Raw genomic sequence first — 72,089 nt, forward strand, 5'->3', positions numbered from 1 at the left:
CAAGATTAAAGTAGAAGGAGAGTTGGTGAATGACTTCTTGTTCACAGATGGTAGTGTATTCAATGCAGTCTCTGAGGATGAGATGCAACAGAACATGGATTGATTCTCTGCTGCTTGTGCTAATTTTGTCCTGATAATCAACAAACACCAGGAAAACAAAGATTCTCCACCAGCCATACACAGAACCACTGGTAACAGCAATTAGAGAAAATGTGAAGGATGTAGATAAATTCACTTACCTGGCAGGAATGTCCACATAGATGATGAAGTTGATGCATGCATTGCCAGAACTAGCTCAGCATTTGGGAGACTCTGAAAGAAACTATGGGAGAGAAGTGGTATTAGGCTACATACCAAACTGAAAGTCCACATAGTCACTGATTTCATTGTTATATGCCTGTGAAACCTGGACGGTCTACCAGCACCATCCCAGAAAATTGAACTACTTCCATTTTAACTAACCTGGGAAGATTCCGAAGATCACCTGGCAAGATAAGGTACCAGACACTGAGGTACCTTCTTGAGCTGAACTGCCAAGCATTCAGACTCTAGGGGCTGACCACATTGTTTGAATGCCAAACATGTTTGCCTAAAAGACCATTTTACAGAGAACTCAAACATGACAAGTACTCACATTGAAATCAGAAAAAACAATGCAAGGATACTCTCAAGATCTCTCTGAAAAATTTTGGTTATCAACTGTGAGACCTGAGAGATGCTGGTACAAGGCAGCTCAGTATGGCATGCCTGCATCAAAGAGGGGTGCTGGGCTCCATGGGCAAAGCAGAATCCCAGTAGCACAAAGGAAATGTAACATACATGAATCTTGAGACATCTCCAACCAATATGTTGAAAAGGACTATTTGTGCCTGATCGGTGGTAGAGTTTTCCAAGCTCACATTGGACTTATCAGGCATAATTGAACGCACTGGACCTTAATCCCAACATGGTGATGTCATGGTTCCCCTTCAAGTACAAAGGACAAAGGACAACAACAATTTACTATATCATACTGTCTCCTTTGTTATTAGCCATTAATATATCACAGAGCCTAGTTTTCCAATCTAATAGCTAACTGATAAGGAATGGGAACCAGGGCAGGTAAGTTCTGTCAGTGGTTAGGGTAGAGGATTATTTTTGATGTACAGTGGCCACCCTCCAAAGAAGATAGTCTTGAAAAGATTTTTTATCAAGAGATTGGTAGCCAAGAGTCAGAATGAGAGAAGTAGGGGGAAAAATGATAGATGTATAGGAGGGAGTGTTAAAAAGAAAGAGAACTCCAAAGATAAATATCACCCATCTCACAATTTTGTTTCAAGTTGAACCTACTAATAATCATGAAAAAATAAATAGAAGAGTCTCTTTAGCAATTTTACCTTACCTCTTCTTTGACCTTCAAAATGGTGCCTCTTCATTGTTCTTTTAGCAGCTTTCACCCCAGAGCTTTGTGTCAAAATACAGTTAGGGATACTGTGACCGAGCAAGACCGAGAAGGTACATCTGAGTTCTTGGCTTCTAAGTCACAGTTCAGGCTCAATACAAATTTCCTCAACTTCCCTTCCTTTGGTGATATGGATAAGTCCAAGTGAGAAGTTCAGGGTACAGTATACAAAAGTGTTTCAGTCATAATGAATTATGGATTGACCATAATTAGATAGATAGATAGACAGACAGACAGACAGACAGACAGACAGACAGACAGACAGACAGACAGATAGATAGATAGATAGATAGATAGATAGATAGATAGATAGATAGATAGATAGATAGATAGATAAAGGTAAGTGGGTTGGTAGATGGATAGATGATAGATCATCATGAAAGTATTTATTAAGTGCTTACTAGGAGTCAGGCACTGTGTTAAGTAGCAGGGATACAATGTTTTAAAGAAACAATCCCTACTTTCAAGGGCTGGAGGAGAGACATTACCCATATTGGTAAGGCAGATTGGCTGAACAGCATGGAGAGTAAGTTTAGCTGGAGAAAAGTGAGCAGCGTGGCTGAAAACCCCTCGAGAAAGTGCACTCTGGGCCAGGCCCTCTATATCCCCAAGAGTAGGTCTCAGAGTGGCATCATCCTGAGGTAGCTGAGGCAGCTGATGGGAAGGCAGAAGAAAGGTCATCTCCAAGTTCTCACCTAAGTGACAGGGGGAAGTAGAAAGAGTAAGCAAAATAAAATTAAAGTGTTGTCATTGTTACAGAGGCAGTAGTTGCTGTAGGATTAGAATAGTGACATTATGAGATAAGGTCAAATAAAATTCCCCTTCCTTATGGCTCTTTCTTTTGACCCTGGCTCAAATATACAGTTCTCTCCTGCAAGAGACTCCCCCCACCCCAACCCCAAGAAAGGACTAAAAAAGTTAAAAGTCTGACACTCATGAACTATATTGTACAGTTCAAACTTAATTTAAACTAGTGTATAATTGAATTTGTGTTTATACTGTAAATTACAGTTACATTCTTGGCAAGCGATAGACCTAAGATTTGGCTGGTGGAAAGAAAAAAAATACCATTGCTTTGTTTGGTCCCCCGACTGTTCTCCTGAAGCCAAAAATCACAATCCCTTCTACAAAGGGAACACTCAGCAAGTCAGAGGGGGGGCTGCCTACTCCATTTATTTGCATTATATAAGTGACAGTAAATTGATCTCTGCAGTTCATCAGCCCTCCTAATCTCAACTGAATGCTTAAAATCTCTCAAATAAATATACTGTTCACCTCACACATCTCCACTGTGTGACATTCTAGGGCCTACTTAATGCAGCAAAGAAACAAACCAAAACCCACAAATACAACCAACATTTGTGTCATCACCATTCCAAAAAAGCACAAGAATTAAAACTTGCTGTGCCTACAATGAAATCTCCAAGAGAAATAAATTAATTCTTCTGGGGCTCATCTTCTTATATTAATTTTATCAGAGAATTTTCTTATTTCTTAAGCACCTATTTTGTGCAAAATACTATCTTAGGTACTGGAAATGTAAATGCAAAAAAAAATAAACAGTTCCTAACCTCAAACACACTTTCAAAGAGATACAGCTTTGTCTGTCTGTCTGTCTGTCTGTCTGTCTCTCTCTCTCTCTCTGTCTCTCTCTCTCTCTCTCTCTCTCTCTCTCTCTCTCTCTCTCTCTCTCTCTCTCTCTCTCATAGCAGATATGTAAGTTTTTTGGTAAAGGGTGCTCCTAATGAGGCACAAACTCTCTTCTGCTACCAATTCATAAAGGCACATTCTCTGCAATTCATGATCTTAGAGAGTTGCCTGGGGGCACTGAGAGCTTAAATAAATTGACCCAGACTCACATAACCAGTATGTGTCACAGACAATACTTTATCCCAAGTCTTTCTAACTCTGAGGCACACTCTCTTTCTATTATACATTACTACCTCATTGGATATATAATTGCAAAAAATACAAAACATTTTTTGCTGAAGCTTCATTACTAATTGATAATACCTATGCAAGTAAAAAGAAGGAAGGAAGGAAGGAAGGAAGGAAGGAAGGAAGGAAGGAAGGAAGGAAGGAAGGAAGGAAGGAAGGAAGGAAGGAAGGAGGCTACTAATCATTGATGATACAAATACAAAAACTTCACCTGCCCTTCCATTCTAATGGGAAAAACAGCATATATAACAGAAGGGTGGCCAGAGAAGAGAGCTAGAGTTGTGGTCTGGAAACATGAAGATGTTGAATAGTCACCAACAGGACAATCAGTTGATAGGTCCTTCCCAGAAGCCTTTCAGGACTGCTTTGATTAAAATTCTCAGAACATAAGGCGGGATACACATACTGCAGCATGAAGTGGACATAAGGCTGCATGGTCCCCTTCCAGACATGGCCCTTTGTGGTCTCTTTTGGAGGGTAGAGCAACAGCAGCAATATTCACTAAATAAATTTACTTTAACACCATTATAACCTGTCATTCTCAAGTCATCATCAAGTAAGAGTGATTTAGCACCACAGAATTCATGGCATTGAGCTCAGCACTACATGAAGAGGAACAGATGGATGACCTACCCATGGCAAACGTCAACAGGATGGTTCTATTTAAAAGCAGTGCCAATTACAACTTGAATGCCAAAAGAGTGGGTCACTGACTATATCAAGTGCTGCTCTAGTGTCCAAAGTCAAGAGAAAGAGCAAGAGGATATAAATTCCATACTCAAAAATATAATATTAGTTTTTTGGGGGCAGGGATTTTCTATCATTTTGCTTTTTATACCAAATCCTAGCACTGTGCATTGTGCAAAGTAGGTGCATAATAAACGTTTCTTGGACTGGAATGGAAAATGCACCAGTGTTGTCTATACTAGTCCACATTGGGTTAGGTCATTATATATGATTATACTGAACATTCAATAAATAAAAAGTGGCAAGTTTGAGTGGATTTAATTTTCTAAATAAGAACTGAGCAGTTTATATATGCCACGCATCTGGAAGAATTTTCAGCAGTAACCACCGATTGGCCCTTCCCTATGGGAGGTAAGGGAAACCAGGCAGAAGAACTGACCCCATACCCCCTTGTGGTCTGTGTGAAATAGGAGATTTGCAAGTTGCAGAAGAAAATCTATGGTGGGGTAGGAAGTATCTTCGCTTCACAGAGTTTATTTGAAATAGCTAATAAATAATTCACATTCATATAGTTTATGGCAATTGTTTTCCTTCCACTTTGAGGCTGGTAGTCTGAGAACTATGATTCCCATGTTACAGATGAGTATGGTAAGGATCAGAGAATTTTAGAGGCAGTTAGGTGACACAGTGGATAGGTCACTGGACTTGGAGTCAGGAAGACCTGAGTATAAATGGAGCCTAAGATTACGAATTAGAGAGAAATCTCTAGGCAAGTTATTTAGCCTGTCAGCCTTAATTTCCTCTTCTGTAGATAAAAATAGCACCTCCCTCCTTGGGTCTTTGTAAGGATCAAATGAGATAATTTTGTAAACCTTAAAGAGTTTAATTTTATATATATATATATATATATATATATATATACATATATATATATATGCATGCATTTTTGATAGCTATTATTATTAATAGTTATAATGGCTATTAAGGGTAGGCAGAAAGACAAACTCATGTTCCAACTCAGAGTCCACTGCTCTAGAGTTACTGTATATGCAACCAATTTGTGAGCAGAAGGAAAAGATGTTGGTCATGTGCCTGTCTTTCTAGTTATAGAGGAAACAACCTTGATATGACATATAACATATCTAACATTTATTAAGAATGTTCTAGTGCATTCTAAGCTCTTCTCTGAGTCACTTTTCTCTTACTCAAAGATGTTTCATTTTTTAAAAATCAACCAAGAGATTGTATTCATCTTTCCCATAATAACACTATCACTTAACACTACCATAGATTAGAAATAGAGAGACCATCCAAGGCTTCACTGCAGATAGAGGAAAATGTGTGACCTCACCATTCCTATCCCATAGACTGTTCCATGGAACTCTCTCTCAACTCCTTTACAATCAAGAGTTTACACTAGGTTTTAGTAATACATCCAAATAGGATCCATGATTTTTACTGTGATCTCACATTGTAATCCTTTTAATACTTCAACATTATGCTCAATTCCCAATATAGGACATGATATTTCTTAGAAATCCAGCATTGCCCAAAGCTTTGCTGTGTTCAGAGGGTTAGGCTTCAGACAAATAAGAGACATCACTCTGATTTTGTCAGAAATGCTGTCTGAAGGCACTACAGCTCTAAAGGAAGCCAATGACAATTTAGGAGCTGTTTTCAGAAACATATGTCTTTTCTTCCCCCAATCATGGACCTTTTAAAAACATGGCTCTAATAAAAAACAAATTCTGTTTTTTAAAGTGTCTGTTTGTTCTTTTTTTTCCTCGAAAGATGGTTTGGGGTTTTATTTTGTTTTGTTTTGTTTCTTTTTCCTGGATTAGGTCATCTTTGAAATTCTGCATAGGGAATCAACACAGAGAAAGGCTTGTTAGCAGGCTCTTGTACTGCTCAACATATAGATCTTCAGGAAGGAATAGGTTCCAGCATTTTTTCTCCTCTAATTAATGTTACATGTCCATAAGCATTATATTATGTAATTGTGCCTCATTTACCTCAATGAACTAATCAGAGAATTTCCACTGCAATGTTTATTTATAGCCTACCTGTCTGGAAGTTCATCACTACTACTCAGTGGTAGCAACCTGCAGAAATTCACTAAGCTCTTTATTTTTGATTGAGTGAATGATGAATATGGAAAAATCAAGTCAGAGGCCAAAATAAAGCCCTCTTCTTAGAGGTAAAAGAAAAATGAAGTGCTTGAAACTTAAGTCTAAGTTTATAGTCAGCTGGGAGGAAACTGGTAACTTTACACTATAACAGAGCGCCATTCTCACGTTAAGAATATAAAAAGAGTTATGAAGAACCAATCTACCTGTCCCAGGGTAGGCAATCCCCTTGTGAAATTATATGAGAAGGTAAAATGATAATAATGATAATACGTTTATATCATGCTTCAGAGCTTTAAGGCTTGCAAGGTACTTGAGAGGCACTATCTCATTTTGTTCCTCAAACCAACCTTGTTAGGTATGTGCTATTATAATCGACCTTTTCTATACGAGAGAAGTTAACTGACTTGCCTAGGGTCACACAGCTAGTCTGAGAAAGGATTTGAAACCATAAATGTGTTTAGTCATAGTGCCAAATTACATATTTTCTAACTATCAGAGTCATAGCCATGTTTTAGTGGAATAATTCTTGAAATTTTTCTCTGAAACACTTTACAATCTTTTTTAAAGTTAAAAATGAATAAAGAGAATGCTTATATTAATAAGTATCATGTTCAGATACAATGGGCTTGAGTACATTAAAGTTAGAAATGATGATTTAAAAAAAATTTTTTAGTTTATTTTTAGTTTTCAACATTCACTTCCATAAGTTTCTCATTTGTTTCCCCCTTCCTCCCTCCCCAAGATAGCATGAAATCTGATATAGGCTCTACATATACATTTCTATTAAACATATTTTCACATTAGTCATGTTGTATAGAAGAATTAGAGCAAATGGCGGGGAGGAGGAACCATGAGAAAGAAAAAAACAGAACAAAAAAAATAGTCTGCTTCGCTCTGCATTCAGACTTCATAGTTCTTTCTCTGGATGTGGAGGACATTTTCCATCATGATTCCTTTGGGATTGTTTTAGAACCTTGCATTGATGAGAAAATCTGAGTCTATCAAAGAAAGCCCTCACACACTGTGGCTGTAACTGTGTATCATGTTCTCCCGGTTCTGCTCACTTCACTCAGCATCAGTTCATATTAGTCTTTTCAGGTTTTTCTGACATCTACCTGTTCATCTTAGAAATGATGATTTTTAAAAGTAAACAAGAATTAATAATAAAAATCAATGTGATAAACTGGGAAGGAGTGAGTGAAATTTAGTTACGATATTTGATAAGTAAAAACTCATCTATTTAAAGGTAAATAATTGGAAAGGAGGCCTAACTGGTCATATATATAACACTGGTATAGTGTTAGTCAAAATAAATCTTTTTTAAAAAAGAAGACAAGTCTAGGACTGCCTTTTTTGGAACTCAGAACAACACGGTAATTCACCTTGAAAAGAGAGGACATGAAAAGAAGTTGCTACCATTGAGGTACAGTGAAAAGAATGCTGCTTTTTTAGTTGGAATACCTGGATTGGACTCCCTACTCTGGCAATTACTACCTTTGTCCTTGGGCAAATCACTTAACTTTTCCAAATTTTAATATCCTCATCTCTAAAATGAGAGAGTTGAACTTGGTGACCTCTGAGATCTCTTCCAGTTCTATGATCCTTTGAGTTCACTAAACGACTTCCTATAAATACATGTACACATCATATAGACCAAGCACTGGTCTTTTTGTCCCCAAAAAAGCAGGATCTAGTCATCTAATCAGAATCTCCTGATTCTGAAAGATCATGATGTTTCCTGGGAACGCCACCTTTTCTTCTCTTTAAAGACCATAGTGCAGAAATCCTAGAGACCACACCTTCTCATGTCTATGTGGACCATATTTTTGAGTCAAAAGTGGAAGAATTTTAGAACAGATGAAAACCATAAAATAATCCAGTCAGAACACTACTAAAATTTTCTCATCACTTTCTTAAGTCTAGATAGTCAACCACAACAAAAACAAAAATAAATAAGCAAAGCCCTGACTTCTAACATTTGCTGATATCTGATGTAAATATTCCCATTGAAAATTTAACAATGGACTATCACAAATCAATATGAGCTGGGGATCTATGCTAGAAGTGACAATCTTATCATTGTTATTATAATTATCCTGGGAACTTAATTTACTATATGGAGGATGAAAAGTCAAAGGTGTGGGGGGAAAAAACAACTCAGTACTTTTCAATATCAAAAAAGTGTTCTCCAAAATATCAATGACCAACCTAAATACCTCTATCTTTCTATCTCTATGAAAACCTTTAGGAAAATCATATACACACACGTATACATATATACACACAGATGACATCCTCGGAAAAGATAAAGAATTGTGTTTGTTGAAATTATTGCCATTGGGACAACTAGGTGGCTCACTGGATAGAGTACCAACCCTGGAATCAGAAGGACCTGAGTTCAAATCCAGCCTCAAACACTTGATACCTATTGTGTGAAGTCACTTAACTTCTGATTGCCTCACTTAAAAAAAAAAAGGAAAGAAATTATCATAATCAACAAATACTTGTGGGAAACAAAGCAAAAAGAATTAAATTATTAATTTACAGCTTACTACTCAATATTCCCTGTTTAATGCATTTTTTACACTACAGAGCTACCAAACTGATATTCCTAAAACACAGTCATCAAACACCTCTCCTTCTATCCTACCCCAGCCATGCACACACCTCTTCCCTATCTCACATTGGGTCCCCACTCAAGGCAAGGGGAGCAGAGGGCACAGACATTCCAAAATCTTCAATGGTACCTTCTCTCTTCTAACATGAAATTTAAAAAAATCCTCACTGTGATATATCCAAAGTCTCTTGTGATCTACATCTCAATTACCCTTTCTGGTATTATCTCCTATTACTCTCTTTTACACCCTTCACATTCTAGTCCAGTTGACCATCCATCTGTTGCCCAGAGACAACCTTCTGTCTTATATCTCCTTTCATATGCACCAGTTGTTCCCCAATATCTGGAAGGTACATTTTCCTCACCTCCCCAACATCCAATCTCCAGTTTCCTTCAAAACAAAAACACAAATTCCTTCTCTCCTCTCCCTCTTAGTAATTACCACTTTCTCCTTGAAATCACTTTGTGTTGGTCTATACTTTGTATTTACTTATTTGTATACATGTTGCATCATACCCTGTAAAACATGTATAAGATTCTTGACAGTAGGTCTGTTTCAATTTTGAATCCCTAGACCCTAGCACAGTGCCTTGACCATAAGAGGCAGTTTATAAGTATTTGCTAAATTGGTATGATATATACTTGGATCAAGGAGGAGATATGCAGAACGTATGTATCATTTTTTAAAAATCCAAGCACACATACGCAGATCATCTTCATTTATACAATCCCATTAAATAAAATGAAGCCATATTTTACATATTTTTTACCCTTAGTAGCAAACATGTGTGCTATATGAACAAATTGCAAAAACAGATCTTGTGCCTGTCAATAAAAAAAATCAAGGGACAATATGTTAGTATTTCCTATGGATCAGCAAACAAAAGCAGCCCCTATTAGACCCCAAAACCTCTAACATATAACAAGAATTTACAGGATTTCACATCATGACAGATATTTTGAAGCAGTGATAGATGGGTGGTTTTTCTTATAGGATTTATTTTGGGTATTTGGTGAACAGTTATACTCACATAGAGAAACTAACTTTGATTATAATTTGATGAACATTTCTTCTTTTAGCACAGTGTATGCTGTGTATCTTTTTATATGCCTCTATTTCCATTTGAAGTCAATGGAAATTCTGAGCTCCCCTCACAGAAGAATTTTTTGGCAGAAATTGTGAATGGACCCAGTTATTCTGACAGACCACAGTGTTCAATGGATCCACCACTTCTTTACTCTAAACTCCCTTGCACAGAAATACTGGAACCCTCATTTCCTTCTCTTTGGCTCTCTTTCTTTGGTGACCATATTTCTGAACCAAAAATCAGGCCATATGATCTGGCAAGGTATATTCCTTTTGCAGAGACTTATTTAAAAGCATATTTTCATTTCTTGACATTGGGACAGCCCCAGAAACATGTAGCTATATGGTCACTCTATCTACCACTACACCACCAGGTCTCAGATGAAACAATTAACTATAAGGAATAGCTAAGATCACCAAGCATCCTCCATTGCTTCAGATTATGTTACTAATCCTAATAACATAGGAAGGCAGTGTGCCTCTCTTCATAAGTATCAGATTATGTTAGTAAATTCATATAGCGTATCACTGATGAATGTTAAAGGCACAATTTTCCATTTTGGCTGTATTCTAACTACAAGGATTTTTACCTGGCAAAACCATTAGGGTAAAGATGACGAGAATACAGAAGATAATTCTACTGTATGTACAGTCATAGTCAGTCTAAAATAAAGTGGTTAGATCCTTAACCCCAAAGCGTTTCATTGTATCTAAAAATAGGAGGTCACAGGGGAAAATGGATCTTTTTAAACACTGCATTATGACTTATTTTTAACAATAAGAGTTTGAGTTGAAAATTACAAATGACTTTTACCATTTTTAGAAAAGAAGACTTGAGTTCACAACACTAGTTTGATATCTAACAGTGCACACTTGAGATTAGGGAGTATTGTGTCTGGGTCAGGGTAAAGAGTAGTACAGACATTTGGAGCCCTGAATACTTAGCACCAGCCCTTTCCTTACCATCCTGCATTACTCTGGGCAAAATTTCATAGCTAACAATAGAAGATATTATACCAGTCTTATGTTCTAAGAGAGAGTTAGTAGAGGATATAGAAAGTTGGTTTGCAAATGCAGTGCTAAATGAGTACTCATAGACTTTTAAAGCTGAAAGAGACCCTGGAGACAACCTCATCTATCCCCTTCATTATACAAATAAGAAAATTGAGACCTCTGGTTAGCGGCAGAACTCAGAAGAGAAGCAAAATCTCCTCACTGTCTACTGGGTTCTACTTTCTCTATAGCACACATTGCTTCACACATATTTCCTTATAAGATAATACCTCTGGTTAATTTAATTCTCGTCTAAAACAAGAATTCTCTCAAGACCATCCACACTAGCTTCTTGTCCTTCCAATATTTGTTATGGTCAAATTGAGTAAGTATTTCTTTGCTCCTCCCATGAGTTGGACCAAGGCTTAACTTATTACACACGCAAAAAATAAATCAACTCCTTGGTCCTTTACTACATTTTTCCAGCTTTGTCGTTTTGTCTAGGAGTGTTCTGCTCAGTGAGTCCAGACATGGTCGTGCATGTTAATGGACCAATTCAAAACTCTCTTCACAGATTTCTAAGCAATCTTTCCTGAGGAGCACCTGGTAAAAGATACTGACGTTCAAGGGAGGGTGTTTCCAAAATCGCTGACAGAGCCAGTTAAGTCCGAGTCCTTCCATGATGCTGCTTTTCCAATCAAAAAGAAGGTCCACTCTCCACAGGATGTGGCATATCGCCAGGCATTTCATGCTTTGGGGCAAAGTCCGCCAGCTTCAGCTTCTCCTGCGTAATTGACAAACCAAAACCCTGATGGAGCCGGGTTAACAATTTAGCTTTCTTCCACATGGAGCTGGTATTGAGACATCCCCCTTCTCATAAATATTCACTTTGATATAGGTATGGTGGGGGTGCTGTCAGCCTTCACAAGGAGAGCAGATGGCTAAGAAGGTGCCTGAGAAAGATCAGAACAAGGTACATGGCAAGTGTTCATCCATTTCTGAGCTGTGATCATTTTTCATAACTCTCACTCTTAGGTCTGCCAAAGTAGTTTGGCAAAACTATTGCCCATTGGAATTCTGGACAGGCCTCCTCACTGCCGAGGCTTCTCCAAAACACATTTGATGGATTGGATTAGGACATCAAACATTCACACATCACCAGATATCAGGGTAGACCCTGAAGCTCATTTGGAGATTTCAGGTTTGCAGACCATCATATATGGAGTACAGATATCAAGAGTTATGGTAAAAGAAAGGTTAATAAGAGTTCCACAGCAGTGATTCTGTTGCACATTTATAAAGAGAAAATTAAATCCTCCTTAGAAGGTCGATTTCTTTCCTCTATAGAAAGAAGACAGATGTGCTCCAATAGGCTAAACAGCCCGACACAGTTTTCTAAATTCTAAGTGGACTCAGATTTCATCCTTATTCTCCTGAATTTTCTTTTTCCTTTCTTTTTATTTTCACCCAGAAAAAGTGAAAACTGTGCCTTGCACTACTGACTTCCACTTTAGTTAAGGAGAAAAAAACCAACAACAACACTCAATTACTACACCAAGTGACATGACAGAAATAATTTCCCAGCATTCATGCTATCCAGGCTGCATTCGTGTGGAGGACATTCTTGAGAGGAATTGAACAGGACCAGGATATATGTTCTGGGCAGATATAGAGCTCTAATTGTACATGTAAGTGTGTGTGTGTGTGTGTGTGTGTGTGTGTGTGTGTGTGTGTGTGCGTGTGTGTGTGTGTGTGAGACAGAGAAAGAGAAAGCGCCCAAATAGCAATGTGATTCAGAGAATTTTTTTTATAGTGTTCAGGTTTTGCTCTGGTTCTACAATTTCATAAACCACTAAAATTTACCTTATTATTTTGACCTGGTTCACGGCAGTAACTTTAACCCTATTACTGTCCAGTAAATATCTATCTATATCATATATTATATGATATATATAACATATTACTTTGTGTATATGTGTGTATACACTCTGTCTTTGAGATTTAATAAAATAATCCATTCATCCTAGCTCTAAATTGTGATTTAGCTGAATTTCTTAGCATTTAATACATATTTAGCCTAGTCTTAACAATAGCTTTTATGTCCCTTAATATTCAAATCAAGACTTGACCTACAAAATCTGCACTGGGTCCCATCACACTGAGTAATGCATCCTCCATCCATATCTGTCCCTGGGTGGGCTTACTGGGCACTCAATTATGAGAACACCTATATTCTACCTGTTCCTAATACATTCAGACACAGAGCAACACAGGTATAGTTCCTTCTCTTTAGGGTATCAAAAGCAAGACTGTTCCACATGTATTCAGGAAAGAAAAATTCAGGACAGGCATATACTTCTTTGCTTCATGTATGATGGTGTGATGTTGTTGTGTAAATGTGCTTAAAGGGCAAAAATTCCTAAGCACCAATTCATTCAATGAATTTGAAAAGAAATAGAATTACCAACTATTTATTATTCTCAGCAGAGCATTTTGACATAGAAATGCCATTAAATAGAAATTTGTGGTTTGGGAAACTCTAAGGGTTCTTCTTTTAGCCATATTTGCACATTGTCTAATGACTCCCATGCTAGGGAAATGAGGTGGCCTTAGAATGACATTCTCTTATAAATTTCCCTCTCTTCTTTGCAGAGAGTGTGGGGGGGTGGGGATGGGAGAGGATTATGGGTATGGAATTCTACATATAATATCAGAGTTGTCTGATTTGCTAGTTAGTCTCACTGAATTGTTTTTCTCCCTCTTCTCTAATCTTTGCAAGTCAAGAGATGGTTCTCTGAGGGAGAACAAGGAAAGGTAAATATTCAGATCACAGAATTAGAGTTGGAAAGCCTCCTACAGGTCATTTATTCCAAATCCTCATTTTGCAGATGAGGAAAGTGAGGCTTAAAGAAATTTGTTTAAGTGACTTGCCTATCTTTACATATAATAAATGTCATTGATATTTTTAAAAAAATAATAATTTTAAAAGAATGATATTCTCCTACATTCACTTTCCTTCCTTCTACACACATGTACCAAAAAATTGACAAGCGATCTGGGCATGATTCACATTTAAAAACAGATTAGGGATCATTAGGGTGCCCTTGGTCCATCCTATCCTACATGGCACATCTTGAAGACACAAAGATGTTTGAAAAGAATCTTTCATGTTTCTCTCCTTCCACACCTGCAGAATTTTAAAAAAAGAAAAAAACAACTCTATTACAAACTGGGTAACCAGCTGGACCTGGAAAGGCCATACCATTTTATTCTTCACAAGGATTTCAAACAATAAAATGTTTTTTTTTTTTTACTTGTAAGCTTCGAATCCCCACCCTGCCCCCGCTGACTGTCTGCAGCTGCTCGTCTTCCTATTTCCAAACCCAGTGCTGGTTCAAATGAACCTTTTGCAGATGTTGATGCTTTTTTATCACTGCCGAGCAAGCGTGGCTTCCATCTGGGGGAGTTACTCAATGTCTTTTAAGTTTCCACATATTCTAAAGAAACAGAAAATGATCTGTTTCTCAAATCTACCTCTTTGGTGGGTTTGTTCCTCCTGGAAATTCCAAAAAGATCGCCTGGGCCTGTAAATTCCTCCTCTGGGAAAGCTGTCTTCTGAGATCATCCTCCCCCTCCCAAAAAAGATTTGGGAACACTTTAGCTGCTTTAAAATATATTTGTGGACTCATTCCTAATTGAAATTCCCATATAACTTAGTTATTAAGAATTATCCAACTAGTCCTCAGAAGAATGAAATATATATATGTGTTTCAGATGTGGCTACATATATATATATATGTGTGTGTGTGTGTAAATGTCTATGTGTATATACATACATACATACATGTATACATATACATATATATATACTTATACATATATATATACATATATATGTATATGCTTCTGTATTTTTGGTCTTGGTTTTGGTACAGATATATGATTTCATTTGGTGTAGATAATCCCTCCACCAATGCACAATAGCAGCTCTTCTATAACTTAGAGTCTTTGAGAGTTACCTAGAGTAATGATGCCAAATTCAAATGGAAATGGAACCAATAAACTGTACATAAGGATCCCTGTAGGCTGAAATATTGACTTAGAAAAGCACATACCAACATTATCTATGTCCTATTGTTTATTTATTTTGTTAAATATTTCCCAATTATATTTCATCTAGTTCAATCTATACTCAAAGTGTTTAATGTGACCAGAGTGATTTGATATCTCTAGTCTGGAGCATATTTGAGAGGTTAAAAAAATTGCCCATGGTCACACAACTGCTAGGTTTCAGAGGCAGGACTCACATGCCTCCTTGGTTCCAAAGACTCCCCCTTCATCTATTTGGACATAAATACACAAACAACACATGAACATTTAAATATATTTAAATATTCAGAAGGAGAATAAAGTGAGTGTTCCATTTTATCAGTGAGCAGAAATGATAAGACTGAGAGATTAGTCCCAGTTCAATTGCCAATAATATGACCTCAAAAGAGTTCCTTGTCTTCTTTAATCTCCAGTTACTTTATCTCTAAAATAAAGGAATCTTAGTATGAGTTTTTCCATTCTACAACTCAAACTCTGGAGCTGGAGCTTAGTGAGATACGACAGCAGGTATGAGATATGCCATAGCCAGCTGACAGCTGTAGCATTAACCAAGCTTTCAAAGAATAAATATTATTGTCTTTTGTGAACGACCCAAATGGTACACAAGACCATGTACAGTGATTGGGCGTTGGGGATTCTGAGACATCTGTAATGAAGATTAGTGTGGTGGATATGGGTTAACCTAAGAACTGTGAGACTTAAGTCCTCACCCTGTCCCACTTCCATGAAATGGAAGCATCTTGTAGTCAGAGAGGGCCACTTTTACCCCTGAATCCTTTAGACTTTTGCCCCAACCCATAGTATAGTCCAGGTATATAGCTGGCATTTAATAAATGTGTTAATTAATTCACTGATTGAGCCCACCTATTATGAACCTAACTGGTGATCTTGGACACTTAGCTTCTTCCTCTCCTAGCTTTCAGAACCTTAAAATCAATTTAATTGTACTGTGTGAAGTAGGAAAGAATAAGGAGATAATATCTGTTAAAAGAAAAATAAAGGTGATCCTGATTAGTTGCTTTTTTCCTTTGTTTTGTGGCTTGAAAGGATGTCATCAAAAAGTGTTTGACTAAAAAGATGGAAGGGCACACAGTGAGAGTGAATTCTATCTTTTAGAAAGCCCAAGTGTTCCACCAAAATACTGTTGAGAGATCAAGAAAGGTCTCCAGCATGTTGTCTGACCTCCCATGGCAAACCTATAGGAGAACATGGAAAAGAGTACAGGCAGTTGGATGGATGGATTTTATTCTGTATTGTTGGAAAAAACTTCCATGTTGTTGGTATCAACAGATCTATTTGAGTATTCAGTATCAGAGAGTACATATTATAATGTATTATTATTTTAGCACACAAAATGCACAATATTTATAGAATTCAAAAAAACTGTCTTGTCTCAGCCTTATTTTACTATTGCTAACTGGTAGGAGGAAATGCTATATTCAGGGTCTTGAGTCATAGATTTTGCCAAGGAATCAGTCTTCAATGACAGAAAAGTGAAACCCAGGTAAGGTACTAAAGAAATAGAAATGTTGGATCACTTAATGATCCTAAGCCACAGTCCTTCCACAGAATATTCATCTGTAATCATTCAGAGAGAGTACCATGGTATGAGTGCCAAGAAAGGAGTAAGACAGTGACTTTAACTGATCGCTTAGGCCAGGGACCAAGAAACACAGGATTTGGTGGAACCACAATGGTCTCTGTGATTCAGGAAGCATTGTAGTAGCGATCTGACAATGCACAAATATTATAAGCAGACAGCTTTTCAAATCAGGTCTTTCTAACACAAAACTAAACTGATATTGAATATCAGCAGGTAATGACAGCAAAGATCCAGAATACCTTCATTTTCTTAGAGGCATGCTAGAATTATTTTCCTCACTTCATGGGATATTGGGCGTTATTAATTCTAGTCTCTTCAATGATCAGGAACTTTAAGCTGCATGTTACATCTATCATTGTGAGAAAATTCTGCTAGGCTGTTCAGTTTATAGCAGTGAACTGGGATATCTTTACTTTGCTCCTAAAAGGAAAGCAACTGAGAAATATGAAGTAAAGTTGCATTTGGAACCTGAAATCCAAGAACAGGATGCCCTTTTTCTATGTCTATTTCCTGGATTAAGTATGTCATGGAGGCTAGAGATAGAGTACCTTCTTAAAAGTGCTAAGTGTAGTTACTTCATGGCCACCAGCATCCCACTGGACATCTGTCAGTTCTAAATTCACCCATCACCCTAGCTTCTATTTCAAATAGACAGATGCTGGGAATCACAGGGAAAATAATGGAATCTGTAAAATATGGGTTTTAACTTTAGTTTTATGACTAAATTTAAGAGCATGATGTTAAAAGGATGGTCAATAAATACTTAGGAAATGAAGTGATGATCACAGAAAACCATCTAGGCTTCATCAAGAACATGTCATACTAGACCATCGTTATTTTCTTTCTTCCACAGATTAATAGAGTGGTAGATCATGGGAATGAATGACAGATATAGTTTATCTAGATTTTAAACAAGCTTATTAGTTTTTCATACTGTTCTTTTGGAAAAGACAAAGAGATGGAGACTATGAAATAGGTGGTTTTGGAAATGGTGGAATATTCAGACCCAGAGAATAATTACTAATAGTTTGATGTCAGTTTGGAAGGTGGTATCTAGCAGAGTGCCCCAGGTATTTCTTAGTGGCCCTGTTCTGTTAAATTTTTTCATCAGTGATTTAGATAAAGGTTTCGATGACACCCTTACCAAATTTTCGGATGGTACAAAGTTTGAAGGGTAGATAATATATTAAAGGACAAAGAATCAAAAAGATTTTAAGAGACTATAACATTATGCTAACCTTAATAAAAAAATTAAAGATGAATAAATATAAAACATCATAACTGGGCTCAAAATATCAATAAAAAACAAAGTGGGGGAGATGTTACCAGACAATAGATCACCTGGAAAAAAAAGTATAAGGGTTTGAATGGACTAAAACTTCAATAGGATAGAATAATAATGATAAAGTTGCCCTCCAAAAGCTAATTCAAGTTTAGACTTCATTAAAGGAAGTAAAGTTTCCATGACTTGGGAGATGATAGCCCTAGTTCCCACTCTGTCTAGAGTACTGTATTCAGCTCTGGACACCATATAAAGTCTCTCTTTTTCCTGTAAGATCTACCTCAAGGACTTCCTAAAACCTGCCTCGGACCCCTGGTCCTCCCAACATGTAGCTTCTTCCCTTCCAAACTACTTTGTATTTTTTGTTAATTATTCACTATTTTATGCTATGTATGGTTATGGTGGTGGTTTTCCTTGGCCCCAATTAGAATGCAAACTCTTTCAAGTAGGTGTTGTTTCTTTCTTTATAGAGATCGATATTCATTAATGCAAATAATGAATTACATGGTGTTTGCATGTTTTTGAATTCACCCTGTTCTAAGTTATAATTATGTTAAATATGGTGATGGGCTTAAGTCCAGTGGAAATATGCAGTGTGAATCCAAATAATGCAGCCCTTTTAGGGGGAATTAATTCTTTCCACTAATTGGGACCTAGCTGTACTTGTATGCCTCCTAAAACAGAGCCTGCCACACAGTAGAAGCTTAAAATATGCTTGCTGATTTACTGATTAGCAAGAGACTGTCCAAAAGGCAAACCAGACAATGAAGAGTCTTAAGACTATGCCATGTAAGATTCTATTAAAGGAAATAAGTATGGTCAGCCAGTTGAGGAAAAGCTATGACATTTTCAAATTTTGAACTGGATAGTCTAAGACCTATTTATTCAATCTTGAATTGTATGAGTTTGTGAAGATATTCCAATTGCATTGCAATTTGGATTAAAATACCGAATTTTAGTCTATGTTTAAAGAACTTTTTGAGATTTATAATTTAATTACTCAGAATAATGATTTTCATTGATTTATAATTTCTAATGAGTCATAAAGCATCTGTGACCTTGGATAGATTATATTACCATTCAGGGACTCAGTTTCTTTGCCTATAAAATGAACAGTTTCAACTAGATGTTCTCCCTTGGATGAAGTCAGGCTCTAACATTCTAAATTTACATGAATCTACTAAGTCATTTTCCTAGACAAATTCTAGCAATTTTCCAGTCCTATAACGTACTCCACTCTTCCCTTCAACACTCTTATAATTAATTTATATATGTAAACATGTACTTACAATGATAATAACACACTTTGTCTTCTGTGATTCAGTGACACTGGCCCATTTGTTGTTCATTTGCTTAGTCATATGTAACTCTTCATGACCACAAGGACCATACTATCCATGGGGTTTCTTGGCAAAGATACTAGAGTGGTTTGTCGTTTTCTTCTCCAGTAGATTAAGGCAAACAGAGATTAAGTAACCTGTACAGGGTTACACAGCTAGTAAGCATATGAGACCTGATTGGAATTCAGGTCTTCATGACTCCAGACCCAGCACTCTATCCACTGAGCCACTTCGTTGCCTCCAGGGTAAACAGAGGTTAAGTGACTTGTCCAAGGTCATCCAGGTAGTGTCTGAGGTCACATTTGAATTCAGGTTTTTCTGAAAAACCTAGGCTCAGCACTCTCCTCCACTGAGCCATCTAGCTGTCTCCAAATTGCCAGCCCACTTGCTGTTTCTCAAAGAAGATATTCCATCTCTTAACTCCAGTTTACTGGTCATTCATCATGCATGGAATGGTCTCCCTCCTCATCCCTCTATTCTGGGTTGCTTCAAGCCCCAGTTAAACTCCCATCATCTACAGGAAGCCTTTCTTGATTTCCCCTTAAAATTCAAGTGCCTTCTCTCTGTTGATCATCATTTCTTCCTTCATAGATCTTGTTTGTGCATAGCTGTTTGCACATTGCCTCCCCCATTAGACTAAGAGCTCCTTCAAAGCAAACTCTCTTTTATATTTCTTTGAATCTCTAGCACTTAGTATAGTATATAACTTTTACTGACTGACTACTATCCTATTAGAATGCAAGCAACTTAAGGGTATTAAAGTCATTTGAAGTAGCTTGATACAGGTGACCAAACTACTAAATAGCCCTTTGTACCCTGTGAGCTGTTGTTGGCATAGTTAGCCAGAAATCTGTAAACTTTGGGGAATGAGCTGAATACTTATTTTAGTTTGTTGATGGTCTTTTTAAAGATCAGTTCAGTACAACTGCTGGTAATCAATGACAATAATTGCTGGATAGAGAATAGCTATGCAGCCAAAATTGTCACATTAGTTGAGTGCATGGATGCCTTTCTACACCACTGCTACATTTATTTTTCATGGGATAGTGTGGCCAGAGTTGTATAAAATTGCACTGTTTCAATGCTCACACTAACATTGTACCTAAATCTACATATTCCCTGCCCTCCAAAGACTGGCAAAATGGTGTTAGGACATGGGATTTAAAAGTCAGAAGAGTGAGGTTCACATTTCAATTTTACCATTTTATTCAATGCGTGGCTTTAACTAAGTCATTTCACCATTCACCCTCAATTTCCCTTTCTCAAAGTTCTGTTATAAGAATTAGATAATGTATTCATTTATTCATTCAACAACAATTTATTATTCTAAGTGGTGTTCTAAGGAAGATGTAAGCACCATTAATTTGTGCTCCCTACCCTCATGGAACTACAGAAAGCACTTAAAAAAACATAAAGTTTTTGCCAGGCAATCGGAATTTACTTTCAGGTTATTTAGTTGTTTTCAGATGTGTCCATTCAGTTATCTCTGGGCAAAGATACTGGAGTAGTTTGCCATTTCTTTCTCCAGTTCATTTAACAGATAAGGAAACTCAAGTAAACAGGGTTAAGTGACTTGCCCAGAGTCACACTGACAGTACTTGTCTGTGGTTGGATTTGAACTCAGGTTTTCTTTACCCTGGACCCAGCACTCTATCCACTGCACCATCGAGCTACTCCTTCTTTCAAAAGCATAACTGATATCTCAAAGCCTACAGTATACAACCCACACGTATTGGAGTAGATTTCTTCTCCAGATAGAACCAGGTGATCTTGTTACATTAAGAACAGACATGAGGTGTGATGTTGGCATGCATGAAGAAAGAATTTCCACTAATTACATGTCTGCACCAAACAAGCTATTATTATTTTCAGCCCTCTGAAATCATTCTTGGGTAAGTGATGCTCGGGACAGTGCATTTCCCCAAATGACATCATAGACTGAGCTTAATTAGGGCGGTAACACCATTCTCAAAAACTCTCTCTCTCTCCCCGACATTCAGCTCCAGAGCTGTCCAGTGACTTGGAGCTCACATGCCACCTCTCTGTTTTTCTTCTTGTCTTCTCAAAGAAAACTGTGTCATTGCAAAGTGTCTTGCTTCTTGGATTGATGGTTTTAATTCTGGATGCGAGGGCTGCCTCCAGTTCAGCTGATGCTTTGCCACAATGGTAGCGTTAACATCCTTGCAGAGTTCCCCTGAAAAAGTCATGTGGGCTGTCACTGAGCATGAGAGATTTACAAGCAGCTAACAGACAAATCTCTTTTGGATCAGATATTCAGGAATACTTTAAGAGACATGATCTATTTTGATTTTCTTTGGGTTTTTGATTTTTCTTTCTTCCTACCAATAAGCCTGACGAAATATAGAACAAATCTATTTTATATATTTCTACAGCTTTCTCAAACCACAAGCATCAAGTAAATCCTTGTAGATACGTCATGATTTAATCAGTCATCTGTGGTCTGCACCCTCTCTGACTATGGCTGTCCTATTTGCAGAGTATTCCCATTAAGGAACGCCTCTCGCATGGTTGCTTCTTCTACCTTCACGTAAGTAATATTTGCCATCACCTGGTCTTTCAGATTAGGAGTGTTATGTGAATATAGTGATGCTGGCAAGGAGGTTTGGAAGCAACTGTGTAGATCCTGTTAGTCATGTGTTTCTATGGTTATTTATAAATATTATGGCCAACCTTAGTCAATATATGATGCTTACAAATTATTATTTTTCTTAATTGCCAAAAGCTGTTTTCTTTTAAAGGTTATTTAGAAATACTCTCAAATTCCAATGAGTCCCAATGAATATGATTTGACAGACTTAGTACATAAATCCAGTGGACTTTTTTTTTTATTAGTACACAGGCTCAAGCCATTATTTCCCTCTGCTGTTCAGAAAGAGTAAAGAGCTATCCCAAGAAAAGAAAAGGGGAGCCCTTGTAGAACACTTATCTCTCTAGGCTCAGGACATGCTTGCAGATATATAAACAATTCTAGTTTCTGGTGAAGAAATGCATTATTAGGATATGCCATGGGAAAATAATCATTTTTGTGATTTGGACCCAGGGGAAATTTTGGTAACCCAATTCTTCTCTGGGTCCTCAGTCACACAATATGCCAGGAATTAGAAAATTCATGAGCCTGCCCCCCAGAGATTACTAATTAAATGTTTGCCCAAAGCACTTTGGAGATGGAAATGTTGTTTGTTGCCATTACACCCTATTATCATCAATGAATAAATGTATGGAGCATAAGATTACAGTGCCTGGAATGGATCCAGATTAAACATGCTTATTAAAAAGGGAAGGGGAAGTCAGCCGAGTGTGAAATGGATTGCTCACACTGTTCTCTTTAAACACTTTCCCTAACCCTGAAGGAACAGTTCAAAACTCCAGGTACTATGCCGGTAAGCAACGTGGTGCTTTATTTTTTTGTACACATATAGGTCAGAGGCTAGCTTGGGGATTTCCAGGCATGTTCGACCCTTATGGAAGCAGCCTGAATACTGAAGGTCAAGGCTGGTTTGATAACATGTACACAGTATATAACAAAATGACTGACCCAAACATAAAAAGACACTTTCAAAAGAAGTTCAAATGGGAAGATTTTGTAAGTCCTTGAGAGAGCATAAGCACTGACCACTTTGGCTAGATGAGGAGGAGCAGTACGTTGAAATGGATAGAATACTGGACTTGGGCTCAAGAAGATCCAAGTTCAAATTCCTACCTCTGATGCTTAGTGGCTGTGTAACTGAGTAAATCATACAACTACTCTGGTCAACTAACTCTCTCTCTCTCTCTCTCTCTCTCTCTCTCTCTCTCTCTCTCTCTCTCTCTCTGTCTCTCTGTCTCTCTCTCTCTGTCTCTTTCTCTCTTTCTCTCTCTCTCTCTGTCTCTGTCTCTCTCTGTCTCTCTGTCTGTCTCTGTCTGTCTCTGTCTGTCTCTGTCTCTCTCTCTGTCTCTGTCTGTCTGTCTGTCTGTCTGTCTGTCTGTCTGTCTCTCTCTCTCTCTCTCTCTCTCTCTCTCTCTCTCTCTCTCTCTCTCTCTCTCTCTCTCTCTCTCTCTCTTGCTCTCTCCCTCTCTCTAAATTACAGACAGGTTGCCATGTGCATGGCCTGAGGGAGTTCCCACACTGATGAAATCACAGGTTTTTGATGTATGGCCAGTGAAGAATTTAATAAATTGTCCCCAGAGGAAAAACACTTAGGAGTTGCATTATAATTTCTACAATCATGACTTTGGCCTGTACTGCATTTAGAAAAGTGGTAAATTGACTTGAAATCTATTTGCATGATAAGATGCTGTTTCAAAGTACTTCTCCCCTTCAGTGGGAGGAAATGAGTATAACCCACCACAAAGAAAAGACAAGCACACTCTGCAGTCTCCCTTTTTCTCAATTTGCGTCTGGCAGACAGGGAGGACTGAACTACTCATCTCAAAGTATCATGGAATCATAACCTCTTAAAGCTGAAAAGAACTTTAGAAATCATCTCATCCATGCCCATTATTTTAGAGATGAGGGAATACAGTGAAATGGGAGCAGAGTACCGGACATGAATTCAGAGGACCTGAGTTCAAATTGATGTTCTCATACTTTCCAATTATATGACTTTGGACAGGTTATGAAATCTCTCTAGGTCTCAGTTTCCTTTTCAGTAAAATGAGGTGTCAGGCAATTTGATCTTTCAATCCCTTTGCAACTCTAAAATTCTGTAATACTGGGAAACTGAGGTCCGGAGGAAACAAACAACTTGCTTAAGGTCAGATAGCTTATTTGTTGCTAACCTAAGCTTTATTTTTCCCAATATTGTCTTTTAGAAGCAGTATTACAGATGTTGTGATTCAGTCAAAATTAAAAAGATATTCATTTATTAATTACTTACAATATGCCAGGCACTATGCTAAAAATTGAGAACACGATAAGCTCTGCTCTCAATGAACTTATATTATTTTTAATTTATTATTTATTCTTAACATCTTTTTCTTTTAAAATTTTGAGTTCCAAGTTTTATTCCTACATCTCACCCTTCCCCCACCCACTGAAAAAGCAATCAATATTAGAATATCATTATACATGTAAAGTCATGCAAAACATTTCCATATTGACATAATACAAAAAAGGCAAAAATAATAAAGCAAACAAGAATTATACTTCAGTTTACTATCAGAATTCATTAGCTCTCCTCTTTCTCTTTATCTCTCTCAATATAAATAGCATCTTCTCCCATGAGTCCTTTGGAATTGACTTGAATAACTGTGTTGATCAGAGTAGCCAAGTCTTTCACATTTGATCATCGTTACAACATTGCTGCTACTATGCACTGTGATATTCCAGTTCTTCTCACTTCACTTTGCATCAATTCATATAGGTCTTGCATTTTTTTCTAAAACCACCCCTCTTGTCATTTCTCATAACCCAACAGTACTTCACCACAGTTCATTCAGTCATTCCCCAACTGATAAGCATTCTCTTAATTTCCAATTCCTTGACACACAAAAATGTAATAGATACTTTTTTGCATATAGGTCCTTTTCCTTTTCTCTTTGATCCTTTTGGGGTATAGGTTTAGTAGTTGTGTTGTTGGGTATTGTTGTTTTATAATACTTTGGGCACAGTTCTGAATAGTTCTCTAGAATAGTTGGACCAGTTCACCACTTCACTAACAGTTTATTCATGTACCTCCTTTCCCTGGTCTCCTCTAACATTTGTCATTCCTTTTTGAAAAAATATTTTATTTTCCCCAATTACAGGTAAAAAAACAATTTTTACCATTCATTTTTAAAAACTTTGAGTTCCAAATTCTCTCCCTCTTTCCCTTTACTCCCCACTCCCTAATATGGTAAGCAATTTTATATAGGCTATATATGTGCAATCATATAAAACATATACTAGTCATGCTGTGAAAGAAAACACAGACAAAAAATGAAAAAAAATAAAGTGAAAAATAGTATGCTTAGATCTTTATTCAGACTCCAGCATTTCTTTCATCATGAGTCCTTTGGAATTGTCTTGCATCATTGTGTTGCTGAGAATAGCTAAGTGATTCACAGTTGATCACCATACAATAGTGTTGTTTTTGTGTACAATGTTCTGGTTCTATTCACTGCACTTTGCATCAGTTCATGTAAATCTTTCCAGGTTTTTCTGAAATCCACCTACTCATCATTTCTTATGCTTCAATCGTATTCCATTACATCCATATACTACAGCTTGTTCAACCAGTCCCCAATTGATGGGCATGCCCTCAATTCTCAATTTTTTGCTACCACAAAAAAGTTAGCATCTGTCATTTCTGATAAGTGTGAGGTGGAGTCTTGGAGTTGTTTTTGTTTGAATTACTCTAAATAATAGTAATTTAAAGCATTTTTTCATATGACTTATAGCTATCATTGATTTCTTCCTCTGAAAGCTGCCTGTTCATACCTTTTGACCATTTATCAGCTAGAGAATGATTCTTAGTTTTATGAATTTGATTCATTCCCTTATTTTTTTGAGAATTGAGGCCTTTATCAGAGAAACTTGCTGTAAAGTTTTTTTGATATTACTTCATTGTCTACAGTACCTTTTAGCAAAATGATGTTTCCCTGATTATCTCTTTTAAGTAGGTCTATTTTTGCTTAGCTTTGTCTGAGATCAAAATTGCTACCCCTGCCTTTATTACTTTAGCTGATGCATTCTGATACAGATTCTGCTCTAGCCCTTTATTTTAACTCTGTATGTACCTTTCTTTTTCAAATGTGTCTCTTGTAAGCAGCATATTGGCGGGTTCTGGTTTCTAATCCATTCTACTTTCTGCTTTCATTTTATAGGTAAACTCATCCCATTCACATTTACACTTATGATGACTACATATTTCCCTCCATCATTTCTTCTTCTATTTTTCCTTCTTTCTCTCTCTTTTTATCCTGTCCCCCCTCAAAAGTCTGTTTTGTGCCTCAACCTGCCTTCCCTTTTTATCATGATCTCCCCCCAGACCCATCTCTCTTATCTCCTTCCTCTCCTATTTCCCGATGGTGAAATTAGATTTCTTTACCCAGCTGAGGATGTAGATATATTCTTCCCTCTTTGAACTAATGCCAGGTAGAATGAGGTTCATGCATTGCCTACTATCTCCCCTCTACTACATATATATATATATATATATATATATATATATATATATATATATATATATATATATATATATATATATATATATATATATTATAGTTATATCTAATATACATATGTATATAATTTTCCCCTCTACTATAAAATTTTTACTTGTGTACCTCCTTTATGTGAGAAAAATTTGCCACATTCTACCTCTCCCTTTCCCCATCTCCCAATGCATCCCTCTTTTTCTCCCCTACATTCTTTTCCAGAGGTCATGCCAACATAACTGACACACCAATGCCCTCTGTCTGTACAGACTCCTCCTAGCTGCCCTAATAATGATAAAGTTCTTAGGAGTTGCATATATCACTGTCCCATGTAGGAATGTAAACAGTTTAAATCCATTAATTCCCTTATGATTACTCTTTCATGTTTACCTTTTATGCATCTCTTGAGTCTTATGTTTGAACATCAAATTTTCTATTCAGCTCTAATCTTTTCATCAGTAATCTTTGAAAGTTCTCTATTTCATTAAATATCCAGTTTTCTTTGATGAATTATGCTTAGTTTTGCTGGAGAGATTATACTTCACTGTAATCTTACCTCCTTTGCCTTCAAGAATATCATATTTCAAGTCTTTTACTCCTTTAACATGGAAGCTGTTAAATCTTGAATAATCCTGACTATGACTCCATGGTACTTGAATTCTTTCTGGCTACTTGCAATATTTTTCCTTGACATGGGAATTCTGGAACTCAGCTATAATACTCCTATGTCTTTTCATATAGGATCGCTTTCAGGAGGGGATCGGTAGATTCTATTTCCAATAATCCTTAAATTATCTCTCCTCAATCTATTTTCCAGGTCACTTGTTTTTCTGAAGAGATGTTTCAAATTTCTTCTAGCTTTTCATTCTTTTGACTTTGTCTTATTGTTTCTTGTTGTCTTGTGGAGTCATTAGCTTTCATTTGTCCAATTCTAATTGTAAAGGATTATTTTCTTCAGTGAGTTCTTTTACCTGTTTTTCCATCTGGGGATTCTGCTTTATAAGGAGTTCTTTTCTTCTGTGAATTTTTGTGCCTCTTATACCGTTAGATCAATTCTGTTTTTAAGGTATTGTTTTCTTTGGTATTTTTTGTCCATATTTTATCAAACTGTTGATTGTCTTTTCATAATTATCTTGTATCATTCTTATTTCTTTGCCCAATTTTTCCTCTGTCATTCTTATCTCTTTCTTTTACTTTTCCAGGAATTCTTGTTGGGCTTCAGTCCAATTAGGATTTTTCTTTGAGACTTTGCATCTAGCTGTTTTCACACTGTTGTCTTAGTCTGAGATTATGTCTTTTTCTCCTTCTCTTCCCTACCACCACAGGTTTTTGTGTCATTTTTTGTTGTTGCTTTTGATGGCTATTTTTTCAATCTATGTCTTGACTTTGAACTTAATGTCAAAGTTGGTCTCTGCTGACCTGGGAGTGGTGAGGCACTGTGCCAAGCTTCAGGCTTCTTTGTGCTGCTGAATGGAGAGTGTTCTTTCTGACCAGTTGTCTGAGCCCCTTACCATCTCTGGGCTAAGAGTTCCAAAAGCTACTGCAGCTGCTGCTGTCTCAGCTTCCTCTAAGGCCCAGCACTGATGCTTCAACAGTGACAAACCTTTCCTTCTGACCTCCTAAATTGTCTTAGGCTGGAAAAATGCCTACTTGAACTTTTTGTTGGCTCTGCTATTCCAAAATTTGATTTGAGGTATTATTTTAAAATTTCTTAAAGGGGAACATTGAGAGAGTTCAGCTGAGTGACTGCCTCTAATCCACCATCTTTGCTCTGCCTCCCTGAGTTTACATTCTAATGGTAGAAAACAGCACATAAAGGAGAACTGGAAATGTTTGGGTTAGGGGAGGTGTGGAGTAATCTGTGGCATGTCTGGAGATGTCAGTAAAATGCTATGGAGTCCTAGAATTAAGTAAGATAAGTCCAAAACATATTATAAAATCCCACATTGATTCTAGATCAATGTCTAGTTTTTAAGTGGCAAGAGAGCAGAGGTGATAGCGTGAAGACAGCAAGGGTAGAGATGTTTATGTACACCATAATAGCCACATGCACATGCAGAAAGAGCATATCCAAAAAACAAAAAGAGAAATCAAAACAAAATGTTTAACTTTCTCTTCTCAACATGGCCCTTTCAAAGCATTCAGGAAATCTAGGGGAGAGCTATGTGTATGGAAACCCAGGCTTTTAGAGATTGCTCCATCACACCAATCTTCTAAATGGAAACTTGACCTTCTTAATGAAATATTTGTCTCTGCTTATTCAATATTTCCCTTTCTTCTATGACCATAGAGGATCATAAATCTAGAATTGGAAGGGAACTTAGAGTCCAACTTCTTTATCTTACAGTTGAAGAAACTGAGGTCTAGATTGGTTAACTGGTTGGCCAAAAGTCATTTAGTCAGTAAATGACACACAAAATTTGAACCCAAGGTTTTCTGACTACAAGTTTTATCCATTATTTCTCAGCAATCTATACCATAATTTCAAATTATACCTATCCATGTTGTTATCATGCACTAATCTTACGACCATTCCCCTGTGTTTATCCATGACTTTGGCTACAGACTTTCTATCTCTTTTCTCTCTTGCTTCCTCTAGTCTCCTCCTCTGACATTTTGACAACTTACTTTAATGGGCCTCTGTTTTTCTTCCCCTTTAACTAATCAGTAGAATAGCCATAGTTTAGACCTCACTGTAATTTAAAAGAGACCCATCTTTTAAATCCTGAACTCTGGCATTCCTCTCTTGAACCAAAATCCCCTAAGCTTCCATCTGCCCCACTCTCTTATACCTCCTATTTCTCTTTTCACTATCCTTAGCACTCAGATCACTAAGTTTTACAATACAGTAGCAGTCTTCTGTCACACATTCTTCCCTACCCAGCCAGATCTTATTGTCAATAACTTTATTATTACCCTCTTGCCCTTGAATTCCTTTGATCTTCCAGAATTCTTACTCTATTAAAGATTAATACGATAGAATGGAAAATCACTAGATAGATTTAGAGGATGTCTTGATTGTGGCACTTATGTGATCTTGGGTATGTCACTTCTCATAATCTGGCCTTAATTTGCTCTTCTGTAATACGAGAAAGCTAGATTACATGATTTCTAAGGTCCCTTTCAACTCTAACGTCTTGTGAACCAACTCTGAGTAACAATGGGTAAATATCTCCTCCACTCCTGCAACCAAGTTACAAAGCTTGATGAAGAAAAAAATACAATTGCACCAACTGGGTCTACTAAAAATTTATGTGATCTTACATCATTTGAGCTCTTGCTTTCCAATACCAATTCATTATTTTGATCATCACATTTTTACAATAAGTATTCTAAACATTTGCAATTCCACCAGCAATGAATGAGTGGACTTATTTCTTCACAATCCCTTCAATTTTAGTCTCATTGCCATTAGATAATTTCATCAATTTGATAGGGAGTTGTACCTCAAAAATATTTTGATTTAGTTCCCTTATTATTAGTGAGGTTGGGAATTTTTTCAAGTGATTATTAACAATATCTATATGCTCTTTTGAAATATTCTGTTCATATATCTGACCATTTATACATTATAGTCTAAGAGTTAGTATTTCAATTGTTTAACCATTACTTATATGTATTATATGTCAAGTTTTGTGATATTTATCATACATGTTTTGTCATTATTTTCTCATTTTTTAACATTATTTTATTTTAATGTAGTCTAGCACTTCTATCTTAGCCCAAAAAATTCCTTCCACTTGCTGAATTGAAAAAAAAATCATCTCACCCACAAATGAGATAAAAAATTCATTTCATTTACTTTCATCTTTTCTAGAGGTCTTTTTTATGTTTGTTTGTTTGTTTAGATCTTTCAGTTACATTTTACTAGAGTGCATGGTGCAAACTACAGGTCCAACACCTCTTCTTGTCAAATAATCAACTTATTTCTCTAAGTCTATTTATGCAAAGAATGACTCGTATCCCCATATTTTAATTAACGTCTAAAAGGTTTATTAGACACTAATATTTTGCATAAATTCAGTTGGCCATCCAGTATCTCATTGGTCTCCTCTGTTTTTTTTTTCTCAGCACAAGATCATTTTGACAATTGCTTTGTAATACTATTTTTGAAAGTATAAAATACAAGATCTCCTTAATTAGCTTTCCATGTTACCTACTTATTTTCCATATATTTAATTATAATTTCATCCAGAAAACCCCTTGTTATTCTGATTACCATTGCACTAAATAAATTAGTTAATTAGATGAATATGATCATTTTCACTATGTTAATCCAATCTGCCTATGAATGACCTGCAGTTGTTTAGATTTTCCTTTATTTTAATCATTATAGTTTTATCATGTTCCTTATATAGATCTTAGATATTCTTATGTAAGTTAATTCCCAAATATTTGATGGTTTTTCATATAAATAGGTTTCCTTTCTTATACCATTAAGCTTCATTCCTATTATTATTATTATATTACCCTTCCCTCTTCATATTCTCTTCTCCCTTAATTTCCATGATACTGTACTCTCCCATCTTCCTACCTCTGAGACTTCTCCACTTTCCCTCATGCTGACTGTTTACTCTTCTACCATCATTTAAAAATGGTTGTACCTCAAGATACTGTCCATGGCCTCTTCTCTTTTCTTTCTACTTTTTCCTCTGGTGATCTAATTCATTACTATTGTTTAAATGATCATCTCCATACAGTGACTCCTAACTCCAAATCTTTATCTCTCCCTAGAATGCTAATTTGTTTCCAACCACCTACTGGCATCTGTTTTTGGTCATCCAGCTTGCCAAATTTAATAGATCCTAAATCAAAGTCATCATACTGTTAAACATGATCTTCCCATTGACTTCTCTATTTCTAGACACCAATGTATTCCAAGATCCCTAGGCTCATAATCTTGGAGCAACCTTTGACTCTTCCCTACCCTCATCCCTGACATACAATTAGTTGCCAAGTCCTTCCAATTCTATCTCTATAATATCTTTTGCTTCCATTATTTCTCCTCAAATCCTATAGCACAATAAAACATCTCATTACATTACAGTCACTTCTTCTCAGAAGTATATGCTGTTTTATAATGGGATTCCAAAAAAATTCCAAAATAACAATAAAATTATCATTTTGCAAGCATTCACATAACCATCACCATCTTTTGCTGTTATCCTCACCCCATAACCTACCCCACCTTGTATCCTAATTTTTTAAACAGCAGGGAATTAAGACTCAAGAGAGCTGAGTTCTACCCATAACTGTTTCTAATTAACTCAGTAGGTCACCATAAAAAGATCACTTTCCGTCTTTGAGACTCAGTTTCCTCATTTTAAAAATTAGAAAGTTGGGCCAAATGATCCCTAAGATTTTTTGCAGCTCTAACACTTTATGTGTCTGTGGAAAAAGAAGGTACAAGGTCAGTGCTCCAGGAAAAAGGCAAAATAGATATTGTCCAACAAAACCCATGAAGTAAATGCTAAAGGAATTAGGATTATTTGGCCCAGCTGGAAAAGAGAAAGTTAAGGGGTGACTTAATGGTTATTACTGTAGGGAGATGATCGGAACCAAATGTTTTCCATCTCCACTGGGGACAGAACAAGAGTAATTGGGTTTAATCTTCAGCATGAGGGGGTTAGGTTAGACATAAGGAAGAATTTCCTGACAACAAGTGTTGTTAGACATTGAAATGGGCTGCTGAAAGAGCGAAACATCTCCAGAGAGCTTTAAAAACAGGAGAAGTTCTCACACTTTTGGATGCGGCCCTGCCTGTAGACAGAAGGTATAGATTAGTTGACCTCTCAAAAATCCCTTTTATGTCCCTGATTCTACATCATGAATGTGAAGGCACAGTCAGTACATATACACTTAGTTGTGTCCTGTGAATATGTTTTGGGGAATTACCCCATGTGCCAAAATTGTGACAAATGACTTGGCATGGATCAGGTTCTAAATGAACTTCTACTGTGGATGTGGTGGAGACCATTCATTTGTCGTACATCTATCCGAGATGTGGTGAAGAGTCATCTGGTGGGAATGTTCAGAGTAATGAGGTGTGGTTCATCTAGATTCTCCCTCCCTGGAAGTAGTTTCATCATCTAATTGGTATATTTTTTCTATTCTTTTCTTTTGTAATTATTTGAAGAAAAAATAAACAATATTTTATATGGACTCCTTTTGGCCTCAAGATGGCTATGACACATTCTCCAAGCTGGTGACTCCACAATGCCCTTAACAGCCTGTCATTGTTACAATAAAATAAGTTTTTTTCATCATCATCTCATGTTTGCCACAATTTCATTTCATTGTTCTATTTTCTTTACTTACTTATTTCATTATCTCAATGAGCTGTGATTTGTGGACTTCATCCATGGAGACAGTTTGCAGACCCTCTGTAGCTTTAGGGGATCATTGAGACTTGCTGTGGCTGAAGAATTCATCACCCTGTGGCCACCTTGGCCATGAGGGTCTCCAAACATAAATCTCCTTGGTCTTGGACAAAAGATGAGAGATTTAAAGCTAGAAGTGAGCCCAGAGGTCATTTTACAGATGAAGATATTCAGACCCAGAGAGATTAAGAGTCTTGTCCACCCAATGTCATAGGCATGACTGAGGTGACATTCAAACACAGGGTCTCTAATGCCAAGCCTAGAGTTCTTTCAACTGTTCCACGGGGACACACAGTCTATCAATGGACCTGTCACCCACCCTGGCAGGAACTGTGGAAGATTTTTCTCTACTGACCAAATCTCTGGGAACCCAAAATCATCTACACAACAAGATGAAATATTTGTGTAAGATTTTATTAAAGGATCTTAAATAAATAAATAAGAATTATTAGCTTTTCCTTTTATGCCACTAATTTCTTCCCATTAAAAATTTGTACTTTTTATCAAATGGGATGTCCTGTCTACTATTGTTTGCTGTGGTCTTTTCTCCACAATCTGTCTCTAGTATACTTTTCTTACCTTAGTTCAAATTACTCCCTTTCACACGCTTGATGTTTCAGCCAAAGTAAATTACTAATTCCAGTCTCATTCAGGTTTCTCTATCTCCATGTATTCATATGCTTAGAAGGACCATCTTTTACATTATCAGCCTGTTGAAAATCTGTAATAACACAGCAAAAAAATCATCTTTCTAACCCTAGATTTTCTTAAGACACTTGGTTTAGTGCCCATTTGTATCTCATGATACTTTATACAAACAGTGATCCCTCCCCTTCCTACCTACCCTCCCACAGGAAGAAAAGGAAACATATGTACAGAAACAACTAAAATTACTGATGAATTCCTAAGTGTAATCCTTGAACACTAAAAGAATGTAGCTGTTAGTCAGCTGGGAATAATTAATAAAAATAATAATATCTGTATAATCCTTCAAGGTTTACAAAGTGATTTACAAATATTATCTCACTTGATCTCCCCTATTAGACTGTAAGCTCCTTGAGGACAAAAACTGTTGTTTGCCCCTTTTTGTACAACCACTGTTTAGCACAATATCGGGCAGAGAGGTGCTCAATATTTATTGTTTGATTGATTGAACATTGAGCCTCACGACTACACTGAGAAGTAAGTGCTGTTATTAACCCCATTTTACAGAGAGGAAGAGAGTTAAGCGACTAACTCCGGGTCACATTTCTAGTAAGTGTCTGAGCACAAAATTGGACTTAGGTCTTTTTGACTTCAAGTACAGCACTCTATCCACTGCAATACCCAGCTGCATTTTATAATGCATAGAGCACTGATTTTAAGTTCAAGAAGATCTGAGTTCAAAGTCTATCTCTGGGGAAAAAAAGTTTAAAAATTTAAATTTAAAAAACAGGAAAGAGGTAACAAATTTTACCTCCAACACTTACTAGCTGTGTGGGCAAGTAACTTCTCCTCTCAGCTTCAGCTTTCTCATCTGTAAAATGGAGATGATAATACATATCTCACATAGTTGTTATGAAGATCAAATATGATAATACTTTGCAAATTAAAGCATTATTTTGGAAGAGAGGTGATACAGTGCTCTGGTTTGAATGTGAGTCTCACCTTAGATAATGAGTTAACCATGTGACCCTGAACAAGTCATTTATCTTTCCTCAACATGTTTTTTCACATATAAGATAGGGATAATAATCCCATTACTTTCACAGGATTATTATGAGACTCAAATGAGTTAACATGCAAAGCCTTCTGAGCCACGTGAGCAACAAGATGACAGACTAAACATTTTCTCCAATACCCACAACTCTAAACCACTCCAAAAGAGAAATTATGCATCAAAGATAAATCAACTTCAGCTGTTTCCATGGTCCAGGATATGCAGAATCCAAAGGAAGGTTAAAAACAAAAACAAACAAAAACAAAAAGCTCAAATCCCAGGAACTGACATCAGCTCACTGAATCTGAGTGCACTCAGCACCCCTCTGTCCCCTCCTACACTAGTGGCAGTGAGACTGTACCAGCAGATCCAAGGACACAGCATAGGTTTCCATTAAAACTGGTTTCTGCCCCCAGTTCCCCCCTCCTTCTTTCAAGTACCATAGAGACCCTGGTTATAGATTTTATAAGTTTCTGAGGTCTCAACAGCTAGGTTGGACATAGCCCATCAGGAGCAAAAGCCTGCTGGGAGCTGTCACCCAGAAGCACCAGCACTGCAAACTTATAAACTGCCAGTGCCAGGGTGAGCAGGCTCTGAACTGCTAGAGCCAGGCCAGAGAACTCAGGAACAGAGGGAGTGGGACAGGTCACCAGGATAAGGTACTCTGAGTTTAAGGTCTTGTGCAGCACTCCACCAAGCCTCAGAGATAGAGCACAACCATCTAAGGCCATTTCTAACTACCCAGTAATCATTTTAGTCAGTCCTGAATTGCCCAGTGTGGGAAGAGTCTGAGAAATTTTGAGATTCAGCCCCCAAGGAAACCAAAATCAGAGGAGAAGGAGTCAAGAAGCGAGTGATAAAGAAAATGGGGGCAGGGGGTGCAGAGACTGAAAGTATCAATGATTTCAGGAAGAAGAAATTTCAAAAAAATGATACATCAGCAGGAAAAACAGTAACAGATGGAAACATGACCTCCAGACTAATAAATGAGTTCAGGCATGTATGAATAAATATTGCAAAATGAAAGAAAATGATCCAATGCTTGATGAAATAGAGGACCCTGTAAAATTAGAAGAGAACGTCGAACAGCAACATAATGTTCTTGAGTGGTTTAAAAGAGAAATGAGAATTATGAAAGCAGAATCTAAGTCCTGCATAGCAAAATAATGAGTACAATAGAAAAACTTGAATCTTTAATGGAAAATTGTCACCAAAGAAACAAAAGAGAATAGACTGGGAATGCATATACACAGAAATGAAGGATAACCTAGAAGAAAGGCAAAAAAAAATTAATAGTAAATATGTTTACTATGCAAGCAAACAATAAGGATGTATAAAGACAACCTAAGGATTAGGACAAGAAGAAAAATCTTAATACCATAATGAAGGAAATTACAAAAGAGAAATGTTCAAAACTTTTAAATATATAAAATTAAATCCCAATGGAAAGAATTCACAGATTGCCTCCAGAAAAAAACCCAAGGCTGCAAACTCCAAGACACATAGTGATTAAATTTAACAATTCAATTCAGAAACAAGTTCTGCAAACCATCAGGAGAAAGACCATCAAATACAAAGGAAAGGGCATTCAATTAACATAAGAATATTTCATACCCACTAGGAGAAGGAGGGAATAAAAATAGCATATTCCAAAGAGCATTTGGAGCTCAGAATATAGCTCAGGATGCCCTATCCTACAAATTTGAGCTTAATCATATAGGACAAAAGATGGATGTTCAATAATGAGGAAGAGTTGGAAGCAGTTTTAGAAAAATAGAGCATGTAAATATAACATTAAAGCTCTCTGTAAATACTAGACATCATTGTTATTAAGCCTTGTGATCATCCTTACCTAATCTACTCATGACTTTTTGTATTTAAAGGTATAAACATTTGGGCTGTTCATAATCAGCCAGTACCTCTTGGCTGGTTTCTTTGGATATTCCTATGTGCTTTTTCATTTCTCTGGATTTCCTAATAAAAACTGACAGAAGTGAATCTTTGTACATATATGTGGGGGGGGCACTCAGGGAAGGTCATGGTATGGGTATTTGTGTGTGTGTGTGTGTGTGTGTATGTCCATTACCAATGACTTGTAAAGTATTACTGCAATTAACCTCCCTATAGCTAGATCAAACTCAGTATGAAACTATACCTCTGATCCTTAAAATCCCAGACTAGCGTGGTAGACCCTATTATGCTCTATCTTGTATAATACTTATCTGCACACATGTATAACTCCTTCTAAATCCATATTTATTCCCAGTGTGACCTCTGTCGTCCTAAATCTCCCTGTTTTCTGAGTCAATCATCATCTTTTTTTATAGCATTCTCCCAAGTTTTTGAGTTGGTTTTGAATTTATTTTTTATTACTTACTTCCCCCTGTCTCAACAAATAATCTTTTCTGCTACCTGACTGAAAAATCCTGAGCTCCTTCATCTATCCATGACCCATATTTCATACCTCATTATCCCTCTATACCTTCACCTATCTTCTTTATCCTTTATGACAGTCTGCAAAGAAAAGGTAGCAAACCATTCAATTTGTACCATTGATTCCATTTCAATTACTCTCTCCCTAAAGTTTATTCTAGCAATCATTCCCTTTCTCTCTCAACTTAATTCTCGCTCAGTCTATAGTCTTTCCCCAATGCCTATAAGCAGGTTCAAAATTACCATGTCTTTAGAAAATCGGCACTTTACCTTCCCAACTCCTTGAGCTATTATGATTTTCATTGCCAAATTCCTAAAAAGAATTATTTATATTTGCTGCCTCTATTTTCTTACAACTCTCTTCCTCTCAGGTTCTTGAAATCTAATTTCCAACTATACCACTTTATAAGGAAATGGCTCTATCAAACATTAACAATTGAGTCTTAACTACTAAATTCAATGATGATTTTAGCAAACAATTACTAAATATCTTCTATGTGCCATGAATCCTCTGGGATTTTGGAGTACTAGTGTCTCATGCTTTTCCTTCTACTTATCCAGTGACTCTTTCTCAATGTTCTTTGCTGCCTTCTAACTAGAAGGGTAGCTTGGGCCCTGTTTTATATTCCTTCTCTCAGTGATTTCATCAATTAACATGGTTTCAAAAAACAGCTCTAAGTAAATGATCCTCATAATTTTATATCTAACCTTATTTTCCCTTCTCTTCTCTAGTCCCCCTTTACCAACTGCCTATTGGATATTTCCAATTCAATGTCCAATCAACATCTCAAATTCAATTTGTCAAAAAAAAATTCCCCCAAAAGCCATTCCACTTCCTAATTTCCCTATTTTTATCCTTCAAAGAGTCTTTCAAAGGTTTTTCCAAGGGTCCAAGTTCACAACATCAGAATCAGATCTCAGTGATTCCCTCTTCCTCATCTCCCATATCTCATCAAGTGCCAAGTTTTGTTGATTCTGTGGTTCCATTTCTGATATCCTTCCCCTTCTTCCTACTCTCAGAGTCACAAGTCTGTATGTTCAAGGTTTCGTCGCCTCTTCTTGAATGTTTCAATAACCTCCTATTTGATCTCCCTCCCTCAGTTCTCTTCCATTTCCAGTATCTCCTTTACTCAACAGTCGTAGTGATATTCTTGAAGCCCAGATCTGACGACTTCACGTCCCTTCTCATGGAGCTCCAATGGTTCTTTTGCCTCTAATACTAAATATACTCTTCTTTGACATTTAAAGTATTTCACTATTGGCTCCAAATGACCTCTCCAATTCTCTTGCACATTCCTCTCTTTCCTGTCCTCTGTGAGTTAACAAAATTGGCTTACTTATTGTCCCTCATATATAGCATTTGTATCCAACTTTGCACAGACTGTCACCCATGACTGTAATGCACACATCCTTACCTTTGTCTCTTAAAATCTTTAATTTCCTTCAAAACCTAAATGTCACTTCATACCTGAAGCCTTTCCTGATCCATCAGGATCCTTCAAGATTAGAATCTCTCCTACTCAATTTCCAAATATATACAGAAGCATGTATATATTTGTTAATTATATTATTATAATTATAATATGATGTTACTGCATTATATCTACATATCTATGTATATGTATGGTATATAGTTGCATGTATATATAGTATCACCTTAATAGAATGTAAGAATGATGTTAGACACATTTCACTTTTGCCTCTGTATCTTTAGCACCTATCAGAGTTTATGAAACACAGTAGACATTTAATAAATACTTGCTAATTGATTCATGATGTAGATGGAGGAAGAACCAAGGAACGAACACTTATTAAGTGACTACTGTGTGTCAGGTACTGTGCTAAGTACTTCATAAATGTCATTTCATTTCATCCTAACAACAACTCTAGGAGATAGGTATCCCCATCTTACAGTTGAGGAAACTGAAGCAGACAGAAGTAGGGGCACACATCTAGTGTCTAAAGGTCAATTCAAATTCAGGTCTTCCTGATTCCAGGCCCAATAGTCTATCTGCTGTGCCACCTAGCTGCCTCCATAGGTACTAAGTGGGACTCATATGGGATCCTCATTCCACTATGAGTGAGAGTAGATGGCCTCTAAAGTCTCTTTCCACTCTAAGATCTTGTGATTCTCTCATTCTCTGAAAGGACCATATTCATTTTGGAAATCTCACTATAAATTAAACTAGAAGACATAAGGGGCAGCTAGCTGGTACAGTGGATAGAGTGTTGGGCCTAAAGTCAGGAAAGACTCTTCTTTCTGAGTTCAAATCTGGCCTTAGATACTTCCTAGATGTGTGATTCTGGGAAAGTCATTTTAACACTTTTTGCCTCAGTTTGCTCATCTGTAAAATAAGCTGAAGAAGGAAGTGATAAACTACTCTAGTATCTTTGTCAAGAAAACCTCAAATTGGGACACAAAGAGCTGAACATCATAAAACAACTGAACCAAGACAGTAACAGTAGAAATAAAGTAGTTTTTGTTTAAAAAGAGGCCTAGCTCAATGCTTTTCTTTGAATATTTGAGTTTGGTTTCATCATGTTCCCAAAGATTTATAGGATCAAAAATCTGAAACTAGAAGGGATCTCAAAAGTCATGAATCCTTCTTCCATTCTGGGAGAAGAAGACCTGCACCTTATCTAGGTCTCATCACTTTCACTTAGGTCTCTCTGCCATCTTTCCTTTTTCACATGTGAAGCTAGAGACTTTCATAGCCATCATTTGTCACAAGAGCTAGCTCACTTTTAGCCTTGGGGTTCTCAGACTAGGTCTTGTGGCCCCTTACTCTACTATTTTATGGAGTTTATGTCAGACAAAAAGTTGATAGCTTCATTACAATAGCTCAGAGTCCCAAATTAGAAAAAAAAAACCCTAACACTCAGATAGAATTTTGTCTCTCCATCCCCATTTAAAACTGTGTCTGTCTTTTGCTAACTCCAGGCCTCTTTCTGCTTAAAACAAAATTCAGAATATAAGCATTTAGGTAAAAGAAACTGGCAGAGTTTATCTCAATATTACTGCATAGTCACTGGGAGAAGTTGGGGAAAGAGCAAGATATAGATAGAAAAAATGGGGGATAATTTATGGGGAGTAGTTATGACAGGCTTCTTGAAAAAGGTAGGTTTTAGCTAGTTTGAAAAGAAAGTCAGAGAAGGCAAGAGATAGGGATGAGGAGGAAGAGCATTCCAGGCTAGAAGAGAAACCAGTGAAAATGTACAGAAGTAGAAGACTGAGTTTTATGTACATAGAAAAATAAGGAGACCAGTGTCACTGGGTCACAGAGTATATGTTCTGTGCTGCTCCAAAGAGCAGAACCCTGACCAATCAGCAAAAATTATAGGGAAACAGGTTTCCATTTAACATAAGAAATGCTTTTCTAATAGCCTTATGAAGTACTGACCTCAACATCCCCAGAAGCATTCTAGTATAAACTTAAATATGTACTGTCAAGAATTTTATACTAGGTATTGCTAGTGCAATCCCAGAGATCTTAGACAAATCAGTGTATAAAAGCTTAGGACCTGATAATTATTTTACTTCACATTATTTCACTACATCTCTGTCTGATTCACCTGTTAACCTCAATACAAAGGCAAATTGTACCTAATTCCTCTTGTTTCTCCAGAGGAATAATTTAATTACCAAGTCATATTAACTAATTCAATTTATCTACTGCCTTAACTAATCTTTGAGTCTTACTGAAATGTTATATAATAATTTTCCTAGTAAGATCAACCCCAATCCAGTTTAACTTTTGAATCCTGGACTCCTCAAACTAGCAGTTCTCTTTCAGAGTCACCCTAGCATTGGAGAGTGAAAAGTAGCTATACTTAGCAACATTATATGCTCCTTGGTGGATGAGATATTCATAGCCTCTAAAGTCCTCCAAACAATCATAGTGGTCCCTTTAAGAGTTGTATGAATTCTCTCAGACTTCCCCAAGGTATTATAGAAAACCTGCAAAAACAATTTCCCAAGCATTTACTCCTAACTCTGTGTATACATTACAGGCACAGTGTAGGAAGATTCTGACTCATTTTATTTACTATATGTCCTTTAACACACTCCTCGCTTTATGCATAGGCCCAGTTTTTTATTAATCACCTAGCATCATAGATCTTAAACTCAAAGGAACTCCCAGACCATCTGGCCTAACCCCCTGCTTTCAAGTAGGTAAATAATTGCTATTAACATTTTTAGTGAATTACACAGCTGAGACCCCTTATGATAAACTGACTTGTCTAAGGTCTCATTTAGCTTCAATGAGGAGTTGGCATGGAGCAAGAAGGGAGGAGTAGAACCCCCATCTTTTGCAGTATTTCTTCTACCATACAACACCATCTCCATATAAAAGAATAATTTTTTCTATTAAATTTGTTATTAAAAGTAATGAAAGGAATCAGATTGTCCTTTATAACAAAAAAAAATACTATAAATCAATTGTTTACTTTTTAAGCAAGTTATAGGTAATAGATTCCATATTTCATATGCAGTGTAATCCTCTTTTTCTGATATTTATATATGGAAGTGTTCAGGTTTCTTGGCATTTGTCAAGTTTTAAATAACAAAAAAATAAATAAAAAAGCAGTAGGACAAAAATAAATTCAATTGTGGGCAGAAAGACCAGCTTCAATCAGAGTATATAAATAGCTTATGCTTGCTCAATTGAGGTTTACAGAAATAAGTTCATGACCAATGTGTCCAAAAATTCGTTTCCCCAAGTTCAACAATACAGTAGAAATGGTCTGTTATAAATGAAATTTTAATGTTTCTAGAATCATTGGTCTAGACTCTAGACTTCCTTCTAGGGTCTAAAACCTCTAGAATCATGGAGAATTTTTCCTCCAAAAATTTAGACCTGAGGGTCATGTTGATGAACCACGTAAATTTACAGATGAGGAAATTGAGACCCAGAGAATTTAAGTTCCTTGCCCCAGATCAAATTAAATCTGCTTACTTTCTTTCCTTTCAGGCCACTGTCAACTCTTCCTATTGTGGTCCAAGTAGTTGTTTAATTTCTTAATTATTTATTTATTGTAAGTCATGCTGTCATTCCAAATATTTGAATTATATCAGATTTGAATCAATGCAAACCTATAAGATTTGGACTTATGTACTGTGCTACAGAAAGTAGTCAAGATGGTTCTAAAGTCAAAGCAGTATCACACTGGTTCCCTGCAATTTAAGCTGAGTGGTAGCACCACTACTATCTGTGTCCAAAGTAATCCATGGCACTCTGATCCTATAGACCTTATTATATACCACATGTTACCCATTGAGGTCCTTACTTTTTCATACAAATTCTTGAATTTGGAAACAACTTCTCTTAAATAAAATACTGTATAATCTAGATTAGTGTTTTACGTAATCATTGGCCATTGTGTATTTTGACAACTTATCCTGAGAAATGAACAAATGGGTGGTTAAGCATTTACTGTGGGCCAAGCACTGTGCAGAGTGCTAGGAGGATTATAGTAAAAGGGACTGAACCTAAGATTTCACTGATGCAGGGAACTCCTACTAATGCAGGTCTAAACCTTTTCTGTAACTTAAAGTCCAAGAGAGTTGCCTTTTGCACCGAGAAGTAAAGAAATTTGCCCAAGATCAACAAAAGAATACTTATTTGAGGTGTGTCTTATCTTCAGGTCTTTCTGACTCTAAGGCTAGCACTCTATCTATGCAACACTGTCTCTCAATTTCTGTGGAGATATAAGCCCCAAAAGGGAAATGGTTCCCATTCTCATACTATCATTGAGGGAGTCAACAAGTATATGAAAGCTTATTGTCAAGAAAGGTGGACATTAGGACAGAATAGCAGGATGGATCGTTAGAATGGGTCTTCTTAACAAAATAATTACAAATAATGACCCCTAACTAATCCAAACAGTATGAGATACTATGCCTCGTCTACAAAAAGGGGGTGGGGAACAAAGTTTGGAGGGAGGCTAGTGAGGCCAACCCACCAATATGGGAAAGAGAGGAAGGAGCCTGAGTGAAGCAGAGATTCTGGCTTCCTTCCCACATGGGAAGCAATGGGTGAAGGGGAGGGGAGGACAAGAGACTTTGACAGGAAGTTTGGGGTAAATGGAGTTGTTTCTGCCTAGCATCCTGTTGGAGGGGAAAATGGCAGGACCTAAGTAGCCTGAATTGGGGGAAGGAAGAGGAGAAAAGAAATGTGGAAAAGTACCTCCATCTGGCCATGGTAACATGAAAGAGTTCCTGGAAGTGTCAGCCACTCCTGGAACATAGAATTATTCACGTAACACATGGAGCTAGAGGTACAATCAAGGACTAAAGTTCCAACATGAGGAAATAACAATAACCAAACCCTGAATTTTGTCTGACAATTCCAAGTGTGTTTCCCTTAAGGAAATCCAAGATGTCAGAGTGGTACCATGAGGCTGGCTGTTTGTGTAGGTCTCTGGGGTGAAAGTGAGACTCATGGTAATGTTGGGAGACTGCTTGTCCAGAAATACCAAATTAATTTCAATTCTAATGGATGTCCAAACAAGGGTTTTCCTAAGTCCAGAGATCTCTAAATGGTCCTGGGGGAAAGTGGAACACACTAGAAACAATTGTATCGATTGTTTGTGGACCACTCTAAGTCCTTTATGTCATTTATGCATTTTCTGTGAGGTAAAAATAAAAACTGTACCAAGTAGAAATTGTTACCTTGAGTGCTATACAGGGCTGAGAACCCTGTACTTGCATCTCTGGAGGCCTAGATATGATTCAGGTAGCTAGATGACACAGTGGATTCAGTGCTGGGGCTGAAGTCACGAAGACTCATCTTCCTGAGTTCAAATCTGGTCTCAGACACTTAACTAGCTGTGTGATCCTTAGAAATCACTTAACTCTGCTTGCCTCAGTTCACTCATCTGTAAAATGAGTGAGAAAAGGAAGTGACAGAGTACTGAGAATCCTTGACAAGAAAACCCCAAGTGGGGTCACAAAGCACTGGACAAGACTGAAATGGCTAAACAAGACATAAGTTATAATCAAGTCAGAGATATCCAAGAAATACCTCTAGGGAGGAGGGGTGGGGAAAATGAGCCAAAGAAGGACACTTTTGGAACCACAATGGCTCCAGGACCAGGACCACAGAAGTGCCAGGCTTTGGGATGATGAGTAACAGGTTACAAATGATGTCTTTAGGCATTGATGCAGACATTGTTTTGACATGTGCTACTTAGACAAACAATTCTTCTTTCCATGCCTTTCATTGTATCATCATAAAAGCCTGAGATGGAAGAAACTTTTATATTACTTTAGCTGAATTTTGTAACTTACTTGGTAACTACATTTATTATTGTAAGAGAGCGCAGCTCTGATGGACTGGCCATGCTGTTTGAATACAAATGTATACTTGCCAAAAAGACTGTTTTATGGAGAACTCACATGGGGCAGGCGATCACATGGAGGTCAGAAGAAGCGATGCAAGGACGCTGTCCAGGTCTCTCTCAAAAACTCTAGATTTAACTGTGCGACATGGGAGACACTGGCACAGGACCGCTCAGCATGGCGTGCCTACATCAGAAAGAGTGCTGTGCTCTATGAGCAAAGCAGAATTGAGACAGCACAAAGTAAACATAGGATGCACAAATTTGGAGTATCCATTCCAAATATTCACTTGGACTATCCGTGCCCAACCGGTGGTAGAGCATTCTGAGCTCGTACGGGTCTGATCAGCCACAGTCGGACACCATGAAGCTTCACTTTATCATGGTGATGTCATTTTGATCCTCTTCCAGAACAAAGGACAACAACCAACCAACTAAGCGTTAATTATAATTAATTACTGTATTAAGTACAATTAGATTATTAACAATAAGAATGATAATAACAGCTGGTACTTAAACATCACCTTACTCTATACCAGGCACTGAGCTTTAAAAAATATTATTTCATTTAATCTTCACAACAACTCTGGGAAGTAAATGCAACATGAGAAAACTGAGGCAAATAGAGTTTAAGTGATTTGCCCAGAATCATACGGCTAGGAAGGATCTGAGGTAGGATTTGAACTCAGATCCTCCTGCCTCCAGCCCAGTACTCATTCACTACGCCACCTGGCTACCTCTCATTATAATGTTAGATGTTAGAATAAACATGGCTCATACTGGCATTATAGATTTAGAGCTAAAAGGGACCGTATAGGTCACGTAATCTAATGCTCTCATTTTATAAATAAGGAAATTAAAGCTTAGAAGATCTGAATGACTTATCCAAGGTCAAAAAACTGGTAAGTGACAGAGTCAAGATGGAAACCTAAGTCCTCTAGCTACTGATCCAGTGTATACTGATTATTTTTGCTACTAATTGTTTTTCTTATTAGTAAATGTTTACTAATTACCCACAACTGCATTGTACCATCTAACCCAGCATGGAGGCCCAAGTCTTTCCCTTAAGGAGCTTCCAACAGAAAAGATAAAATAGACTGAACACATTCTAAAGGCATTAAAATCAGTTCTTCTTTTCTCCCTACCCTACTGCTGCATTAGTTTTGCACACAAGTTAAACAATAACTCTTTCTCATACACTCATTCCTCATCTTCCCAGAATGGTATTTATGTAGACAAATGCATAGGATATCGTGCATTTATTTCTCTCCTGTTTCCTTCTACAGGTGAAGGAATGAAGAAGAAATGTAAATATATTGGACAAACAATGCAAACCATCAATGAACTGATACCAGGACTGAATAGAGGAGTTGGCTGAAGTAGCTTTGGGAATTCAAAAAGTTCTTTTTAATAATCCCCTTAAAACAAAGGCAACTCCTTTTTGTCTTCTTGGTTTGATAACTACAATAACATTTGTACAGTGCCTGTCACCTAGTAGCTGCTTACTAAAAACATTTTGATCTATGTCAGGGACAGAGAAGCTGTGTCCTCAAGGCCACATGTGGCCCTCTGGCTCCTCAAGTGTGGCCTTTTGACTGAATTCAAACTTCACAGAACAAATCCTTTTATTAAGGGGATTTATTTATTAAGGGAATTTGCTCTGTGAAGTTTGGATTCAGTCAAAGGATTGTATTTGAGGAGCCAGAGGGCCGCATGTGACCTCAAGGCCTCAGGTTTCCCACTCCTGATCTATATTTAGGTGAGTTAGTTTGGTCAAGTATATGTCAATCTGCTACTTATCAGACAAAGAGATATTCAGAGATTCAAAATCTGTGTGATTCTTTGACCCTTATCCCTCCATCCCACCCTGGTAATTACAGAAGAAGAGGTGGCTTGTTAGGGTCAAGAAATTCATCCTAGTAACTAACCCATTGGTGATGAGTCTCTTCATACTGCTGCTTTGCTGGTTCTCAGGCAGCAGATTCATCATATCCCTAGAATCATACACAAAACTCTCTCAACATAGAGCAACTTGCTATTCAGTGGCATGTCTTTCCAGAAACTAGGATCCCTATCATGACATAAGGAGGAAACAGAGAAGAACTTGGGGGAAGGTCTTATATTTTAGCAGGTGCTTAAAACCAGAATGTCAGAAGCTATCAAATCCAAAGCACAAAGTGAATTGTATTATTTTCACAACATACCCAACAAGTACAGATTCAAACGGTTTTAACTGTAAATCTCCAATTAACAGGAAAAGATTATCTCATGAGGTGGCCCATTCACTTAGAGTTAGCTCTGATTCATGAGAAATAGATTTGCCCTTTCTTAAACCTAGAGAAAAGAAAACCTAGGAGAGATATGATTGCAATTATCTAAAGGCCATCATCTGGAAGAATGAACAAAACTAGAAGCAACGAATAACAAAGTGGCAGTATGCAAAATAAATCGATAAAATGATCCTTTCCATATAGCACCCATACTTCCAGAAGGAAGTACTGCAAAGAGAAAGCCTACTCAACATTAAGGATAAAATGCTGGTAATAAATCTAAAATCTACTAAAACTCATACACAATTATAAGCTGTGAATTTTCCTGATAATTCTGGCAAAAAAATTGGAATTGTATGAAGAAAGTAACTCAAATTCACACCTTTTGCCCAAGGCAATCCACCACTAAGTATATAACCCAAGAAGGGCAAAGATAGAAAGTTCCCATGTATAGCAAAAATAATTGCAGTAATACTTTTTGTATTAAGGAAAACTAGAAATAATATGTCTCTCTACTAGAGAATGGTGAAATTTCATTGCATGAATATAATGGAATATTTCTTATTTATAAGAAATTGTTTAGATGAAGCATATAGAGAAACATGGAAAACTACAGGAACTGATGCAAAATTAATAAGTGGAACCAGGAAATTGATGTACAAAATCATTATATCAATATAAATAGAAGAGTGACAGAGAGAAGTGAGGGAGTGAGGGAGAGAAGAAAAGAAAAAGAAATTGTACCTTGTATTTGTAATTACCAAACTTAATCGTGAAGAAGAGAAAATGTATCTGAAGTACAAATAAGAATGTGGAATATTGCATAAACCATAACATTTTGTTATGTGTTGGTTAATTTTGCTGAGCTGCTTTTTTCTGTTTCTCTTTCCTTCTTTGTAACAAAAGATGTCTCTCTGGAGGAGCGGTTGCCAGAGGCATGTATTTGGAGATTAATATGATGGAAAAACAAAATATATCAATAAAAATAAATACCATTTTAAAACTCTTTAAAATAATAAAGAATAATATAACTGGAGGAATACTCATTGTTCATGGTTGGGCTGTGCCAGTAAAATACTGACAGTGATACTGCCTAAATTAACTTACAGATTTAGCATTATGCCAATTAAACTACCAATGGGGTACTTTACGGACCCAGACAAAACAATAACAAAATTCATTTGAAGGAACAAAGGGTCTAGAATCTCAAGAAAAATAATGGAAAAAAGTAGGAATGAAGTGAAAATAATGCTTCCAGACCCCAAATTATATCATAAAGAAGTAATTGTTAAAAAACTATTTTAAACTGGTTAAAAAAAAAAACAGAAAAGTAGAACGGTGCAATGAAGAGTTCAACTCAATAACACTGTGTTCAGTAAATCCAAGAATATAAACTACTCCAGGAAGAATTCCTTATTTGACAAGAATTAATGAAAATGCAAAATTACCAAGCAGTTTTAAAGAAATTGGTTAGAACAACATCTTATACCAAATAGTACCACCAGCTTCTAATGCATACTCAACAAATATAAAAGGTTGTGGGGGTTTTTTCAGTTTTATTAAGTTCATTGTTTGTTCTACATTTCAAAAATTTCAAAATTTTTGAGAGGTCTCTTAAGACAAAGTTTATTAAGTAAAATTAAAAATTTAGTAACTTCATTTGAAAACACAAAATTTCACATACAAAGCACTCCTAACTCTACTTTAAAAGAATTAACAATAATCTATTTCCTCTCTTTCAATATGCTATAACAAATATGCATAATCAAGCAAGACAAACTCCCTCAGTGCTTATATGCATATGTGTATATGTGCATATATGTACCTAAACAAATACACATACATATACACATGTGTATTAGTATATATGGTGTGTGTCTGTATATTCATGTACATTCAATATATCTGTTGTGTATATGTGTATATATGTACACATACATGTGTGTACATGCACACATATATATTCTCATTCTGTACCCTAAATTTGCCACATCCTTGTAATGGATAGCGTGTTTTATTATAATTTCCTCTGGAATCATGAAAAGTCATTGTATTAACCATGAATTATTTTTAATAATATTCATTACAATTCATTATTATAGTTTCCATTACTATTCATTGTTTTTATAATATGGATCTTGTAGTACAAAATGTTTCTCAAGTTCTGTTCATTTCACTCTGCATCAATTCATAGAAATCTTTCCTTGTCTTTTTTGAAATCATCAGTTTCCTCCTTTCTTACAGTACAATAGTATTCCATCATATTCATATGTCACAACTTATTCATTCTTCAACTGTTGAACATACTCTTTGTTTCCAATTTATATGCCACCACAAAAAGAGATCTATGGTTTTGTACATAAATAACTATTTCCTCTCTTTTTTATCTCTTTTGAGTATAGGCCAAGCTGTGGTATTGCTGAGAAAAATGGATGTCAAGATCTTTCACAACTGTGGATGGTGGAGAATTCGTAACCAAATGAGGCATAGAGGGTGTCACAACATATAAAATCGATTATTTTTATTAGATGGAAATTCAAAGCTTTTATACAAGAACAATTAATTCAGCAAGAATTATAAAAGTAACTGATGATTGAGAAAAAAAAGCCTTTGAATCAAATATCTCTGAAAAGGGTATAATATTCAGTATGTAGAATGAATTGATACAAATGTATGGCAGTCATTGTCCAATGTATATTACTATGAATAAATATGTGGATAAATAGTTCTAAAATATTAACTATTAACCACAATAAACAATGAAGAGTATTTTAAATCACTGAGAGAAAAACAGATCAAAACAACTCTGAGGCATTACCTCATACCCCAAACATGGGCAAACATTACAAAAAGATGGAAATAGTCAATGTTGTAGGTGTCATTAAAAAATAGGTACCCTAATAAACTGCTAGTGAATTTGTTCCAACCATTCTAGAAAGCAATTTAGAGTTCTAGACTTGGAGTTGGGAAGACTCAACTTTTAAATCTTGCCTTAGACACCTACTTGCTAGCTGATGCGGGGCAAGTCACTTAACCTTGCCTTCCTTAGTTTCTTCATCTGTAAAATGGGGATAAAACAAGCATCATACTCCTGGAGTTACCATGAGGATCCAATCAGATAATACTGCTATCATCGTTCATTTTTGTTGCTGCGCCAAGAAAGTGATTGAACTACTAGACGTACACTCCAAGAATATCAAAGACAAAAAGAAAAGTCTCATATATGATTAGTTACCCACAGCATAACTTTTTGTGTTAATATGGAACTGAAAATAGGGAAGATGCCCACAAAATTGGAAATTACTAAACAAAGCTATGACATGACAAAATAATTTGCCATAACAACAAATATGAAGAATTCAGAGAAACATGGGAAATTATATGAACTGATGCTGATTAAAGTAAGCAAAAACAGGAAAAATTCTGCATAAAATATAAATTGAAAGTACAAAAACAATTAAAATTGTACGTGTTTGTAATAACCACATTTAGCCCTGGAGAAAAGTTAAGAAAATGTAGCAGAAGAAAGAAAAGAGTAGCAATGAAACATTTTAAAACAAGAAGGAGTTTTTAAAGGGACACAGAAAAGAAAGGATGAGCTTGTAATATCATGTAAAATTTCATATATATACTGTATATATTTACATGACATAAACATACATAAAAACTGTATTCAGTAAGGATTCAGTTTCATATGGAATCATTCTTTTAAAAATCTCTTGTTGTAACCATCCTTCCAGCAAAGTTGGTATTGACTGCTTTTCAAGGGAGCCTGAATTGTTAGACTATATGAGGTGTATTTCTTCGCAATTTCAAAACTATAATATCTAAATCCCTCCAACTGCAATTTAAGTTGGGTTTCTCAGGACCTGTCTTCATAAGCCACAAATACAGTTAATCTTTGCATATCTGGACTCTGGGGCTCATTAAAGCAATCTTTTAAGAGTATGGAACTGTCAAAGACATGATCTTGGCTCAGACCTCAATGGATCAATGAACTTTAGTTTGCCACAGTATTTACCTTTAATCCTTAATGCATAAAAATATATCATTGTTAATGAGGGAGATGAGAAGAGACAGTAAATGCACTAACATAAATCCATTCCTACTATTTAAAAATTCACTCAGAGCATAAATTCTACTAGCATACACTCAGCATTGTTATAACCTTAATTTCAAGAAGACATTTGACAGGCTGATGATTGTTAATAAGTATTTGTTCAATTGAATTGAATTGATATTCATAAAGACGGGAGATAAGTGGGCTGAATGATAACATAAAGTGGGCTGAATGATAACATGAGCCTTAGCTCATCCCTCCTCCTACTTTTCTTGAGAACATCACCATCCTACCAGTGAGCTTTGACTCTTTATTTTCTTTATCCAAGTATAAAGTCTTGCCAATTGCACCTCTCCACTTTTCATATCATTTCCCTTCTCTACACTCTCATGGCCACCACACAAGTTCACTTTCTCATCATGTCTCTCCTGGACTACAACAACCTCCTAATTTGTGTTTATAGCTAGCCTCTCATCATCAATCCATCCTCCACACAGACACCAAATAAATATCCCTGAAGCAAAGAACTCATGATTTCATTCCTCCATGCCTCCCACCTGCTTTTAAGATAAAGTACAAACTCTTCCACTTGAAACTTAAAGTCATTCACAAACAAAATCAGGCCCACATTCCCAAACTTATTGTGCATTATTATCCTTCACACATTCCAGCCAAATAGGCGCTGACTTTTTACATAGGTTTCCATCTCCCATCTCTATCTCTTTGTATACTTGGAATACTCTTCATCTCCAACTTGGAAATTCTATGTTTCCTTTAACTTTCAGTTTAAATACTACCTCTTGCAAGAGTTCTTTCCTGATTCCCCCAGGAACTAGTAGCCTTCCCTTAAAAAATACTTTAAATTTACTTTCTATGTCTTTTATATTTATTCAACAATGCACCTGTTATCATTTCCCTCTTCATCCTGCCCATCCCACCCCACCCTTATAAAGTAAGTTCCTTAATAGCAGGGACCATTCCCTTTTTGTGCTTCTGTTGCTCAGCACCTAGGCCAGTGGAGAGTCATCATTTAGATGCTTGTTGAATGGGACCGGGAAATTGCTCAATAAATGGATCACCATCAACTTGTAGGGTAACTCTAATGACACATGGTAGCCTTCTGTTCTTGCCCATGTTTTGTTCAACATTTTTATCAATGAAAAAAGGGAGAAACAACATTTGTTAAGTACCTACTATGTTCCAGGCACTGTGCAAATTGCTATGTAAATACAATCTCACCAATGAAGGCAGAGATGGCATGTTTCTCAGATTTGCAGATAGCACCAAACTAGGAGGAATAGTTAATATGTTGAAGAGAAAAACAAAGATTGAAAAATATAGTGACAAGTTAGGATGCTTAGTTGAAATCAACAAGAGATGGAATGTAGTAAGGAAAATGTAAAGTCATATATTTAGCTCAAAATCATCAATTGTATGGGTATAATCTGGAATACTTCACTTCAAAAAATTCATGTGAAATTGTCATGTGGGAGTGATATAGCTGCTGCAAAAAAAAATAATGAATTCTTGATGAGAATTACTAAAAGGGTATGTGAAAGGATGGAAGCAACAATCTATTACACTGCACTGGTCACAACACAGCTGGAATATTGTACTCTTTTCTGGATACCACATTTTAAGCAGGATATTGACAAGCTAGAATATTTAGAGAGGAAAATGATGAGCATGGAGAGGGGTCTGAGGGAAACTGTTGTAAAAGGAGGTGAGGATGGTTAGCCTGGAGAAGAGTTTTTTGTTTTGTTTTGCTGTTTTTAAGTCATTCAGTCACATCTAACTTTTCATGACCCCATGGACTATAGCATACCAGGCAATTCTGTCTTCCCCTGTCCAAGCTCATGTTCATTGCTTCCATGACACTATCTATCCATCTTATCCCCTGTTGTCCCCTTTTCCTTTTGCCTTCAATATTTCCCAACATCAGGGTCTTTTCTAATGTCTTTCCTGTCTTCTCATTATGTGGCCAAAGTATTTAAGCTTCCACTTCAGTATTTGACCTTCCAGTGAATGTTCTGAATTAATTTCTTTAAGTATTGGCTAATTTGATCTTTTTGCTAATTTGACAGTCAATTCTGTGGCTCAGCTTTACTTACAATCCAGCTCTGACATTCAAACATTGCTACTGGAAAAACCATAGTTTTGACGGTTTGGACCTTTGACAAAAACTTGTCTCTGCTTTTTACTGTGCTGTCCAGATTTGCCATAAGTTTTCTTCTGAGGAGCAAGTGTCTTTTAATTTCATGGCTGCAGTTTCTATTTGCAGTGATTTTTGAGCTCAAAAATATAAAATCTGACACTGCTTCCATTTCTTCTTTCTCTATTTGCCAGGAAGTGATGGAACCAGTTTCCAAGGTCTTAGTTGTTATTGTTTTATGTTAAGCGTCAATGCAGCTTTTATACTCTCCTCTCTCATCCCTATCGAGAGCCTTCTTAATTTTTCTTCACTTTTTGGCATCAAAGTGGTATCATTTGTATGTCTGAGATTGTTGATATTTCAGCACCCTTAATTTCCAGCTTTTGATTCATCCATTCTGGCAAGATATATATCTTATTATATTCTTTTCCTAACCTTAAACCAATCAGTTGTTCTATTTTTGCTTCTAACTGTTGCTTCTTTGTCCTCATACAGGTTTCTCAGGAGACAAGTAAGATGATCTAGCAGTCCCATCTCTTTGAGGACTTGCCACAATTTGTTGTGACCCACATAGTCAAGGACTTTATAAGTCAATGAAGCAGAATTAGATGTTTGTTTGCTTTTTTGGGGAATTCCCTTGCTTTCTCCATAATCTAGCAAGTGATGGCAATTCGGTCTCTAGTTCCTCTGCCACTTCTAAAACTAGCCTGCTGTTCTGGTAATTCCAGGTTCATACACCACTAAAGTCTAGCTTGCAGACTCTTACGCATAACCATGTTGGCATGTGAAATAAGCACAATTGTTCAGTAATCTGAACATTTCTTAGTATTGTCCTTTTTCAGTATTGGGACATAAACTGATTTTTTCCAATGTATGATCCACTGTTGATTTTTCCAAATTTGCTGCTATATTAAGTACAACATTTTAACAGCATCACCTTGTAGATTTTTAAATAGTTCAGCTGGACTTCTGTCACCTCTATTGACCTTATTGTTAGCAATACTTTCTAAGGCCCACTTGACTTCATTCTCCAGATATCTGGCTCTGTATCAGTCACCATACAATTGTGGTTATCAGTGATTTTAAGATCTTTCTTGTGTAGTTCTTCTGTATATTCCTCTTAACCGCTTCAACTTCTGTTAAGTCCCCATGGTTTTTGTTTTTTATCCTTCCCATTTATATCAAGTACCTACTATTATTAGACACTGCCCTAGACATTAGGAATGCAAAGATAAAAACAAACCAAGTAGCTTCCATTCTACTAAGAGATGCCATGTATATAGACAGATAATTAAATTTTTTATAAGATAATTTGAGGAGGAAGATAGCACTAACAACTAAGGGAATCAGGAAAGGGGGTAGCATCTAAGTTGAATCTTAAAGGAAGCTAAGAATTCTAAGAGTCTGAGGTGAGAAGAAAATACATTAGAGTCACGAGATATATTCTACCATATTATACTGAGGAAAGAGAAAAACAGAATATGAAACAGAGCCAGGTTACAAAGGGTTTCTGAAACGTCTGGGAAGTTAGATTAGCAGGTGTCCAAAGCCATTTCTAACAGGATAACTAGATATCTTAAATACCTAGCAGTTGTGTGACCCAGGGTAAGCCATTTTAACCTCTTTGCCTCAGTTTCTTCTTATGTAGATGGAGATAATAATAGCACCTATCTCCCTAAGTTGTTGTTAGGATCAAATGTGATAAAATGTGTAAAGCACTTATCATGCTACCTAGAATATAATAGGTGCTATATAAATGTTGGCTATTAGTATTACCTATTGTTCCAACTCCAAAATTCTATGATCAGCACACTTAGCAATAAGCACACTAAGCACTGCTTAGCAATAAAAAAGAAATGAACTATGGCTTTCCTTTCTTTCTAACATTTGATGAAAAAGAGTGATGGTCTTAATATTATTGTATCTAAAAAAACTTTAAGACTTGTGGAGTCTATAGGAATCTTTCCTGACAAGACATAAATATACCCTTCTACCCCACGTTTCCTAATTTCCTCATATCTACACGCTGCTCACACTATTTTGGTCAAGTAAATATGATTATTTTCTCTTGAATGCCACCTTCCTGTTCCCATGCTATCCCACCAACTGTAGATTCTTTCCTCTCTCTTCTCTAGGAAACTATACCACTTGTTTCCTTCAAAGAGCTCCTGGAAACTCACTTTCTGCAGTAAGCTTCCCTAGTCTAGTTTTATTTGGCTAAAATCACTTCTCTCCAGCAACCTCACAGCAGATACAAACTACATATGCTCCTGTGATGTATGTTCAATATATCTTTATTTGATTTTGTCCTTTATTTCCATTAGTTTGTGAATTTTCATTTCTTCAATTTCCTTTGAGCCTAGTATAGTGAGCTTGTCTCTCTTTAATGCCTAGTATAGTAGCCTGAATGTAGTTTTTCTTCCATCAGTGCTATCAATGAACTAATTACCATATATTGTATATCCATCAAAAGAAAAGCCAAGGACAAAAAAGAGCTAGGTGTCTTTATATCTGCCTGCTTTCCTCTCTCTCTCTCTCTCTCTCCTCTCTCTCTCTCTCTCTCTCTCTCTCTCTCTCTCTCTCTCTCTCTCTCTCTCTCTCTCTCTCTCTCTCTCACACACACACACACACACACACACACACACACATACTCAAAGGGAATGTTGTAGCTAGACAACAGTCAAATGCCAAGAATTCTGAGACCTTTCAGGCAGCTTGTAAGCTTGTAAGCAAATGTTAGAGTATGGACTGGATTCACATATTACTCACTAGGAAAGAGTAACAGGGAAAGGCGGGGTAGGGGTTGGGAGGAGTGGTTGGGAAGAGGTATAACAAAGGTTTTGTTTGTGAGGAATGGAATGACCACTGTCTGGTTAGAGATGAAGTTCGCTGATGCGTTTTCCATGATAGCCAATCCAACAATCCCAGCACTCAATCTTGGCCAAATGTTAATCTGCTGAATTTATTACATTTGAGTTCAGAAATTAAAATGGCCATCTGTGGTCCATGTGTGTGGTATGTAGAACAGTAATGTACTGTGGGCCAGCCTAACTAGAAGCAGAGTGAAGGTTGTGAAGAGGTGGGCAGTAACATCCTCACACACAAATTAAGTCAGTCCCTCCTAGAAGCATATGATTTTCAAAATGAAAACTAGAAACAACAACAATAACAATAATGTATTTATTAATTCTTTCAATGGGCTTCCATAATGGGCTGTGCAGCTGTGGTCTGGTAATACAGTTTGCTTGACCAAGGCAGTACTATCAAATGAACAAAGCCAAATTTTAGAGGAAAAAGGCCAAGCCTGCCAGAAATAATACAAAGAAAAAAAATTTTTTTCCTAGGGAGCAAAGATGCAAAGAGCTGTCAGAACAGCAAAAGTTGCCACAATAAGCATTTCTGGCAGTGATAACTAGGGAAGCAGCATTGATAGCTCATGATAGAAAAATACATTCATGTTCACTGGAAGGTATATGTATTAGGCCAGGGATGGGGAGGGCCACATGGCCTTGAGGTCTCAGGTTCCCCACTCCTGATACTAGACACACCAAATACTGTCTTTTAGCTATAGGTCCAGAGGTGAGAACTTTCATGGCCTAAGAATGAGAATGTAAAACTTTAAACTGGTATTTTATTCTAGAAATGAAAGAAAGGATAAAAGATTGTAATACAATAAGTAGTTGAAGATAAGATTGAATTACAATTTTTTCCAGAAAGTGAAGGTTTTCAATTTAGAAATTAGAGATTCAATTTAATTCAACAAGTATTTATTAAGCACCAATTGGGGGACAGAGTAGTTTGGTAAGCACTGGAAAAGATATGAAGTTTAGCTAAATGGATTGAGTTTCTGGATGTATACGTGGTTGAGATGCCCAAGGAAGGATTAGGTATATAGTAGTTCTCTAGTATAGGAGGATGAATATCTGTAGGCATTTCTATTCTCCTATGTGGGAGATATCTCTAACTACAAAGTTCTGTGTCACATCCTGATAAGTCAGTCAGATTTAGACAGAGCCTAGCAAGCAACAGAGAGTTTACTACAGGAAGGTAGGGGAAGAAACAACTCTTATTGCTGCAGATAGGGTTGGAGCAAAGGAAGCGTTCCAGAAGCCACAACTCTCTTAAAGCTTCTTTCTTATGACACAAACTAATTTTTGTTCTTATTGATTCCAGCCATCAGGACTTACTGGTCATCTGCCATCATTACTTTTATTTACCTTTCTGGGTTCCTTACCATCAGAATTCCTCAGGGGGAAAAGCTACAGGTTTGCGTCACTCCCCCTTACCAATAACAGAAAAATCTCTTTGATTACTTAAAAGGGGGAATTCCTATCAATTGCTATAGCGCAAATAGATTGTGGAGGAGAAATAGAGTTGCAGTAATAGCTGAAGATCCTATGATGCAAAGGTTCTCATAGTTACAACTTGATCCTCAGCATTCAACCAAAGAACTTGCAACCTAAACTTTGTTCCCGAGCTCCTAATTAAACTTATCTATTTCCCTTGCCGTGGCTTTGCCTAACCAGGTTGCTTCAGCCCTCATGAATTACCTTCTTTGGCCTTCAGTTATAAATATGGGTTAAACATTCTTTCCTCCTACTTCCCCATAGGTTGGACATTCTTGGAATATCTCACTTTGAGTCCCTGGCTATTTCCCCAGAACGTGTTTCCTCTCTATTTACTGACTCCCAATTTTCAATGATAAAGATTCTTCTTTATCTGTCACTCAAAACTATCTCCTTTCATGTTTTGCATTTTGCCAACTCCCTCTATCCTCATGTATAGATTTTTAATCCAATCTCCTGAAAGCTGCCTTTTTTCTCACATTGTCCCATGACCATTACTTTGAATTGTCTACTTGAAGCAATTTTGACTATGTCTGTCCTTATTGGCTAATCTCTTGATGCTGAAATTGTCTCTTCAATCTATGTCACATGGGCCTGAACCTAGGACTCCATTGTCCTCATCAAATAGCCACTTATCCTTGACTAATGTTATCCTTTAGTTCAAAAATTCTCTCCATTATGGAATCAGCCTAATTCTCCATTTACTGGCTGAGCTGATCTAACAGACTGAACAGCTTTTTATGTCATTAGCTAGAGATACAACGATTTGACCAAAATCAATCATTTTCCCATCTGGGGGCTTTCCTCTCTGAGGATGAATACAAATAACAAATGAATGATTAAATAATGAAAAAACAAGCAAAGAAGATCCACCATAGGTCAAAAAGCTGAGGGTCTAAACCAAAAAATCAGAGAGAGCAACCATCTCTCTCTGATAAGCAAACAAGCTTACAAAAGAATGGAGTTTGCCAGTGATATATATTACAGGTACAGGAAGCAGAACAGCAAATAACATCCACACTTGGATAGGTCAAGAGACAAGGATGAGACCAAGACAGAAGTAGGGATGTTGCTAAATGCCAATGTTTGTTCTTTCACTATGGATAGTAAGTCCCATCTATACAGTTTCTTAAAGCGATAGTACTATCACTACGAACTAGTAATTCAGGTTGAAGGTATGGTTAAGAATATACAAATTAAAGGATTGGAAGTGTCTATCCTAAAGTAGGTCTTTGGAGATACATATATATAAAACATATATACACACACACACACACACACACACACATACACACACACGCATATATGTTTGTATATATGTATATATGCATGTGGGTATGTGTTTATATATATACACTATATATATGCTCATAGAAAATTGGTATGGATTTTAGAAGCAAAAATATAGAAGATCAGAAGATTAAATGAAATTAAATTCAACACATAGTGCTCAAATGGTGGCTAGAAAATCAATGTCAAGACAAAAAGAAGCCCCCTTGTTTCTTTAAATTGTGACTAACTAGAAAATAAATATGCCTTCCCATTAGCTGTTTCAATCATGTTTATGTCCAGTCTTGGATAGTTCTGAGACTCAATGAATGTTGATAATCATTTGCAATAATAATATCCATTCATATTACTTTTGCTAGAACAGCTAAGAGTGAAAAAAAAATCAGAGAAAAATCAACACCCTGTCGGATTCATTCACAATCTCTTGAGACTAAGAAGCAGCACGTTCCATTTCCTCAGTAATGAAGGCCATATTCAGATAAAATCCCCTGGAAAAGCACACCGACTTAAAAACAGTATCATGCCTTGGGCTTGTATTGTACTTTGTCATTTCAAAGTAATCACATTTGATGATGACTATGATGATGATGAGAAGAACCATGTCATGAAAGAATAATTACTCCTACTTTACAGCTGAGGAAACTGAACCTCAGAAAAGTTTAAGTGACTGAACAACCACATAACTGGTGATAATGACACTGGGACTAGCACTTAGGTGTTCCAGCTACTGGCTTAGTGCTCTTTCCACTATACTGTGGCTCCTTGGTTGGGGACAAAAAAGTTTCTTTTCCTCCTTCCCTTATATTCATGTTACATGATACCTTCTTTAACCCAGAACAAAGAATTAGATTATTTCTTCTCTTTCCAAGATCCCTAGAGAGCTTCTACACCACTTTTCAGATTCTCCCTAAACCATGGATGAAGCTTTTGGCCATGTACCCAGACTTCCCTGCAGACCCAAGGGGCCCCACAGAGCATGGATGAGGCAGTTACTAAACTTTCACCAATGAATTTCTTAAATACCTAATGATGACCCTGGGGAGAATGAAGGGCTGTAATTCACTCCAAGGGCTCCGCTACCGTTCACTCAGCACTCTCGTTGTGCTCTCAGAGTTCACGACATCCACAAAGCCCTCTTGCTGAATTACAGCCTTGTATTAGCTCCAAAGTCATCTATCATCCCACGTGCTTCTGAATCTTTTATTGAGTGCGCGAATGATGCTGTACTCTGGTTGAAATAAGAACACTGATTATGCAAAGTGTTCAGAAGGAAAATAAATTGAGCCCTTGGGGGGGAAATAAAATGACTTGATTATCTTTTTTTTTCTTACTTGTCCTTTCATTCTGCCTTTTTAGTTCCTATTGGCCAAATTATAGTACTAATAATACTCAAGTTCAGAAGAACTGGAGAGAGCAGAGAGTCCTGGTCATAGAGTTTCATAGTTCACGGACTAGATTGCATCTGTGTGTGTATGTGTGTGTGTATATACATATATATATACATATATATATATATATATATTTAGCAGAGTGTTTCTACTGAATTGTTGAATGTATTCTTTAAATAGTAGTTCCAAACAAAAATGCATGGAAAAGCCAACCAGATAGCTCCCAAAGAAAGTCCTTCACATGGGCTTCACAGTGCACTTGGCCAGGGTAGATATAACACCAATGGTCACTTTCAACACTCATTCACAAAATATGACTAGTTTCAGGGCCAGAATCTAAATAGTTAAAGTCAAAGAGCCAGAGAGCATTTTGTCATCTGCTTCCTCAGCCAGGAAGGGCTTCTTGAGAGAGCTGGTGACCATGAATGGAACCCAGTTAGCTTAATACCTCCAAAGGGCCTTTGCTTGTCATAGCAATGAAAATTTGCCGGCTTTAGAAACAAACAAACATGACTGAACCTTCTGAGGATCTGTTGTAAAGTACATATGCATTATTCATATAAGCTCTTTCTGTTCATCTAAAAGGTTTGTCAACTTTAGTCATGTTTATACACCACCACCCTTAGACATTCTTTGTAATAGGTGACTCTTTCCATTTCTACTCATCTCCCCAGATAACTATTGCCATGTGCAGCCTAACAATGAAGTTCCTTCAAGGCTCTTAAAGTGCTGACTAATTTTTGCATCAGTAGCCTGAAACATCCTGTAAGACACTATTAATTGGCTCAAAAACACTTGTACTCTGTCCAAATACATCAAACACTCCCCAGGTAGCAAATGGATAGTGAAGCTTAGCTGAACACACTTTACATATTAAGTATTAAGTTTGGGAGACTGTCTTGTATCCTCCGTTTTGACATATCTGACATGATTTTGGCGCAGTTGAAGTCGGGGCCGAAAATTATTGGAAAGAGGCCAAGGATAACACAGTGTTTGTATCACTGATGTCATGAAGAGATTCTATCACCAAATGAGGAAAAGTCTGCTTGTTTTATTTTCTCACCACATCACTAGACATTTTACAGCAGTAAATTTTGTGATTTTAAAAGCAATATTTTGCAAACGCGTTCCAAACCATATTTCAATCTGTTCTACAGGCTCAGCAGAAATAAATAATACATTTGACTAGACTTCTCAGACTTTGGCCACGTCCTAGCCTGAATGAATTTCTAACTGACTCGGTTGACACATATGACACAATTGGGTTACCACTGGATGGGTTGTTCATTAGACATGAGCACATTCAAAATCACCTTAGGATGGAAGCATTTTGCTGTGAATGCAGTAGTGAAGAGTCAGCTTTGAAGGGGTTTGGGCTGGGAATAAGATTAATGTGAGAAGGGCAATGTTGTGGATAGTGTTAAAAAAGAAAAGAAAAAAGCGTATGAAGGCCAGTAGAATATAAATTCTTTGAAGATACTTTTATTGATACACATCATCAAGTATTGTAAGCTTTTATTGTTTTTTTTAATTAAATGGAAATATTTAGACTTTGATACAGACATTTTTTACTAACTTGTGTGCCCAGTGTTCACAAGATATGAAGCATAAGTGGATAGTCTAGGAGATCTCCAGCATCACTCAAGTGTTTTTCTCACCCTAGAGCTACCCTATTCTTCTCTGCCCTACTTCTTCCATTAGTGAGTTCCCCCAACAGCTCCATTTGGGGGATGGACCCAGTCCAGCCATGCTTCATTCCCCTCCCGACTCTGCTTCTGACTCGTCATTTACCATGATGGCCCTGCCCAGGAACTTTCCCCTCCCCACTTCTACCCCCACTTTTCAGCTCTCTTTCTTGCTGTTTTCCACCAGTAGAACATAAGTTCCATGAGAGTAAGAACTATCTCATTTTGCCTGTGTTTGTATCCACAGTGTCCAGCACATGGTAAGAGTTTAATAAATATCTGTTGCCTTACTTTACTTTGTCGCCTTTATGCTTAATTCACTGTATCTTCAGAGAGCTGAAAGGTAGCAGATGACTTCCTGAACAATTTTTCATAATAAACATCATCGTGTGCATTTTACTGGGAAAAAATACTCGATGCACTTGTTTTTACATTATCACAGAACAGACTTAGGAAGATCTCCAGAGTCATTGAGTCAATGCCTATCTAAAGCATGAATTCCCTCTGCAACATTGCCTATTCCAGTCTCAATTGGATGTAGAGAGCATTGTCTCATAGAGGCTAACCAAACGCATTTAGAATAAATGTGAGGTAATAAAGGGAAAGCTTTTTAGGATAGAGTTTCAAAGTAAATATTTCTTAGTGGGTTTTTTTTTGAAGGCTATTGCAAACATCTTTTACAGGAAGAGATTTTCATTTGTTTCCACAGTGGTGACAGTACTGGTATCAGCTGAGGCAGAAGAATGAAGATAGCACTTCTGCTAGACCAAAATTCACTTAATATTTGCACCTGCTCCTTTTATACTACAGATTCTTTTTTATAAAGCAATGTGGCAAAGTAAGGCATTAGACTTGGTTCTAGCTTCAGTCAAATCATTTAACCTCTAGGAACTTTAGATTCTTCATCTGTATAATAGTGTAGTTGGATTAGATGATCTCAAAAGTCCTTTCTAAGTTTAATATTCTATATCATTCTGTGTTTGAAAAACTCAGGGGAAGAAATTATGTCATTTATAATATTATAGACATTATATAATGTCTCACATCCTGTAGTCCTTTCTGAAAACACCATTTGATGTGGAAGAAGATGAAGGACAGCTGAGTCAATGAAAGGAACGTTGGAAAGGGCAGACAATTTGTCAATGCTTTATTTGTGAATCATTTTCTTTACTGCTCTATAAGAACAAGGGGACAAAGGAGAGTGGAATAAGAAGGTAATGGAGAAAAGGAATCATCATTGCCCTAAATTCTTTTAGTGCCAGAGAAGCTCATTCTATTGTTGGATAGCTCTCTTTATGACAAAATTCTTTCTCGTATTTTTTTTCTTTTTTTCCCATTAGTCTTCATTTGATCTTCTGGAACAATGCAGAACAAGTTTATTCTTTCTTCTACATGAAAGTTCTTCAAATATTTAAAGCCTGATGTCTTATTTTCATCTTATCTTCTCTAGGCTATAATCATTTTTCATAGCACATGGCTTCCAGATCATTTGATGTGGCAATGTAGCTCTCCTGAGGACACTTTTAAGTCCATCTACATTCCCGTTACATAATAGTCTCAGAATTAGATACATTCAAAATATCATCCTACCACTTCATAACACATTCATCCTATGCCTTCTCTTGTAGCCCTGGACTTGGAATCAGGTTAGAATCTCTGCTCTGACACTAATTAGCTTCATGACCATGGACAAATCACTCAACCTTTCTCCAAATTTCTATTTTATTATTGGCAAAAATAGAGATGAGAAACTTTATCTTAGCCTCACTGAGTTTTTTTTCCTTAATTTTTTAATTAATTTATTTGTTTTCAGTTTTCAACAATCACTTCCATAACTTTTAAATTTTCTCCCCATCCCTCCCCAAGATGACATGCAATCTGATAGGGGCTCTACACATACGTTCCTTTTCAACACATTTTCACATTAGTCATATTGCATAGAAGAATTAAAATGAATGGGAGAAACAATGAGAAAAACAAAACATAACAAAAGAGAAAATAGTCTGCTTCATTCTGTATTCCGACCCTATAGTTCTTTCTCTGAATGTGGACGGTATTTTGCATCAAGTCCTCTGGAAATGTTTTAGGTCCTTGCATTGCTGTGAAGGGCTAAGTGTAACAGAAACAGTCCTCGCACACTGTGACTGTTACTGGGTATCATGTTCTCCTGGTTTTGCTCATTTCATTCAGCATCGGTTCATATAAGTCTTTCCAGGTTTTTCTAAAGTCCACCTGTTTGTCATTTCTTATAGTGCAATAGTATTCCATTACATTCATATACCACAACTTGTTCAACCATTCCCCAACGGATGGGCATTCCCTCAATTTCCACTTCTTGGCCACCACAAAAAGAGCTGCTATAAATATTTTTGTACATGTGGGTTCTTTTCCCATTTTTATGATCTCTTTGGGATGCAACCCTAGAAGTGGTATTGCTGGGTCAAGGGGTATGCACATTTTTGTAGCCCTTTGGGTATAGTTCCAAATAGGTCTCCAGAATGGTTGTATCAGTTCACGGTTCCATCAACAATGAATTAGTGTTCCAACTCTCCTACATCTTCTCCAACATGTGTCATTTTCATGTTAGTCAATCTGACAGGTGTGATGTAGCACCTCAGAGTTGCTTTGATTTGCATCTCTCTAATCAATGTTCACTGAGCTTTTGTAAAGAACATATTAAATAGAATTTAAACCACCAGTTGCATGTGAAAGCACTGGTGGTAGTAGGAGGAGGAAGAGAAAAAAGAGATATGGAGTTAGTGACGAGGATAGTGGTGGTGGTGGTGGTGGTGGTGGTGTTAGTGATGGTGGTAGCATAACAAGCAATAACAATGATAATGAAATATAAGGTTATATTGAGGTTTTTTAAGCAGCTTCATGACCCCATTGTGACAGAATTTGAAATGTTTATCTGAAATCAAGGTTCACAATGTCATCGACACTCCTGATCTACAAAAATATGATGCACTTTTAATAGACCTATATTTATCTCAGTGTTTATCATATTCTCATCAACATTTAAAGCAGCCATTTATTTAATAATCTCTTCTAGAATGTGGTTGGAGGTAAAGTCAATGAGCCTGAAGTTCCAAGGATCCTTTTTTCTCCCCTTCTTAAAAGTTTCAGTTTTCTGGTATCTCTCTTTTCTCCTGCTCTGCAAGAATGCTTAAAAACTATAGTGACTAACATTACATTTTCCTTCCATACAGTAGGCTATCAATAATTTTTTTAATTGCTATTGGCTGAATCAGTGAAACAATTCATTTGAACTTTGAAATGTAAATTTGTCTAAATCAACTGTGACCTCTTACTGTTGCCTCACCTATCTGCAGCTGCAATTTCTTCCTGACATTATTTGAAATTATATTTCAATTTGAAAATCATTCTCATCAAAGAAACAATGCAAAATAAAAATTGAGTAACTTTTTCTTTGTTTAGTAATCTACTAACACATCCAGTTTCTTTTATCAGAGGTCCTGTCCCTTTCTTTTTCTTAATTTTGTTGCAAAAATTCATATTTTTTAAAAATCTTCTTAATTTTATCATGGTTTAGAAACCTTGGCTCATGGTTGGCTTTTGGCTTTCTGATGTTTTCATCTAAATTTTTGTCGATAATCAATAAATCATCAACCAATATTTACTAAGCAATTACTATGTTCTAGGCATTGCGCGAAGCATTAAGAAGATTCAAAAGAGGCAAAAGACAATCCCTGCTTTCAAGGAACTTACAATGTAATGGTAGAGACAATATCCAAACAAATACATACCAAAAAAGCCATATATAGGATAAATAGGAAGCAACTAACTGAGGAAAGGTACCAGAATTCTATAACTTACAAAAAAGCATAATTTCGCTAATCACTTTATAAAATGATACTTCAATTCAATTTAATAAACATTCATTAAGCTCCTACCATACTGGGCACTATGGTAGGCCCTGGGAAACTAAAGAAAAAGGTGAACAAGAACTCACAGAGCTTAAATTCCACTTCTTTTCACTGAACAATTATGTGTCTTGCTCTTCATTAGATTCTGTGGAGCATATACAAGGAATACGTTACAAGGTCCCTGACCTCAGCAAAGTACAATAGAAAGAATGCTGGATTTAAAGTCAGAGGAGCTGGAATTGAATCTAGGCTCTCTTTCTTTCTGGGATGCTTTCTGCAAATCATTTAAGCTCATTAGGCCTTAGCTCCTCATTTATCAAATGAGGAGAGTAGGTCCCTTGTAACTTTAAACCTGTGATCTTATGATCCTTAAAGTGCTAACAATCTAGTTTGGAAAAATAATAATAACACATATGAAATCATAAATTTACCTCAATTCAACTTTTTTTTTTAACCACTCAAAAACTTTCTTTAATACCTTCAACCCAAACACCACACACATGTGCACATACCTTTATGAAAGAGGTCCCAAGGAAACGCTGGGTCATGCATTAAATGTGTTGGGTGAGGACTTTGGCATGACCTAAGAGGGGTTCAGGTATGAGAAAAAGTGTCCCCAAATGAAGCACAGCCCCCTCCCCTCTTCCTCGATGAGATCCCTCAATGGCAATGGAACAAGACATCAATGCCATGGTAATGAGGAGGCCACAAGCATCCTGGGGTGTAATGGAGAGATTTGGTTTCTTTACAGTATTACAAAATGTATTTTAAAAAGAAAAAAAAAACAGCTCTGTCCTGCCAGCAAACAGCCTGTTCATGAGTTGGAGCTACAGGACCTGTAGGACGCCTGAGCACAGCTGGGTGTTGGTACATGAGGGCAGGGGGCAAGTCTTGGTTTATGACTGGTATTGAGAAGACCTTTAAGGGCTTCCCAACACCCTCATCCCCTGCAAGGAAGCAGCTGAGTCTGAGGGACATATTGCATGTACCCAATTGAGACCAGGAGCTGGGTAGACAGTGCAGTGAAACTAGTCATGGGTCTGGGGTCTATTTTCACATGAGGAGAAAAACAAAAACTCCTATCTTGTTCTTCTATGTAAAACAACCAAAGCAACACAGCCTGATTACCTGCAAACCCGCAACTCAAAACTATCTTTAGAATGCTGTCCTTAAAAGTTCTGCTAAGGTTTGGAATATGGGGAAGCAGTTTAGCTTTTGTCTCTTCTCCCCATTTCTAGCCTGGAAGTGTTTTCCATTGTGGAAAGACATTTCTAGCTGCAAAACCGAGGTATCTATTGTGAGACATCTTATAGAGAAAGGGTCATATATAAGGTGCCAGAAAAGGGTCATCAGTTTCCTTTCATGCTGATATCCTCTTCCTTCAGAGCAAACTTTCTCCTCAACACCTGCGAAAGGAGGACAGCTGAGTCTTCTTCCTTCATTAAGCTCCAATTCAGGTCCTGGCTCTACTTCATCCAGTGAATGTCCTTCAGGGTGCCCATAGTGTCTGCAAAACTGCTAGCCTTTGAGAGAAACACACAGTCGCTGTCTTCAGCCAGGCTCCAGGAAGCTTTGGAGTCAGTTTTACAACATTCAGAGATGGCAGAACAAAGCATGGGAACCGATGGTAGCTCAGGGCCTTCTAACTGGCTTCCTCTGTGATGTCACTAATGACAAAGGAAGTTGTAGAGTGGAATGAGGATCCCAAAACAAGGTTAGGGAAAAGAGACTTTTGAACTCCAGAGAAGAGATCTGGCGTTAATGAAGCCGAGGTTGCATCTGCTGCCACAATTTTGGCAATCTGACAGCATAGGTGACTTAGCTCATCTTGTAGTTCAGTGGTTCGGCTCAGGGCTGATAGGCCAGGCTTCTTCAAGGCCAGGAACCTCTCCTATGGCCCTCGAAGTTTGGGCACTGAGGCATTGTGCTGCATGACAAACAGCGGGCTGGGCTTCCACTTTTATCACAAGGGCCCAGTGTCACTCCTGACTCAAGCATAGGTTTCTTCTTCATCTGCTGCTATCCAGGCAATATCAGCCAAAGTAGGGACAGGGGGCACATCACTCAGATATATAGGTCAGAGATGTTGGGCAGTGTCTGAAAGGATGCCCTAGGACATGACTTCAAGGGCAGGTTAGTCCCAATCCTCCACACTATGCTACGAGCAGCTCCATGTGGTTTGTTCTGCCAGAGTGGGACAATGGAATCTGTTTTCATCTCCACTTATCACAGCTGGCTCCCACCTGGCAGGGCTTCCTCATGTTAGGTCATCTTTGGGAACAGCAGGCCTGTTTAGCGCATGGCTCCTCCTCCCTCAATTCAACTTTTAAGAAGTTCTTAGTTCAACTACTCCAAAAATTGATACACAAGTCCATGTTTACCCAAAATTCATAACCTTAGAGACATTTGTAATCCCTACCAATACACGACAGTCTTCTTTGCATGTCCTTGACCATGTATGACAGTTTATTCTGAGGAACAAAAATAGGGGCTGAGAGGAAGTACCTTCAACTAAAAACTAATGGGATTGATATGAAATTATTGTACCATCAAGGGCATTCATAAATCCAAGGAACTGGACTACTTAAATGTACCACAATAAAGAAAGGCAATCCAGGCAACATGTCAGGCAATCTCCAGAAAGAGAATATGAGGACAGAGTGGTAGCCATGCAGGACATGGGATACAAGGTTCTCTCCCTTTTTAGGGAAGCATCTAGAGAAGAGAGACTGTGGCCACGAGCTCGCTAGAAATATCCGGAAGACCTACTGAAACCTAAAGAGAATATAAAGTAGAAACAAGTGACTGAGTCATAAGTGGATTTAGTGAAAGGGATCAGGAAAGGGGAGATAACAAGCATTTATCCCTGGGGGAAGACATGTGAAGATGAATCCTCTGATAAACTACTTAACTAGCAAATGCTGGTACAAGGAGGCAGTATTTTCTACCCCTAGATAACTGAGAGATAATGAAAGATACTGTCCTCTGGCAGTGACTTTTGGATTTGCATGTTCTCTTGGTAAATATGAAATTGTAAACTGAATTAACAGTTTAGGCCATATCAGAAGAGGCAGTGAGGAAGTCTTAATATTATGTTTGATTATCTTTTTTTTCATTCAATGTATTATATAGCCTGTGAGTGTTATTTTCTTTTTGAGTATGTTTTGTAGGGAAGGAGATGAAAATCTTAATAACACATGAAAGACAAGTTATATTTGTTTTAATAGATTTTTATTAGTATCCTGTTTCTTTGTTTTTGCATCACTACCCTTCCCAAACTCAATCTTCCCTCTCTCCTCCCAGAAAGCAATCCCTTATAGTAAAGATGTGAGTTTTTTATTAGTATGAAAGACAAAAATTCAATAAAACTTATCAACACATTGAAAATGCTACATGCAGTGTTCTATGCCAATGTTCTATCCCCACCTCTACAAAGGAAAAAAGGAACGTATTTTCTCGTACTTCTACCTTAGGGCTAAATTTCAACTATATAATTTCACAAGACTCAGTTTTGAATATTGTGTGGTTGTTCCTTCCATTTGTGTTGTTGCTTTCATTGTGTTTGTAGTAATATCTCTGTGACTTTCTCTCTCAGATCTAGGCTAGCCACATCACCCATCAGGTCCCTTGGGGCAACCTGAGGGGTTGGAGTTGTGTCTTCTCTAATGTCATTGGCTAAAATCCCCAGTGGCTGTTAGCCCCAGTGTTAAGTATCAGTTTGGGGTCTAGTGCCCTACTTCCATTTTACCACTTTACCTTGATTAGCTTTTCCAATGTGATATTTAGTTTGAAGGGCAGCTAGGTGATGCAATGGATAGAGTACCAGTGCAAGAGTCAGGAGGACCTAAGTTCAAATCTCACCTCAGACACTTGACTCTCACTAGCTGTATGACCTTGGGCAAGTCACTTAAGCCCAATTGCCTCATCCTGGGTCTTCTCCAGTCATCCTGATGAATATCTGGTCACTGGATTCAGATAGCTCTGGAGGAGAAGTGAGGCTGGTGACCTGCACAGCCCTCCCTCACTCAAAACAAAGTCAAGTGCAAGTCATGTCACGATGGCATGGTCTTCTTTGGCAATGAAGGACAAACACACACATTTAATTTGAAGATGTATTAAGAATAAAGCATTAACATTAACCCCCAACATACTGGGGTTACACTATCCCCTATGCCACCTCACACTCTGGAGAGAGTAGGCTCAGACTTTGTACAGTTTCTACATAGCACTGTTCCTACCAACTTCATATTCAGATTCAGTATGAGTGGCAGATGATTCTTCATTCTAGCTATCACTAGTCTGGGTCCAAAGGTAACTCTCAAAAATCACTCAGTATATAAGACCATCCAATTGAGTACTTGACAAAAATTTTAAGTGTCCCTTTCTATATGTTGTACAGCAAAATTTTTCTAAAAGGCCCTATACCATAGGTGATCCCTTTAGAGATCCAGACATATTTCCACACTTGAAATTTCCCTTCCACCTTGAAAGCCAATGTTACTGGAACCCAAATTCACCAAATGACAAAATAAGTAGGCTCAGAATATGAGCTTAATAAATGTTTGTTGACTTGAGGACTCAGAGACAATACAGAACAAATAAGCCCAGAAGGAGAGCTTCACTACTTCTCCCCTTTATGAATGTCCAAGTACCACGAGAGGTTGAGGGGTATCTCCTTACTAACACTATCCACTCGAGTACACAAGTGGTATTTCCCTGACTGTTGGATTGCCAGCGAATAGTGCTGCAATGTCATTTAACCACTTAATATCAAATAGTTTTTACAAAGAGATATAAAGATAAAGCAAGAACAAAAGTTCAAACATTTACACCTAATATTCTAATACTCCCCTATTTCTCATATATAAAAATTGCTTTCTTTGATCTACTTATTTCAGTTTAAATACATTTTTATAAATTTCTGACAAATCTTATTTCATATACTTCTTTGTATTCGTCATGTTCCTTATTTCTTACAACACAATTATATGCTATTATGGTCACATACCACAATTTGTTTACACGTTTCTCATTAGATGGACATCAACTTTGTTTCCAGTTCTTTGCTATCATTAAAAAGTGCTGGTATAAATATTTCGTTGTATTTAGAACCTTTCCTTTTGTCAGTGACATTTGGAGGACATGTACCTTGCAATGGAACCTAAAGGTCATTCCATAATTCCAAATTGTTTTCCAGAATTGTTGTATCGATTCAGAACTCCACCAATGACTCAACAGTGTGTCTGTGTTTCCACAACCCCTTCAACATCGATTATTCTCATCTGTTGTCAAACCATTTGCAGAGTGAGGTAAAATGTAAAGTTTGTTTTGATTTGCCTTTCTCGATTTCTTTTTGTTTTTGGTTTGTTTTTGTTTTTGCTTTAGCCTTCTCTGGCTTTGGTATTGACACTACATGTGTCTCATAAAATGAGATTGATAGAGTGTTTTATTAATTTTTGAGGCTATTTCATGTAGAATAAGTATTAATTATTCTATTAAAATTGGATGTAGTTCCCCTGTGATACATTAGGCTCATGATCTATTTTACTTTGGCATTTCTTTTTCTTAGCATTGAGTTTTAAGATTTAAAGTTGGTGTTCTGTTACATGATATTTTTAAGACAATATCCTACCTCCTTCGCATTCTCAGTTTTATTAGCATTTAACTTTATAATAGTTTTTGATAATTCTTTTCATTTTTCTGGATTTGTTGTGATTTCACCTTATGTATTTCTTGTTTTGTTGATTTTATTTTTTGTCCTCTTTTTAATCAGATTGGCTAACAGTTTATCAATTTTGTTAGATTTGTTTTAAAAACCTAATTTTTTTTTCAGTTCTTTTATCCTTTTGGTTTCTAATTTATCAATTTCTTTATTAGTTTAAGATTTCCTCTCTTTGCCTGTTTTGGGTTGAATTCTGTCTTTCTCATTTTAAAATGTATATTCAGTTTATTACTGCTTTATTTTTTGAAATTGCATTAATGTATGTTTTATATATATAATACATATTTTATTATATTTATTATATATGTGTGTGTGTGTGTATATATATATATGTATATGTATACATATATATATATATACACACACACACACACACACACACACATGCTTTTCCTCTGAGGTCTGCCTTAATTGCAAACCAGGTATGTTATCTCATCATCATCATTGCTCTTAAAATTACCATTAATTTTTTCTATGATATTTTTATCTACTCTTCATTATTAAGGCTCTAGGTAATGTGATATATTTTGGGATTTTTCTAAAATTTCAGGTGGAAATATACTAAAGATGAATCTCTGAAATATTGTATGTGAAGGACATTATCTGATTTGTCTCTCTTTTCCTTTCTTTCTTTCTTCCCCCCTTCGTCCTTCCTTTCTTCTTTTTTTGTTCAAGTTTTCTTATATAAAATGACCAATATGGAACTGTTTTACATGAATGCAGATGTATAAACTTTATCAGATCTCTTACCATCTCAGGGAGGGGGGAGGAGAAGGAGAGAGGAAATAAAAGAATTTTGGAACTCAAAACTTTTTTAACATTAAAAAATTGCTTTAACATATAATTGAGGGAAAATAAAATATTATTTAAAAATTAAAAAAAAAACTCAATTAGGAAATAAATATGTTCCAGGCTCAGCTTCCTAACTATAGGAAAGATAATAAAGTCTCACAATCTGTTCAATGTGCCCATTTGATGATAGTTAAACAAAATACAAATATTGCCTTGTAAACTCTTATAAGTTGTCATAAGCAAAGCACAAATATCAATAAAACAGTTGATTTCTGAAGCT

At 36.8% G+C, this 72,089-nt stretch overlaps 1 long non-coding RNA gene and 1 pseudogene across 2 annotated transcripts; both read right to left on the minus strand.

The window, feature by feature from the left end:
- Positions 1-241: 241 nt before the first annotated feature.
- Positions 242-34,263, minus strand: LOC140520484 (uncharacterized). Of its 2 annotated transcripts, none has more exons than XR_011972524.1 (5): positions 34,214-34,263; positions 32,683-32,847; positions 1,930-2,136; positions 1,382-1,470; positions 242-322 (listed from the first exon to the last, which is right to left on the minus strand). It is a non-coding gene; the product is annotated as an uncharacterized lncRNA (long non-coding RNA). The 2 variants fall into 2 exon arrangements; XR_011972523.1 differs by lacking the exon at positions 34,214-34,263 and adding an exon at positions 33,324-33,464.
- Positions 34,264-66,099: 31,836 nt separating this feature from the next.
- LOC140527778 (mitochondrial fission regulator 1-like pseudogene) lies at positions 66,100-67,512 on the minus strand (annotated as a pseudogene).
- Between the last annotated feature and the right edge of the window lie 4,577 nt (positions 67,513-72,089).

This window comes from Notamacropus eugenii, chromosome 1 (assembly GCF_028372415.1).
Source record: "Notamacropus eugenii isolate mMacEug1 chromosome 1, mMacEug1.pri_v2, whole genome shotgun sequence".
Taxonomy (NCBI): Eukaryota; Metazoa; Chordata; class Mammalia; order Diprotodontia; family Macropodidae; genus Notamacropus; species Notamacropus eugenii.